Source organism: Sinohyriopsis cumingii, chromosome 11 (assembly GCF_028554795.1).
Source record: "Sinohyriopsis cumingii isolate HCF-2022 chromosome 11, ASM2855479v2, whole genome shotgun sequence".
NCBI classification, from domain to species: Eukaryota; Metazoa; Mollusca; class Bivalvia; order Unionida; family Unionidae; genus Sinohyriopsis; species Sinohyriopsis cumingii.
Genome location: NC_142971.1, coordinates 79767124 through 79839212, shown reverse-complemented (window position 1 = coordinate 79839212; position 72089 = coordinate 79767124). Strand labels below are relative to the sequence as shown.

General features: G+C 35.0%; 1 long non-coding RNA gene across 1 annotated transcript; it reads left to right on the top strand.

Annotated features, from left to right (window-relative positions):
- Positions 1-17640: 17640 nt before the first annotated feature.
- Positions 17641-45109, top strand: LOC149788818 (uncharacterized). The gene is made up of 4 exons (XR_016424436.1): positions 17641-17759; positions 29843-29966; positions 30730-30944; positions 42408-45109. It is a non-coding gene; the product is annotated as an uncharacterized LOC149788818 (long non-coding RNA).
- Positions 45110-72089: the final 26980 nt, after the last annotated feature.

Sequence of the window (72089 nt, the reverse complement as noted above, 5' to 3'; positions counted from 1 at the left end):
GTTGCTGGGCCCTGGTATGCAAAATAACGCTGTGACATACGACTTTGTTTTCATAGTGGGAATAATGCGAATACGATTTTCAGAAGAGGAGCATAGGTATCATGCTGGTGTGTACACATGGGTGAGGTCGGATTGGTATGTTGGACTAGAGTCCGACAGTGAAACGTGGCACAGAGAAAAATATTTGTGTTTGATTCTGATCGAATGGATAGCCAGTGCAGCGTACAGAGCATGGGAGGTGTGCTCTGATCGTGGTACTATAAGTATGATCCGAGCAGCTGTATTTTGAACTTTTTTTAACAGTCTGAGTTATCTACGTGGGGCTTCTAACAAATGAAATCAAGACTATCGGTAAATGATTATAGAGATGGCGGTCCAATAGTCAGTCAGCGTAATACATTGAGAGTAACGATTACGATGGGCAGATAGCGGATATCCCATCCACCCCACATCGTAAATATCAATTTCGGCTTCATACATTGTAGAATTGTGAATCAAATTCGTATAATGCCAGTCTTTGAACCCCCTCCTTATAATCCTTATATCCATCTACCTATACTTTTAAATTCATTTGTAACGAGCTGCAGTGAAAGTGCTGTACCCCGATGTTCTTGGCAGATCTTGAGTTTCCAGCTTTTTGCTTCTACAAATCTGGTCAAAATAAGAATTATTTATATTTATGAAACAACCAAGATATGTTATTTGTTTTTGTCAACTCAATATGCTAAGTTTTCTAAATAAAATATAAACCCACCTGTTTTTATTTTGTTTTAAAGGCATGTTGTGTGTATTCCTTCCAGTTCAGTGTTAACGTTTGTTACTTTGCACGTGACCCTATTTTATTTTGAAGTTAGTTTAAAGTAGTTTTCCCTCCAGTTCATGCAGAAATAAACGCATCTGGTTCTGTTCACATGATTGCGATCTGACAAATGGAAATCTTCCTTTCATTTCAAATGATGGAACTTCAATTATTACTTACTTTTTTTCTAAAAACAAGTTATAATGTCCGATAGGCGCCATATTTTACCCATATACAGCATGTAGTTAATTAAATCAATCACTCATTGTGACATCGGTTGCGAGTAACATTTTATATGACAACAGTGTCATTAAAAATCATATTTCTTGTAGTAAATGAAAGTAGTTCGTTGTAAAAAGGAAGTTTCCAGAGAATTTATTTACTTAGAGCCTATTATCTCTGAAACATTTTTACACTAGTAAATGTCTAATTCGTATCAACTCCTCTACGCAACGCATTCATTCTGTACCTATTAATTTGGTTGTCAAAACTGTATGTAAATAACAGATATTCCCACTGAAAATGAAATTGGTAGTCTGATTTTTTTTCAGCTTATCCGTGCCGTTGCAAGGAATGTTAGAAAGGATTGTATACAAATAGACTGTCAATAACGTTTGCGTGTATGTGTGTTTGGGTGTGGAAAGCTTACAATTGCATTTTAAGATCCGTCATAATACCAGTTGATAAAATTATAATTCTGTCCTAACATTACGATGATATTGAAATGCAGCCAAACATATTCCTTTACTCATTTCAGTGCATTCCACGGGATTATCACAGGGACAGTCGACCATCCCAGTCCACCAAGGAGCAGTCGGATATGGTTATCCCAGTGGACGTCGCCCACCTCCATATGGCCAGCATAATTATGTGCCTCACTGAAGTGACGACGCCGCCCAACCACCACCACCAGTAGCTAAATATTAGGAACCACTTTGTTCTAGTGCCGTTTAATCAATCATGTTTAGACGGTCGGGAATAAGAAGCTTGTTACAAATGATTCACAATGCACGAGAGAGACAGAGAGCGAGAGAGAGGGAGAGATAGAAAGAGAGAGAGATACAGAAAACACATTGTTTTGGCAATATAAAAGTTGCTTAGAATAAAATGATTATATTTGATATTTGCAAGCATGATATGTCTCTCATTTAGGACGTTCATTTACAAACATTAAAATAATATACTTTTTGTATCCGCAATAGCTGTAACATTTAAAAGTTATGCCTTATATTAATATACATTGGATATATTCTTTATAACCGTATTTTCGCTTGCTATTGTATACCACACACAGGCATATGAGTCTGTAAGATATTATTCAACCATAGAATTTTATAAATATGTAAAAAATCTCAAAGTATGAATAACACTAAATGTAATGATAATGATATGGTTTTTATTTCTCATTTATTTAAAAGTACTTTGGTCATTGTCTTTAATCTACAAGATGAAGGTTAGGAAAATTATCTCTACATCTGATCTGAATTAACTTCTGCAAGATATATCGGTCTCAAAGACCGGATATCATGTGACTTTCGAATTTAATTAATATGGCTGCCGATGAATACTACATATTTGTATTCTGTCTAGATAAGGTTAAGAATATCACCAGGTGATGTTTTTCCGTCCGCCTTTTTGTCATCCTTCGTGTTCCCTTTACGTTTAGTCCGAAAAATTGGATTTTTGTAATGTCTCTATGTCAATGCTGCTTGATAATTGTCTGATTCAAATGTTCTTCATTCACATTGCATATAATAATTACAATCCATCCAAGAAAATAATCTTAAGCCCTTTTTCTCTCAAATCTTTCATTATTCTCAAACTCGGTAGTTTCACGTAGTATTGATGATCCAGTTGGTTAAATTAATACACTAAACGTAGAAAAGCAACACCCATACGTGCCATGTTTTTGAATCTCCTATAGATGATACACAACTGTCTAAGCCATTGTTTCCTAAAGACTACGTTGCCCACAATGCAAATGTGTGTAAGTACATTGCCTAATTAACTTAATTCCTTGCTTTCGTATCAAGTATATGTTACAGTATTTCCTGGTGTATAATATACTTTTATATTTGAATCTGCCCTATTAATTTTCACATTAATGTTTATCTAGATATTTCAATTCTTATTATCTAACTCTTATTGTAATTAACTTGTCAACTGGCACTGTTTCAAATAAACGTACCAACAGCAATGCGCTGAACCCCATGTACAGGCCTCTATATACCAAAAGGCGGTGCTTATAAAGGCATTCTCGTCTTTCAGTTTAGCCTGGACCTTTCCGTTGTTTTTTGTTTTACCATTTATGCAAGCCTTCAACAAACTTTTAGTCGGGTTTGTCATGTGGAATACATGTTGTCTTACAGAATCCGTATTTTTCTCTGTTACTTTCAAGTTTAACATTGTAGCATTAACAACACTAGCCGTTTTCATTGGTCAAAGTATAGGGCATACACCAAGTTTGAGTTGAGGAATGTTAGGAACAACTAACGACACTGTCACAAATCAATTTTAATTATTTCGCATTGACATTGAGCGCATTCCATAAACTTGGAAAGAGCAAATGGTACAGAACCGTAAGTACTTAAGCAATTTTTTTCTTCTATTTTTGAGTCACAATGGCCTTTGTATTTGACCCTGAACTCGAGAAGGGTTTCTTCCTTAACCAAACTATGCTAAATTTTTCACAAGTGCTCGTTGTCGAACAAATAAGTTATTGTACAATGATAATTTTCGTTCTCCGTAATAGTGACATTGAACTTTGATGTTCTGGCTAGGAGATCGTAACGGATTTTATTGAACTTAGTACACGCCCTTCACCAAACTCGATTTTAATTAATTTACATTGAACTAGACCGCACGCCATCTGCAAAGCTTGGCAACCGCAGATGGCACATAACCGAAAACACTTACTTAAAAATCATATTTCTATATTTGAATGTCACAATGACCTTGACATTTGATCTTGAGCTCGAAAATATTTCTTTCTTACCCAAACTATACCAAACATTTGATGGCTACTCTTTGTCGAACACATGAGTTATTGTACGAATAAAATTTTCCTTCTTCGTAACAGTGACCTTGAAATCTGGAAATATGACTATGAGATCAGTATGTTGATTTTATTAAACAGAATGCACACCATCTACCCAGTTTGGAAACTGTATTTACTGGGCAACTAACGTTGTTGTTAAGCATTGAAAATGGTATCATACTTATGGATATACACTAACATAACTCAGTGATCTGTATGTATAAATGTAATTTGTATTACCTTACTCTATATACATCCGGGGTTCCTCTAAGCTATTAGAAGCAGAATGCATTATAATCCTGAATATCCAATTATATTCCTCATACTAAGAATATGACTATGTTTTTGTCTAACAATACATCAAATCAGTGTTGTTATTGTGACTTTGCATTTGGTAGATTAACGATAACACATTTTTCAAGATGGCTACAAAGGCGGGCATATTGGATAACATACTTGCGATATTACCTTTCAATAGCGAACATCTATTATAAAACGTTGGAAAAGCATAATATTAATATGATCGTTCATCCAGGCAAATAAGTAATACGGCGGTAATAAGAGGTCAAATATATGAAGCATCAACTGAATCGTGCTGTCTTGCCAATAATACATTCCATACAGAAGAAGGTATATTGACGAAGTAACATTTTCTGAGATACTTATGTTTGCGATAACTTTATTTAATGAACTTGTAAGGAAAGCTATGATTTTCTATCGAATCATATTGAGATTCTTTATTGATCTAAATTCTGAAGATAATTTACTGGTTTCATTTAGATAAGAAACGTTGTTCTCTTGAATCAACCTTTCAGAGGATCCTTTTGATACGTAATTGTCTTTTCGAAGATCTATTCCAAGCTTCCATTTCGTATGCTTTGAATGGCTGATCCCTTTTTTATGGATGGATTAATGGATTCGTAAATCATCGAAACAACCAAACATATTGCAATGATGGGATATTGATTTTAAAATATTATTAATACATTTTGAGTCTATTTTGAAACTTGAGCTCCGGGAAATGTATTCAAAAACTGAACACCTCTCTGAATTTAAAATACACTTTTAATATGTAAGGACTAAAATCATGAATGTATTTTCAAGAAACCATAATTGCAGGAAGCAATCGTTGAAGGTGACTGAATTCACATGACAAGATGTTAACAATGTTTCAAATGAAAAATAAGTAGGTTAATAATTGTTCAACGTCGTTTTTATTTTGTGCCACGTTTTAATAAAATCGAATACATTTTGCCAACGCGTGTGCTATGGAATATAGACCGTATGTGAACAGCCAGCACGAGCATTAACGTCCGTAAATGATGCGTTGGAATGCTGATAACGATGTTCGTTCGTGGTTTCATAACTTTAAAACTGCATATTCAATTTATTTGAAATCCACCATCCTTTGTGGAGGAATTTTACAAACAGAATCTCGAGGCAACCTGCAATTATGGACAACAACACAATTAATGATGATGGAGATTCTGGTAAATAAGATGTTTCAATTTTATAATTGTCATCTCAAAACTGTTATACATGTCATCTCAAAGCTTTGCTAAATTCAAGAAGTCCTTGATAAAGCTATTCTACATGTGTGATGATGAGCTATTATGGACAGCCAATCTGGTCTCTGATATAATTGATGTCGGTAGTGATTATATTTCAGGAGCCAAATTTTAGTCAGAGAGGGATAACACGCTATCCATAGGTATCCATAGCATCGTAAACAAGGAGGAGTCATTGTGTGTAAGTAAGAGCAAAATAAACATGCTTGACTTGTTCACTAAAAATCGATTTGGACATGTATTTGAAATACATTTGAAACACGAGACCAAGACATTTTGCTCAAATGTTTAAGAATTTGTTATGGAATTGTATATCATGACTTCAGTAACATATTTTATATTTCCTTCCTACAAACAAACATGCTGCTTAAAGTGACTTAGTGTTTTAATATCAATGCCAGCACTTTTAAATGCCTCATCCAGTTTTGGAAAGTTCACTCGTCCACATTTTGATTGTTGCATTTCATCAAAAACATACAGTATTTAATAGCAATAATAAATGTGATGGTTACTATCACAGTTCTAAAGAAGGACAGTGAAATTCGCGTTCAAGTTTCACTGAAAGTTGGTCTAATCGTCATATAGACGTTGCCCACATCTTGCAGATATGACAATGGAGAGAAGCTCAATTATGTACTAAATAGGTTTTCTGTATCAACGGAGGAAAAACGTTTGCCTTGGAGTATATGTTTATTTTAAGAAACGCAAGTTTATTGATTACATAAACTATGCATAAGCATGATCATATTTATAATATCGGATACGTATTAAATTAATTTTCTAATGTAATCAATTTAGTCATAAATATTGACATCATGTTTCTCCCTAGCAATATATTAAAAATATTTTTACAATTTACTACATATTATCTTAGAAAATATGATCATTATTGTTATATACATGTATGCTATCTTTAAAAAAGAAAAATCTTTAGCCACTTAAGCGTTGTATCCATCAGGAACTACACATTACAAAGCCCTTTCTCAATTACGCAATGGACTCTGTACACTTACCTTTCTGACATATATAGAATAGATGAGAGTATGTTTTATATTCACAAAAATTTACTACGAAAGGCATATAAATTGAGCATGGATTGTTCTACATTTTGTATTGCAATACGTAGTGTCTCCTGAGAAACAATACAAATAAAACTCACAGACTGCTGAAACGGAAGTATAGTAAACGTCTCTAGTTGACCAGTAGCTCCTTCAGTCTTCACTTCCATAATACTGAAAGAGTATCCTTAGAAAAATATTTGATGTTATAATGTTTCCAAGCAATATCAATAATATATGACTTTGATGACATATTTAGTATGCAATATGTGTCCAACTGCGTATATAATTTGGATAATTTGTGTGCATTTATTTTAAAGGCTATATAACATGGCTGATCAATGGCTTGTTTATGTTTTCATCCACTTGCCCTTGGCAAATAATTAACGAATATTCACTTGCCCCATCTACTTGTCCAAAATGTTCAAAAAGTTACAATTACCATCTCTTCGTTCTGTCTTCCTGGAAGGAAAAATATTGTATGTTCATAATGCCACAATAAATTATAAGTATCCAAAAAATATGCTCCAGGTGCCTTTATTAAATTTAACATTGATGGATTACACTAACACTATTTGGCTGATGTCGAATAATATATTTAGTAAAATGGGAAGAATATGTATGGCTATTTTCACTCATCAACGAGGAAGAATTCTGACAAATGTTTTCTGCTAATATGTCATAAACATCAAGCTGAAAAAACACATTTGATTCATAACTGAGGTAAATTAAATAAGGTAAGAAATAAATGAGGTTAGTCAATCAGATAAAAATTAAGACCACACAAATCCTCCATGCTGGAGGTCAGTATATTGTATATCATGCGATCCAAGTGCCTATATTAAAGTTCGGTTCAATAAATTGCGTACTGATGTTAAACAAATTAAGTTGATATTGAATAAGAGGCATTTATTTAGGAGGGATAAAATATGATGCTTTGTATAACCAAGGCTATTCCTTTAGCTAAATGGTGATGAAATATTATGACGATTAATATTAGCTAATATCTCTTAAATATCAAGGTGTATAGCAAATTCGATTGATATCAAATATCAACTAAGGATTTACTGCGCGGAAACAACAGTGGGTTTGCCTGAAAATCAGAGGCTTTATTTTCGACATAGATGACAACGATAGCAAACATAACACAGAAATCTGACCAGTGTTGGATTTACTGCTGCTATTGGCTTAAAGCCACTATTAATTTGATGATCGGCTACTCACGACTATTTTCAATAGAAAGAACCTTGTAAATAGCATACACATAAACTTAACTCCAAATCATGAAGATAGTGTTCAGTAATCACAAGCGATGAAAACACAAGTTGCTCGATGGAACGAAATATGATAATAAATGCAAAGCAGCATGCCAAACATGGTTGAAATCTAGTATTGAGTGAATGAGACTATTGTGCAGACACTACTATGTGTAAGCCTGGAACTAGTGGTTTTAAATCTGACAAATGAGGATGCAGAAGCAGTTTCAGATGCTATACATTCTTACACATCCCAAAAGAAAAGTAACACATGTTTTCCATTCATAATGATGCTCGCAAAGATGAAATGAATGCTTCCTTTGCTTGAAGACAAAACATAATCGTATTTGGAAACTATTTACAATAAAGTGTTGAATCATGCATATACATATGTACCTTGACGGCTTCAATCCTGTGTCTATCAGCACTTGCTTCAAAGCAGTCCACTTTGCCCATATACTTGCTGCTCTGTTGACACCCCTTAACGTATTTTCTTTACACATTCCGATTTAACATTATAACATAATTGAGTAAACATAATACAATAAGATCATTAAATATAACCTTTTGTTAATCGTAAAGGATTATATTAGCTTGAATTATTTTGTTCGGTCAATAACTGCGTCACTTTACTGAATACGCAGTGAACCAGTAAAATGGCGCTGAAATATGCGGTAACGATCAATGGCCATTTGCTCTAAGTAATGATGTATCATGGGTTTTGATTAAATATGTGGATTGAGTTCGATTCGAACATTCAGTACTAACAGCGAAAGCAAAGGATGATAAAAAGTAAATATATTCAATGATGACATTTAGCATGCGTTCAAATAAAAACCATGCTTCTGTATCAGATTAGCTGATCCTAAACTCGCATTTGTCTGGTTTGGAAACTAAATAGTCCTGGACGTCAGATTATTGGATAGGATAAGTCCTAGACGACAACAAGTCGATATAACTAAGCTCATAGATTAATAATTACATATTTACCACTTGATAAATGATGATTAGATGACAAACAGAGAAGGCAAATATAACTTTTGTCTTAAACAGTGAAATAATTCTCTTCCTTTGCATCCGTCCGTCTACGGGAGACGATGGCATAGCTCCAAAGTACGCTTTTGCTTATCCTTCTTTTAGCTCTCTTTTCAGCTTGCTTTATTCTTCTCTTTTCCTCTGCGTTTTGAACTCCCTGCCTGACAGCTAGACGCCATCTGGAACGGTTGTTTGCACAGCTCTCCCAGTCATTGACATTGATGTTTGCTGTCTTCATATCCTTCTTGCAAACATCTTTGTAGCGCAGATATGGTCGTCCAGTTGGTCGTGCACCTTCTGCTAACTCCCCATATAACAGGTCCTTGGGAATGCGACCTGGGTCCATTCTCTTGACATGGCCGAGCCAGCGAAGGCGCCTCTCGCTGAGTATGGAGAACATGCTGTTCATGTTGGCGCGTTCTAGAACCTCTGTCTTGGGTACTTTGTCCTGCCACAGGATCTGCAGAATGCGCCGCAGACATCTCAGGTGGAAGCTGTTGAGTTTCTTCTCGTGTCTTGCATAGGTGGTCCATGTTTCGCTGCTGTAGAGAAGTGAGCTGAGCACGCACGCTTGGTAGACACGCAGTTTGGTCTTCTCTGTGAGGTTGGGGTTGTTCCAGACCCTCTGGTTAAGTCTGGCCATCTCTGCTGCTGCCTTGGCAATCCTGCCGCCCACCTCATAATCAATGGAGAGTGAGCTGGAGATGTTAGACCCGAGGTATGTGAAGTTCTCGACAACTTCCAAATTGTACCCATCGATGGAGAAAGAGGGAGGGGAGTCTGTGTCCTGTGCCATGACATTCGTTTCTTTCAAACTGATGGTCAGTCCAAATTCCTTACATGCATGGGAGAGGCAGCATACCAGCTGCTGAAGTCCATCTTCCGTGTGTGATGTCAAGGCTGCATCGTCGGCAAAGAACAATTCACGGATGAGTACCTTTGTGACTTTAGTCTTAGCACGGAGACGGGCGATGTTGAACAGCTTGCCGTCAGCCCTGGTATGGATGTACACTCCCTCGCTGCAGTATTTGAATGCGTACTGGAGAAGCATGGAGACGAAGGTGGCAAAGAGCGTCGGTGCAAGGACACAGCCTTGTTTGACTCCGCTAATGACTGGGAATGCTTCAGATGTTGCGCCATTGAAGCACACTGTGCTGTGCATGTTCTTGTGGAACGACATAATGACAACAAGCAGACGTGGGGGGCAGCCGATCTTCTGCAGGAGTCTGAAGAGTCCACTGCGACTAACCATGTCAAACGCCTTCGTCAGGTCTATGAAGGCAATGTAGAGGGGCATCCGCTGCTCGCGACACTTCTCCTGCAGCTGACGTAGTGAGAAGATCATGTCTACAGTTGACCTGCCGGCTCGAAATCCACACTGGGACTCTGGGTAGACGCGGGAGGCTAGGATCTGCAAGCTCGCCAAGGCAACACGGGCGAAGGCCATTCCGATGATGCTGAGGAGGGAGATGCCCCGATAGTTGTTGCAGTCGCTACGGTCTCCTTTGTTTTTGTACAAAGTGACGATGTTGGCGTCACGCATGCCCTGTGGGATGTATCCCTGTTCCCAGCAAAGGCAGAGGAGTGTGTGTAGGGGCTGGAGCAGTGCTGGTTTTCCGCTCTTGAGGACTTCAGGCGGAATGCCGTCGCTTCCAGGAGCCTTCCCACAGGCAAGGCAATCGATGGCTTTTCCGAGCTCTTCCAGGGAGGGCTGTGTGTCTAGCTCCTACATGACAGGCAGGTCTGGAATGGCGTCCAGGGCAGTTCCAGTGACATTGTTTTGGGTTGCATATAGCGCGAGATAGTGCTCAACCCATCGCTGCAGTTGTTTCCCCTGGTCTGTGATGACTTCGCCCGTCTTGGACTTGAGGGGGGCGGTCTTGTAGCTGGGGGGGGGGGGGTGGCCTGTCGCCTTTTTGATACCCTCATATATTCCTCTTGTATCCCCGGTGTCAGCAGCTGTCTGTATACTGTTGCAAAGGTTCAGCCAATAGGTGTTGGCACAGCGGCGGGCGGTCTTCTGGGCGTTATTCCTTGCAATCCTGAGGGCTTGTAGTGTTCTGGGGCTAGGTGCAGCCTTGTATGCCAGGAGGGCTTTCCTCTTTGCCTCAGTCACGGGCTCCATCTCCTCCCAGTTTGCCTCATACCAGTCGACATTCTTTCGCTCCCTCTTCCCGTAAGATGTGATGGCTGAATTGTAGACAGAGTCACTGATATGGGACCATTGGAATCAATGGTGTCATCAGGTGTCACTTTGGTGAGGGCTTCCTTCAGTTTGCTGATGAACTGCTGTGTTTTCTCTGGGTTGCTTGCACAGCAGGTGTTGATACGTGGGTGACCCTTCTTCTTGGCGTGGTGCAGCTTCTTGGGTAATATTCGCACCTTGCTGGCCACGAGGGAATGGTCCGTGTCACAATCGGCACTGTGGTAGCTGCGGGTAAGGAGGACACTGGCCAGTTCTGCACGCCTGGTGATGACGAGGTCCAGCTGGTGCCAGTGGCGTGAACGTGGGTGTCTCCACGACACCTGGTGGATCTCCTTGCATTTGAAGAAAGTGTTGGTCACACATAGGCTGTGGGAGCAGCACATCTCCAGCAGTCGCTGACCATTCTCGTTGATCTTGCCCCTTCCGTAAAAGCCGAGACAGGTGGACCAGGCCTCATGGTCAGCTCCCACTCTAACATTGAAGTCTCCTAGTACGTAAAGGCTTTCATTGTTGGGGATACTGGATATTGCCTGATCCAGAGCCCCATAAAACTTGTCTTTCTCCTCGTAGGTGGAGTAGAGGGTTGGGCCGTACACACTGAAGATGTTGACCGGGCCTAAGGATGTTGACAGCCGGAGGGCAAGGATTCTCTCAGTACCTGATGATGGAGGTTCAATGAAGGCGATTAGCGTGTTCTTGACAGCAAAGCCTACACCATGCTGCCTAGGTTCATCCAAGGGCTTCCCCTGCCAAAAGAATGTGTAATTGGCTTCCCTGATGGTGCCGCTGTCAGCCAGTCGGGTCTCCTGGAGGCAGGCAATGTCGATGTTCAGTCGGGAGAGTTCTCTGTCAATGACGGCAGTCTTCCGTGCATCGTCGATCTGCTGTAGGTCAGTGGTCAATCCAGGACACATGGTCCTGATGTTCCAGATTGCAAAACGAAGAGTGGAGTCTTTTTATTTCTTCTTTTAGTCTTTAATGGTGCATAGTTTTGTGGCCCACTTGTCGAGATGGTTCTCTAAGCTCCACGCACCCAGTGAAGCAGGCAGGCCATGGCGGGCAGCACCTTACTGACTGGGGGCTGCCCAGCTTGAGGCGGGCGATAGCTGTCCAGTGAGACCTGATGATCTCTCCCACCGTCAGAAGTAACCCCTGGGGCCAAGCTCTACGCCAATCGAGCTTTGACTTAGAACCGGTAAACTGCTACTTCTCGTGTTGTGCCGACGCCGTACGACGACGCTGGAGTGTCCTCTACAGTGGAGCTATGAAGCCTGGGCAGGGTGGTATGGAGAATCAGCTGTTGCCCATGCAGCAGGTCCCCCCTCTCCACTCAGCTGGTGTGCCCAAGGGAACGACGAATGCCGATACAGCTTGGCACCAACAGCGTCGCAGGAGTTGCCGGAATGACTTTGAAGTCAATGTCATACCGCCTTAGGGACTCCATCTCCGGATTTTCTGTCGGGGTTTACTCCCTTAGCCTTTCCCATGAATGGGTATAGCCACAAGGCAGCAGAGGTTTGGAATCGGAGTTTTCCTTCTCCAAGATGAGCTACCATCCAAGGTTTACGAGTCCCATCTACCCGAAGCAACTGGTTTTAAGGCGCCAGTGGGCCGCCTTCATCCCTTCTCCTGTTAGTAGAAAACATGGTCTGCCGGGCTTCAAATCTAAGCCACTCGCGAAGGCCAGGAGCTGGATTTTAGTTGAGGCAGTAAGAGACGCAGGCCGTATGGGGCATTTTGGAGGATTGGGGCGCTTGTCTCCCACTCCCATCCCGGGCAATGTCAACCTTAGACCACAGTGAAATATTTATGACCATATGATTCATTCTTCCTGGAGGACTGTGCATTACATTTGCATAATGGAACTTGACATTCAGTTATAAATATCGGCAAAAATGAACGCGATGATGCCTTTATTAAAGTTCATATTGATTGATTGCATAAGGCGTACTATCCGCATTTTGGTTGTTATATAATAATATCGATTTATTAAGGAGGGATATATAATGAATGTTTCTGATATCCAATAATATTCACTTCACTATATAATGACGAATAATGCTACCAAATTAAAATAGCTGATAACACTTAAATTATAAACTGTACACCACATTAAATTGATATCCAAGAGCACTTAAGGAAGTACTGCACTGAGCAAGAATGGGTTTCACTCATTAAATATGACACAGGAATAAAACATAACGCAGAAGCCTGATAGCTAGTGGTTTTGTTGCTGTTTTGGGCTTAACGCCATTATTAAGCAGATGATGGGATTAATATGACAGCTCGTATATGTTCTAGACGTGAAGCCCTGTAAAAATACAGAAGACCCTCCACCCAAAAGCCAGCCATAGGGAGATAGTGATCTGTATAATCTAGGGGGTGTCGAAGATCCTGACACTCGGGGTAACTAAAATTGGCGATAAAAGCAAAGCAACTTTCCAAACATGGTTGAAATCCAATATTGCATCAATGGAAGAACTGTGAGGACAGTAATGTGGAAATTGGGACACAAAAATATACGGAAGTAGTGTACGTTTTTATTCATTATGCCAAACTTAAAGTACCATAACAATTTATTTACATTTATTCAGTTCATTTCTTGGTGAATGAGAATGTATATTTGAAATACGATTGAAACATTTTCAGTAATAACTGTTTGGGAGCCTACCTAATATCACGTTCGTACCAGTTTACCATAATAACCGAATGCACCCGCCGACCACTTTTAAGTGACAACGAAGCATGAAGTCACATTTTGAACACTTGTTGTAAACAATGGCCGAGTTGGTATCGTCATCTTATGGAAAAGTCTTCATAAACTCAAAACGAAAGCAGCGATTCAGAGGGAAAATATTTGTCACTGTTCTGCTGTTATTCGCAATTCGAAGATGGAGAGGTAATACGGAACGTTCTGATAATAATTTTGAAGCGGCTGCCGGCACCCAAATTAATCCCTACCAGTTTGATCCCAATATATTCAATAGCGATGAATCCGAAGTTGCAGACGAAGATGACACAAAAGAAAGACAAGATGGATTGACGGACAATTCATGGTAACTGTTTTCTGGATATATATACAGCCCAATTTACGATAAAAATAGGTATCCGACTATATTTAAATTACTGCTTCACAATCTCATATTCGGTTACAAATGGATTTTTGTTAACGTGTAATGTATTGCATCGGTAGAGTCGTAGTTATACTTTAATAAGTTAAAAGTACATCGGATCACAGTTGTAATGTTCCAAAATACTTGAACAAATTGATACGATTTAGAAGATTTTAAGATTTCTAGGAGAGGATATCCTCTTTTAGCACAACTGTTGAAATAGGCAGGTTATTACTCTCATGACATTACACTTGAATTCATATTCTGTACGCTGTATTATAAGTTAACATTTCTAATTATCATATGCTAATAGTTGTATTTTACAAACTATGAAATACACTCTCTTTTGGTCGTAAGAATCAACTTGCAACATATATTATTTTTATATCCAATATAATTATACAGTGCTGTACTAAATGTTTTACCAGTTCCTGACTTTAGTCACTTTGTGTAATTGTACTTGTGCTATTGATGTGTTCATAAATATGAGAATAAATTCGATAAGCACATGCATTCAACAAGAAAACTATATTTTAGTTGAAATTGTGCACGTTGTTTGATAACGCCTTTTAAAGGAATATGTATTTTGTTATGAAAGAGAGAAGGTCATAATTGTTTGCAATAAATGCCAAGGAATACAATGAACAGCACACCATTCATGGTTCAATTCAGTTTGTCTAGACATAAACGTTTAAAAAGTCGCATACTACAGCATAGACAACAACTTGGAAATCATCCAGAACAAAGAAATGCGTAAGTAAAATGTCTGAGTAATCTTTAATGCTCTTTTGTTTTCAAAAATAAAATTGTATTCATTATATATGCGTGACAGCTAAAAGCTGGGAGTATTAATACAGCAATTAAATAAATAACTTTTTGCAGTCATTTTATGACACCTCCTAGGATTGAAACCCTGCTCTGGACGACAACACTGTTTAAAATTTATACCACAGTGATACTGATAAATCAAGTCATAAAACATCAAATATATTTATGTACAATTTATGTTTTATTAAAATGTTTGTGTCGAAAAATAATCTGATCAGTATTGGTTTTACTGCTATTATGGCCTAACGATACTATTAATTTGATTGTAGGCAATGCTAGACAGCCTGTATTGCCAATAGGAAGTACCTGGTAAATAGCATACAAAGAAGAACAAATTCAAATCACGAAGATATAGGCCACTAAGCGCTGGCAATGAAAACACCATTTACTGCAGATAACGAAAGATGATGACAAATACAAGGCAAATATGGTTGAAATCCAACTATTGCATAAATGAATAATGTGCAAACAATAATATGGATGGGTTTGAACTGCTAAATGAGGATGCAGAAGCAGAGGCTGTACATTATTACACAGAACGAGAGATAAGTAATACCTGTTTTTCATTTTGTCTACCAACAACGCATCTACGTACAAACGTTCGTGTCATTTTACACTGTTCAGTCGTTCTTTTACAATCGCTCAAGATTAATGGGTGGTGTAAATCATTACACACAATCAAAGCAATGTCGTCGAACTTATCCGAACTGCCATGTCTCCACACCAAGCAAACAAAGCTGTTATCACTTATCTACGTAACGGAACAAATAATGCCTGACACTATTGGTAGACTATACTCTATCATCTATCTATCTGTTTCCTGTTTTGATGACATTGAATAACATGTACAAATAACAATTATTTAGACCAATATAATCTTCGGTTGGTATTCTCAATTTAAATTCGACGGAAGTTAAGTTGGTCACAGACGACTTGGGAGGAATTACTTCACAATAAGGTTCTTGCATCGTCACTATTGTCAGGGGCATGACGAATTAAATTTTTGCTAAAATCTTTTTGCATCTATAATATAGCTAACCCAAATACCCCAATAGATACGGTTCTTTTTATATTCTGTGTATGAGATCTGCATTTTGTATCTTTCTTCCTTACGCTAGTTGTTATGCTGATTAAAGAATGGTGTGGACAGGAGTGAAAAGAGAATTTATATCTCTAGTTTCAACAAAAATATTTATTTCCTATCAGTATTATAATATCCTATTCAAACTTTGGACTTTGAATACGTTTTGGTGTTCCGTAAAGGAAGATTATTTGTCAGTAAATTGTTGTATTTTTGTAACATTATATTTTCTGTTGTGCCCAATCATGTTTCAATATGACACCTTAATAGTGATGTTTCCTTAGACCCCAAGTTTTTCTCGACATTAATGTCTTTCTATATACCATAACTTTCCCAAAAGCTACTCGTTGGGGCAATCAACTTATTTTTTTAACGGTATGTTCTGAATATTCTGTGAGAGATTACAGGAAAAAACAATTTCATAACCCATCTGTTTAAGATACAAAACCCAAGGGGACAGGAACATGAGCTAAATACAAACATCTTCGAAGGAACAAGCTGCCTGAACTGTGCTAACTGAATATTTAAAAAAAATCGCTGTACCAGGAAGAAGAAGATGGATGTAGAGAGAGATATAACTAGAGTTATATGAAATGTTATTAAAGGAGCCGCCTCTTGTTAAATTCATACATTCGTTTACAGCCAGAAATAAAAGAGAATTTTATTGAGTTAAAGGTATAGAACAATGATGATGTTGATTCAATTTGTCTCGAAATTCCTCCAAACAGTACTCGATTTAAACAATCACAGCATTTTAACATCATTTACAGACTTAATTAACCATATTGATAAATGGTACTATTTTAAAATGTTGTGGGCATAGATATTGGACGGTTTCTTGGTATATATATACATATATATAATATTAATAAGGATAGTAACACACGTAACGTTGTAGCCACATGACATATCTTGGTTATGTAAATATAATGAATACAATCATAAGCTTTGTACTGTAGCTTTAAAGTTTGTATGTATAGCTCTATTTGTAGTCAGCGTAACTAAATCCTTAGTAGACAAGGTATTACAGCATCATTAAGTATATATTTCAAGCGCAAACATAGATTTTCCGTTCCAATCAATAACATATACGTGAAAGGATCATGCTTTATAATGTCATAATCCGATAAAAGTAGATGCCGACAGATTGAAATGATAGCCAGTTGATAACCGTTATACTGATCTGTGAAACTAAAGATAAAGAAAAGAAAGGTAAAGGAACATGTATCGCACCAGGCAAACAGGTCTAGACAGAGCAAGTAAAAACTTGTATTTTTATAAGAGAAATCTACCTTTTTGAACTTATTTCACTCTTTTGCAAAATATGTGGTAGGTAATGTACTATTTAGTAGATCACTTGATTTTTGAGCACATGTGACTGGCCATTTTATAAACCTTCTGCTTAAGATAGTGTATAGTTTCGACAAAATGACCACATGCAATGAAATATCAATTACATTACATGAAATTATCATAAAGGTATGGCAGTATTCCCTTCACTGTGCATGTTGCCAATTCAGACAACTTCACCTTATTTCTAAACCTATCTCAAGAAGTACGGTAGAACTGTGTAGCGTCACCTGAGATAAAAACTGTGCACACGCTGATTATGTATTGATTTTTTAATATTTGGGATTACTTGAAATACCCCGTGTATTCTTCACGTTAGTCATTGTTTAACTTGGAAAAGAAACGAAGAAGTGTTGTGGGCTTCAATACAGCCATGACAAGAAAGATGATTTCATGCGCTATTTTGCAGATAATTATATTACTACAAGGTAGTTAATTTAAAATAGCAGAATATAACATTATTGCTCTGTCTCTCCCTCTTGACTCATTGCATCTTTTATTAAAATAACATATATTTGTCCAATACGTATTAATTATGCAATGTGCACCAATGGAATATGTCGTAGGGTTGGGAGACGAAGAAAAGTATTCATAGATGAATCAAAGACGTTATAGGGCTATCGTCTGGCAGTGTTTTGACTATATGTTATCACAAGTGAAAATAGTGTTAAATAGTTCCCTGAATTAAATTCGTTTTGTTTACGATATGTATATGATCACCTTTTGTACTCTAAGTAGTCATATGTGCTGATTCTATTTGAATGTCAAGTCTAAGCGCTTTTTATCTTTTCCCACAAATTTTTTGATTCATGTGCTCTTTATTACTGCTCATTTTCTCTTTTGAAAGTTAATACCGTATATATAAGCCATGTATTAAATTATATCTTTTTTGAATTCATACGATAACATATATCTAGTATTTACTTATGATACACAACTCTTTTTTTTAATTTATACCAACTTGCTTCAGAATATAATTTTTCAAGATTAAACTCCCTTTTTAGCATATGACGCTGAACCCGATACTCTTTTCGAAATGTCATATTCTCCCGTAGGCTGACCATGTAAATATAAGTGATTCAAGATAGTGATAGGATTGTGATGGTCCAATCTGTAAAAGAAATATATCTTGCCATTTTGTAAACTATCTGACCATAACTGAAAACAAAGTTAGTTCGATTTAGCAATGTTTTTGCCGGCTGCGTCATCTTTGTCTCGATTGAAGTAAGGAAATTACTACCGAGAGACGGCAACACGTCGAGTGATATTAATTTATTTGAAAGATGTATTTCCTTGGCTGAAAGTAAAGGCAATTTTTAGTTACTTGTTCTAGTTCACAAAGTAGTCGTTTTGGATGATTCAGCTACAACTTTTATATGAACACAAAATTAACAGTCGCATATAAAATATAATTTCACGTGTGAAAATATATGAATGAAAAAATGAATAGTATTTCTCCAATAATCGCAGTCATTTTTGACAACTAGCATGTTATTTAAAGATCATGAATATCATCATTTGTGAACATATGTTGAAACAGGCTGTCATAGTTACTTTTTATATAGCAAGATTAATTTGTTTTTCAACATGGTTGGATACGTACGCTTTAAATGTTCCTGGAAACATAAACAACTATAAACAATAACAACATAACTTAATTAATTTGAGCAAATATACATTAATTTATACTTTCTAATCACCGAAAATCTCAGAAGAGATCGGTGCCATCTTTTCATGTAACTCTGATTATCTTTCAGCATAATATTGATGATATGTGATGATAAATTATGATTTGAATCCTTGCTGATGTATGTAATGGGTGAACTGATAACATAACGGTTCATTACCTTTATATTAGGTTTTTGGTAAATAATTACATACAATGGCATACAATAGTGACCAATTGGTAACTTAATTTGACCTATTCAAGATTTGCCAGATGACATTATGTTCCTTAATTTCTTAGCTGCTCAAATTTGCTAAGATATGTTAAACTCAAAGTTAATCAATCTGCTAGAATATTTTGAATTTTATTTGTGACAGTTCATAAGGTTAGTGGATTATGTATTACTCGCACTGGTCAACTTTTTCTTTTCACAATCTAGAATTTACATGACATGATAATTGCAAGTAAGTTTTAAGTCTAACATTCCATTGCATTCGTTGAATTTACTTTCACACTGTTGTCCACATGAACTTGTATAAGTGATGTATCCTGGTGACGTAAATATAAAAAATGCAAGCATAAGATTTGTACTGTAGCTTCAAAGTTTGTATGCATAGCTATATGTGCTATCAGCGTAACTAAATCCTTAGCAGACAAGATATTACAGTGTCATTAAGCATATATTTCAAGTGCAAATTTATTTTTTCCGTTGCAATCAATAAAATATAACTGGAAGGATCATAATTTATAATGTCATAGAAAAGTAGACGCCGACATATTGGAATGATAACCAGTCGATAGCCAGTATATTGATCTGTGAAATTAAAGATAAAGAAAAGAAAGATAAAGGAACATATCTCGCTCCAGGCAAACAGGTCCAGATCAAGTAAAAGCTTTAATTTTATTAGATAATTATACCTTTCAGAATATTTTGGCAAAATTTCTACTTTACAGAGTATTTGTCATCGGGCAAATTTATTTCATTATTTTACAAACAATGTAGTAGGTGATGTACTTTTGAATACAACAGTTTATTTGTTGACCACAAGTGACTGGTCATTTAAAAATCTTTCTGCTTTACATAGTGTATAGTTTTCATAATGACCACACGCAAAGAAATATAAATCATATTACATGAAACTATCATAAGGGTATGGCAACATTCCATTCAATGTGCATGTTGCCAATGCAGACAACTTCACCTTATTTCTAAACTTATCTCACAAGTACGGTATAACTGTGTAGTGTCACCTAAGATAAAAACTTATAGGATTGACACACGCTGATTATGTATTGATTTTTTAATATTTCGGATTATTTGAAATACCCCGTGTATTCTTCATGTTAATCATTGTATAACTTGGAAAAGAAACGAATAAGTATGGTGGGCTTCAATACAGCCCTGACAAGAAAGATACTTTCATGCGCTATTTTGCAAATAATTATCTTACTACAAGGTAGTTAATTGAAAATAGTAGAAAATATTATTCTCTCTCGCTCTCTCTCTCTCCCTCATGGCTCATTGCATCTTGATTAAAATGATATATATTTGCGCAATACGTATTAATTAGGCATGTGCGCCAATGAAATATCTCACAGAGTTGGGCGAAGAAGAAAAGTATTATATGATAATGGAAAACGTTATAGGGTTATTCTCGTACAATATATATATATATATATATATATATATATATATATATATATCCTCTTTAGGACTCACGGTACTAATTCCACTCCAATGGTAAACATATGGAAACACTATCATATTCAAAATTCAATAACTTAAAATTTATGGGTGCTGATAATGACACCTATAATTTTTCGTGCACATCTAACCTTGGTGCAAGTTTATGTGTGGAGAACACCATATGACCCGCGGCAATTTGTTTACATACATGTGCATGAAACACGTGTTATTGATTCTGCACCAAATGAATCAGGTGCTACTTTCAGTATTGAGTACTCCTGAGTCAAGCCTGTAAAAATGCTAAAATTGCATCAGTAGAAATTTGTCAATATTTTTCTTACATTACATATAGGATAAGCTCTCAAAAGATATTTTTCCTAAAATTTTAGTTTTCATTATTAACCAATTATGGACCACCAAACCTGTAAATACTCTATCATTTCTTCACCCATTTCTAGACTGGTTCACAGTTCTTCCGTATAATTAGTACCGTGTGTCCTATAACCAGATTTAAAATTTTTAGAAAGTCATGTATTTTACTCATTGATATTTGAGCATAATTGTAAGAAAGAACTGGCCATGCTTGTGCAAAGATAATAGCGTAATGACAGTTTACGTGATACCACTGTGTATAGCCAAATTGCATCCGCATTACATGTTGCTGTGTTGTATTGTACTTATTAGTGGTTTATTCTTGTCATTAAAATAACTGTTTTCTGACTTTGTATCTTCATGTTATCATTCTATGGCATGCATGCTACACAAAAGAAACACAAACATGCTGACATCAGCAAGTATGACATCACAGGGTATCAAATTACATGATACACTGTATTTTCATCTCTCACTGGCCATAAGACAAGTTTTAAATGTTTAAAATTTCTAAACTGCATTTCTTTTCTTTCTGACTCACACAGAAATAAGATACATTGCATCCTTGTTCCTATCATTCACACCAAAACCAATAAGTGTGCCATATGACAGGTCAAAATGATGAGAGGCCATTGCCCTTCTGTGACTAAGACCAATACACACCCCCAGGAAGCGTCAAGAGATGCTGACATTCCAAAATTATTTAAACTATCAACGCTTGTGATTCATCACCCCCAAATCTTACTAAAAAGGTATAAAAGCCAAAGGAAAGTTCCATAAGTGTTATTATACTGAAGAATTATATAGCTGAGTGCTACTTGTTAGTATACAACTATGGGAAAGCGTAAGGAAGCAAAGAATAGACAGAGTCTTTTCTTCAAGCCTGGTAATGTTCCCCACAACAAGGGGCAAAAATGTGCATCAACCCAAAAGACAAAGCCAGCTGAGGTCTGTTACATAAGGACAACAAGAGATAAATTTGAAAAAGCTACCCAAAGTTCCTATAATGCTGACATTGATGTTGGAGACAGAAAGCCCGTGTATAAACTGTTGCGACCCAAGCCAAGATGTAAGCTGGAGGTGGAGAAATATGTGGAAAACTTTGCGATACCAGGGTAAGTCCATGTTTCTATACAATATTCCAACACTGATATAATTTATCACTGCACAAACTACTTGGTAAATTTAAATAATAGAACTGAAGTGCATATTAAAGTTACCTAATACATAAATCTATACCTACATTTACCCAAAACTCATAACAAGTTAAGAAAAAGCCTCAGAATCATTCTTGTGGCTATTTTCCACTACAAGCAGTGTTAAATTCTTTACTTTTCAAGATAAAGCTGAATAAAATGCATACATTATTGAAAACAGAGAAATAAATGAAATCTTGCAATCACTCAATTACAGTCAAAGGGGAGGTAATATACCTTGATTTGGTATACCAAGTAGCAAGCTCTAATTTAAAGCTAAATGATTCTATACTATCACTTGATAATAAGTGCAAAGCAATGCTACCTTTATAAATGAATTTTGTTTCAAATCTGAAGCTACATTTCTGACATGAAACTTGTTTTCATCTATTCACATCTACAGATCTGGTGAACAAAACACATATCGCTTAGTACACATACAAAAGAATGCTGAGATGTGGAATACTGTGTTCCAAGACCACCAGTTACAACACCCTGACTGTCAAGGTTTTCTATCATGGGACTTGGAACATGAAGAGAAAAGAGGTCTGGTGTGGCGGGAGAGAGCAATATGTTCGACATGCAGTTATACATCAAGAATGTTTGAACTGTATGAAGAAATGTCGAAGAGAGGGAGTGGAAGAAAAGCTGCCTGTGTAAATAATGCGATACAGATAGGACTTTCACAGACTTCTACTGGAAATGAAGGGTTGAGAACTATTCTTTTAAGTGCGAATGTCCCTGCTCCCTCAACAAAAGGGATGCAGAAAAGTTCCAATACTGTTTGCCAAAATATTGAATGTACCAACATGAGAGACATGGCAGAGCATAGAAAAGATGTTAAGGAGTTTAATTCTATTATAGGAAATAAGACAGATATAATTGATATTCAGTGTGACTCAACATATAATAATGCAATTTATAGTGGAGTAGGTAGGACACCCTTTCAACCAGCTACCCAGTGTGAACACATTCTAATTGAAGACACTACTCCTGAGAAAAAGGTAGTTGGTATAACAACAAAGAATAAACTATGCTCATTGGGTAAAATGCATACATCTGATGATGATGCCAATCTGCGTCACTGCTCAGCAAATATAAGTTTACAAACAAATATTGGAGATGAATACACATTTTGTAAGGAAGGGCTTATACATTTGAAGAAAACAGACAATATAGAGGTACGCAACATGACAACTGATCCAGACACTTCTAGTTACCGGGCTAGCCTGGACCTTAAGAGGGAAGGAATAACTGAAACAGTCTCTGTAAATCATATTGATACACGCCATCTGGCTCAAAATCATAGAAAGTTCATTAAAGGTCAGAGCAAATTAATTGATTTGATGCCAGGAAGAACTAAAAAACTGAGAGAAAAGATGAGAAATAACTTTGCACTTGATCTGAGTAAGAGGTGCCAGGCAGAATTTGAAAAATCATTTAAAATATATGATACATATACACCAAAGTTAATAAGTAATCTATCTTATGCAACAGATGCAATAGTTAAGTGTTATCAAGGTGATCATATTCTTTGTCATAAGCAGTCTAATGTGTGCTGGGTAGCTGGTACAAGCTGGATAGATAGAAGTACATTCTAGCCAAGTGATTTCAAACTGAAAATATCCAGTGAGAGAGAGGAGTGTACATTACGCATGTGTGTTGAGTACCGGCTAGGTAAATCTACAGTGTTGAAAACAAAATTAAACAAGAACACTCAGAAAGTGGAATCAGTGAATCGAAGGATAAAACGCAGCTTACCAAAGAATATAACATTTAAGAGAAACTTCCATGGCAGGGTTCATAGTTCTGTTCATAAGTGCAACCATGGACCTGGAGAATCTCTGGTTAGGCTATGTCAATCTATTGGATGTCCAATTTCAGCTTGCAGTTCTGTGTCACAACATCTGAAAAGCAAGCAAGATATATATAGCAGAGATAAAATATATAAAGCAAGTAAAGTATATAAGAGAAAAAAATCTGAGAAAAGGGCATTTCTTTACAAACTCTATGAGAAACATCAAGAAGAAAAGAATTATAACAAAGGCAAATTAATGTGCATTATGGCTAAAAAAATAAAAGCAAAGTATGAACATTCTTACCATAAATAACATCCATTTTAGTACATTTCTACAGGTTGAGGCAATGCGGCATGTGCAGTTTTGTGCACAGTCCTTGATTTTTACAATGCTCTCTGCTTTGATTTACTGAATGTGTCTCTAAAGTTAAATGATCAGTATTGATACATTCGCGATTGTGACATAAGTGGCTTACATTTAAAATTTCTCCCCCCACCCCCATTTTTGGTATTGTTGCATATGTTAAATGGTATTTAACCATATAGGCCAATCTGTGGACACCAACATATGAAATTGTGCCATCAGGCCATACTATTCTCTTTTTCCCATAGCCGGAGCTATCTACTGCCCCTGTCCATTGTATACAACCCTTCCCATCTGTGTTTGGTATTGATTTCTTCTCCAAAATCACATGCAAACCATGAAAAAAAAGACTCCATTATGATTGTCATATGTAAAAACCACCAAATTGATACCCTGGATGCACGTGGTAACCATGGAAACAACAAGCTCCTATTATGGTATAGGTCGCATATAGGACTCACTGTACTAATTCCACTCCAATGGTAAACATATGGAAACACTATCATATTCAAAATTCAATAACTTAAAATTTATGGGTGCTGATAATGACACCTATAATTTTTCGTGCACATCTAACCTTGGTGCAAGTTTATGTGTGGAGAACACCATATGACCCGCGGCAATTTGTTTACATACATGTGCATGAAACACGTGTTATTGATTCTGCACCAAATGAATCAGGTGCTACTTTCAGTATTGAGTACTCCTGAGTCAAGCCTGTAAAAATGCTAAAATTGCATCAGTAGAAATTTGTCAATATTTTTCTTACATTACATATAGGATAAGCTCTCAAAAGATATTTTTCCTAAAATTTTAGTTTTCATTATTAACCAATTATGGACCACCAAACCTGTAAATACTCTATCATTTCTTCACCCATTTCTAGACTGGTTCACAGTTCTTCCGTATAATTAGTACCGTGTGTCCTATAGTTATTTGAGTGTCCTGTGTAAGCGCTCTATTTTCCCACTAGGCTTTTGTTTCATGTATTCTGTATTACTGCGTCATTTTCTTTTTCTATGTTAATACCGTATATATAAGCTATGTATTAAATTATATCTTTTGTGAATCCATAAGATGAAATATATCCTGTCTTTAATTAAGACACAAAACTCTTATTTTATGTTATACCAACTTGCTTCAGAACATAATTTGTCCAAGATTAAACTCCCTGTTTGGCCAAAGACGTTGAACCCTAGACCCTTTTCAAAAATTCATCTTCTCCCGTGGGCTGACCACGTACATATAAGTGATTCAAGACAGCGGTAGGATTGTGATGGTCTAATCTGCAAAACATATATCGGAATATTTTGTAAACTATTTCACCATATCTGAAAACAATGCTAGTTCGATCTAGCAATTCTTTTGGTGGCTGCGACATCTTTGTCGTTGATTGAAGTACGGGGAACTTACATCAGAGAGACGATAAAGAGTCTGGTAATATTTGCTTTTTTGAAAGATTTATTTCCTTTGCTGAAAGTAAAGGCAATTTCTATTTATTTGTTCTAGTTCACAAAGTATTCGTTTTGGGTATTACTGCTACAACGTTTCTACGAACATAAAATTAACAATCGCTTATAAAATAGTATACTTTTACATGTGAAAATATATGAATGAAAAATAAAAATATGATTTATCCAATAATCGCAGTCATTTTTTTGACAACTAGCATGTTATTAAGAGATCATGAATATCATCATTTTGCACGTATGTTGAAATAAGCTCTGATAGTTATTTTTATATAGCAAGATTAAAGTTTAATTCAACTTGGCTGGATTGCTAGCTTTAAATGCCCTTGGAAACATAATCTAAACAATAACAACATAAGAACTCAATTCATTTGAGCAAGTACATTAATTTAAAGTTATGTTTAAAGTATAATGTCTTGCGACTCATCCATAATCTCAATATAAATCAGTGCCGTCATTTCAAATAACTCTGAGCATCTTTCAGCATATTATTGATATATTATGATTTGAAACTTTTCTTATTTATGTAATGGGTGAACTGATAGTATAACTGTTCATTACCTTTATATTATGTTTTTGGTAAATAATTACATACAATGGCATACAATAGTGACAAATTGGTAACATAATTTCAGCGCTCGCCGTCCCACTTCTGACTAAATTGTACTTAAAGTATTTGCTGACAATCAGTCAGCTCTCGTGCAGCCAAGATATACAGTCGTCATTTTCTATTTCTTCGATTGCTTTTTTTTTTTTTTTGAAACCTAGAAGTTACTTGTGTTACTGTATTGATATGAATTTCATCGATATAATATTGCAGCACTTATGTGTTAGAGGTTTGTAATATATTGGGAGAAGTGAATATAATCCATATCGCTCCGGATTTTAAACAGACCAATTGTGAGATAAGGGAAATACACGCCCTATACAAGCAAATTTTATTTGTATTTAAATCGGTTAAGAAACTACTAACATGAAGATGCACGACCTTTGCCTGGAAATATTAAATTTCATTATATACTTTGACATATTCAATATATGCCGGATTACATTACACTCGCTTAATTTTTAGCTGCTCCATTATGCTAAACTATGTTATACTCCATGTTGATGACTCTACTAGTAGTTTTTCAATTATCTTTGTGCCAGTTCAGAATCATACTGGAGCATGTATTACTCGCACTGGGTCCACCTTGCTCTTTTCACAATCTGGAATTTGTATGACATGATAATTGCAACCAAGTTTTAAGTCTAACATTCCATTTAATTCGTTTAATTTACTTTCACATGGTTGCCCACAAGCATTTGAAACGAGCTGTTTGTTCTGTATCTCTAAGTCATTTGTGTGCCATGAGTTTGGTATAATTAGATGTAAAAGATATACTCGAAATATGATCCAGCGCTGACTGCGTGGATGTGTGTGGATTGGTTTGCGAGAGGAAGTCGTGCCAATATAATATTGATGAATCACAATTATATAATCCTGCATAACTTTTACTGAATTTACGATGATATTATGTGAACGAGTTTGGCCAAGAATAATATGTAAGAACGTTTCTCATTTTAATTCATTAATATTCTGGATATATGACCCCACCTAAAAATACAAATAGAGAACACAACAATATATATGATTATCCTAATGATGTTAAATGCACGAATGTCTCAAGTAAACAAGATTAAAGAAAAACAAACCTGACCCATTTGGCTATTGATGAAAAATATCATGACGTAATGCAATTTTATATTCTATAATATTCTCAACAATATAAAATGTGTTGCTAATGTTGTAATGAAAATGCAGTAGACATCAGTTAGATGGTTATATTTATGTCGGTCTGGGTGTTTCAATCACCATAACCCAGAGACTAAGAAATGTATTTACGTCTTTAAGTTAACTGAATTTTTCATTCTATAGCAATTTATATTTTCAAGATGATAAAACCATTTGCTAATAGAATACTAAATTACTTGGCATTACTTTCATAGGCTAGTTATTTTATGGGTGAATTACAATATCCTAGACCCAGAAAACAGATCAATATGTTTATTTCCATTGATTATGATCCAAATATTTGAATCACCCATATAAAAGAATAACAATTATTTCTACTTTACTTTATAATATAAACCAGCATCAAAGTCGGTAGTCAGGAACAAATTAAACTTGATATTGGAGAAAGCCAAATGATTCCTTAAATTTAGCATAACAAAAAATGATGGTGAAAAAGCTAACCAACAATACAAATTAAAAACACATAATACCTTTCCCTGCAACAGAAATCGTAGGCACTAAAGGCTGCTTTCAAATATCAGTCCAACATTAATATGATTAACATCATATACAGAATGTGAAGTCTTAAGAAACATAGAAAATATACATAATAAATTCTTGACTAGAAAGTGCATCTGTAATTCCAGTTAATTATATTTTCCCTTGAAGTTCCTGATGTCAATATTGTATTTATCCAACGTGCAACTCGACCTTAATAATCTTTGAGTTTTGATTTCCATATTACCAATGGAAATAAGAGGGTTGTGATAATTAAATATAATTCTAGGAGGAAGAGTTGAACTAATATATACTTCAAAGTGTTGCATTACTAATATCAAAGCCTAACATTTGTCCTCCATTGTGGAATAATTTCTCTGGTGGTTATTGTGTTTTCCTTTTGTGAAATAGCACAGAGACGATGAACACTAATTTCGTCTTTTACTATAGAAGCCGCAACATCACCCGCATCAACACACATTTTGAACGATTCATATTTCTTATAATGAAAAATGATCATTAACGTATCAAAAGACGTTATAGGTTTATATGTTCCATAGCTCGCAATATCTGCTAGAAATGTGACAGACACATTATATAATTCTCTGTTTTATAAATTGTTTGTAAAATGTGCATCAAAGAGTCTATACAAAAAAATCATTATTATCTCTAAATGTCCTTACAAGGTGTCGGTCGATAAAATCATTGATGTAGGAGACATACCTATCTAGACCAAATGTACTCAGGTTCATTAAACGCACGGAACTCGTAGAAAGAACTAAACATTTCTGAGCAGTCTCGTATGAAATTTGATGTCCAAAGGCTGTGCATGATTGAGATGTGCAGTAGTTCATATTAGACTGAAATGGTTTGTTTGTACCAAAGTGCTGCTGAGCGGAAGAACTACTTACAAAAAAGTGGTGTGAGTGGAGGAATAATCATAACTTCTCCAGCAACGTCTTCAAAAGTTCATAACTTTCTTCATGAGGACAGGTCTTAATATTACGTTTTGCACAACTACAGTTATATCTTCAATCTTCATAATCTGGGTGCTTCTAGTATATATATATATATATATATATATATATATATATATATACACACACACACACACACACACACATATATATATATATATATATATATATATATATATATATATATATATATATATATATATATATATATATATATATATAGGGGCCCGGAGTGGTCTAAAGCGCTCTCCGTTATGGATCACTGATATCTCACTTCTGTCTTCGTGGGTTAGAGTCTCAGATTCGGCCATCGTGGTTATTTGAGAAAGCTTGCCAGTAGCTACTCGTGGGTTGGTGACTCTTTCCGGTAGTTTTCCCGGGTTCTTCCTCCACCATTAATACTGGCCACCATGTATAGCCTATCGTGTGCTGTAAAAGAGCGTTTGACCCTATACGACAACAAAACAACAACAACAACAACAAATATATATATATATATATATATATATATATATATATATATATATATATATATATATATATATATATATATATATATATATATATAAAGAGAGTGTGATAGATACATATATATTTATATAGATAGATAGTTGGATAGATAGATAGATATATAGATAGATACAAACTGGATACGTAGATGGATAGAAACAGAGAGAGATATAGATACGATGTAAATATATTTATTTTAGCCATGCAGGTGAAAGCTGGGCAGTACTGTCAGTACGACTACCCATCATCTTACTTCGCAACAAGATACTGTGATTACGGCTGTTGTGGCACTAAATAAAGCGATTCAAGTGATATTTGTTGCTCGTAAGTAATATATATATATATATATATATATATATATATATATATATATATATATATATATATATATATATATATAGATGTATATGCATGAATGAGGACATGCCTACATACATGCCTAAATCCATACATACATGTGTACATACATACATACACACGCTCGCACGTACGCACGTACCCAAGCACACACATATATACATACACGTATACATATATACATGAATGCATACATACATACCTACATACATACATACCTACATACATACATACATACATACATACATACATAGATACATACATACATACGTACATACATACATACATAAACGCATACATACATACATATATATGCATCTTTAATTTATCATCGGTTTCGGTGGTGATTTGGCTTGTAGCTGGATAAGTGTAACACTGGCATGACAATTTTTAGTCAATGAATTAGGTATCAGGAGATTTTATTTTGTCTTGTCGATATTAAAGACGATAGCAAATATAAAATTCGTCTTTTTTGTTGTATACTGAATACAAAACTATCTTTGTGTCTAGCTAATAAGGTATTATAGGCTATAGATAGAAAACATTATAAATATTGACACCTTTTCCAAATTCAAAAATAACCACCGAGAAAACTACGCCTCTTTTAGTAGAATAGCTTAGGCAACAAGAGGGATCGGGGGAGCTAAACCTTGCAGACGAGAGATAGGTAGTTGGGACTTTTAACTAAGTGTAAAATTAATCTATATTAGTATGTCGTTTCATTCCACAGTTACAGTTACAGTTACAACAGTTACAGCAGTTACAGTTCAAAAGTTCCAGTTGATATTGATGTCGGTGTCATTGTTGGGTCTGTGATTGGGGGTCTGGCTGGGCTCGCTATCCTGATTGGTCTGATCGTATGCTGCTGTGCTGCCGCAAACAATTCAAGCAGACGCACTGGGACCGTTGTGCAACCGGCAGACACTAACATGCAAGCTGTTGTCGGTAAGTAATCGAATAATTAGGCGAATAAAGTGAGAAACATAAAATGCATAGAACACAACCAATGATTCGTTGTATCGAAATCAAACAGTATAAGACTGAACTGTGTGTAAATCAAATAGCAGTTAAAACAATCCTATACTGTACTGAAATGAAATAACAGTATAAAAAAGCCGCGGTCTATGTGAAATCAAATAAGAGTTTAATTTTGTTTTCTCTGTGTTTATGGTGGTATGAACTGTCAATAGCCAATCGCATAAAAAATAACGCAAGAAGGGCGTTATGAATGCTGTCTGAGTTGGCCACTTAGATATTTATATTAAGATAAACTCATACAAAATAACTTTTAACTCTTATGAATGCAAGTATTTATATATTTATTGATTTTGTATTGTTATTTGGAAAACTATTTCCTATTAGTTTTCGAGCCTGCTTAAGCGAATGAATCCTTATAAAGGCGTCTGGTACGTTGCTATTTATATAACAAGGGATTCTCTAAACTACAGCATAATATATACGCCAATATCAAACAAACATATTCTAACTTGGTAGGCAATCTAGGGTTTTAAACATTCCGCAGCAAGGTCTTAATCTTTTATTTAAATTGGATTATGTGATAAAACCGGACTAGTGATATTATAAACAAATAATATAGTGCTTGGTTTGACGTACGAATGACGTTTGGAGTTCATGAATTCATGTTTTAGTTGTGACTTCATTGACTTGTTTTCCCCAGACACATGGGTAACCAATGTTGTCGTCTTTAAATCATTTTTTGTGTTGATTTACAGTTTAGGTTACCCACGGGACTATTTATAAATGAAATTTAGACAATCGGTAAATGGTTACAGTGATGGGGATCAAATGGTCAAAGAATGCAAGACATCGACACTGACAGAGACAGTGGGGGCGTAGCATATTAGCCAACCCATAGCGCATCGTACCTGCCAAACTGGGTGTCTTACATTGTAGGACTATGAATCCAATTGATCAAATGTTAGTCTTTGACACCTCCTCCCAATAGCTATATTCATTTTAGATTCATTGGTAACGAGCTGCATAGAAAGTGATATAGCCCCAATGTTCTTGGCAGAGTTTGAGTTTCATAGCTTTTCTGTTTCAAATCAAAGTCAAAGACATATTTATTTATATTCGGAAAAACAGCAAAGATGTTTTATCTGATTCTGTCAAATCAATTTATTCAATTTTCTAAATAAAATATAAACCCACGTATTTATTTCGTTATTTTTAGGGGTGCAGTGTGTATGCCCTCAGTTAGGTTAGTTGCGTTGTGTTTACAGAACGTACAGTATTTACTGTTTTCTTTTAAATACGGAAAATCGTACGGACTACAGAATTTAATAATATGCTTTATACTTGTGGATCAAACCCTTTGCAAGAATATCATTTTGCAGACATTTCTTCTAACATTCTATTTTATATCCTTGTTGCTTTCCGATCATATTCTATTGTATATGATTATATGGAATCGGCTTGATTCCAGTCATGTAAACATATGCTATTTCATTGCTCATTTATTTGTCGTGTGCGATCATCTTCAGAGAAGTAGCATATAACCAAATAATTCTGGACTATTTTTCTTATATATTATGTGTTGGGTGGTGCTGTTCTTTTTTACAACAAAGCATTTGATGCAAGTGGATGGCCATATTTCTTATGATGTTGTTTTCTTGCAAGTAATTTCCCACGATATAAATCACAATACATAATTTAAACATGGTTCAATTGACGATCTCATACTTACGACAAGCTAATGATAGCTCTTAAAATAGTATTTGCTTCTCCACAGATAGTCAGCGTCAGAGAATATCATACACAGATGAAAATTGTTTGCCTACTAATCGTGATTGAAAATATTAAAGTTATTCAAAGTCGATAAAGTAATAGATTCCGAAAAACAACGGTGATTCTTTAAAAACTACCAATGACTCAGAATTTCAATGTTTATGTAATCGTAGCTTAGAAAATCGATGGTAGCCTGTGACTGCCTCAATGAGTACACAATCCGAACTCCTCGCTCTACTGCCAATGCTTTATCCGCTTGCATATATTGTATGCATATCATAGCACTACATTACGAAGCTATGTGTATGATCTCATCAATTCTTTGATCAAATTATATGATGGGTTCCCTGTCTTCATTTTAATATCTATCTCTCGTCATTTCATCAAAGTAGTATAACGTTCGTTGAATATAGCACCTGACATTTCTCGCAAGCTTTTGATGAATGAAACGTCATGGGCCATTGTTTGTTTCGAGTTTAATCTGTGTTGCAACAGTTATGTTGGTTAGTGACATGGCTCGATATCCCTTGCACAATGTGCAAGAAGTCGTTATCATTTCTTAATGTTACTATGATGGGAATATAAATATATCTTAAACTCATTATATACAGCTTGTGACATCTTTCTAATCCAGTTGTGTGTGCCTTGATTGGCACTTTAAAGATTACTCACACCCAACTTCTACTGTTGACAAAGTTTGACAGTATGTTTCGTAAATTTGCCAAGGATATTTGAATTTATTTTATTTTTAAATCAATATATATATCAGTCTATATATCGATATATATATATATATATATATATATATATATATATATATATATATATATATATATATATATATATATATATATATATATATATATATATATATATATATATATATATATGCACATATATATATATATATATTAACTATCTATAGATCTATATATCTTTTTATAAACGTTTTATTACTGATGTAAAATTTTCTCCTCAAAAGCTGAGTTTTCATTATCTGTTTACGCGTACGAGTTCTTGTTGAGCCGTTTGCTACAAAGCTATTTATAAAACAGGGAATTATCCATATGCAACGCAATACGTCAATATCAAACCACAAATTACACCAATGGTAGGCAATCTAAGGGTTTGAACATTCCACAACTTGGTCTGAATTTTTATCTAAATTACGATATGTTTTCTGAGTAGAAGCTTAATATTCAAAGCAAAGGATGTTTTGTTTTGCTTGACATACGAATGACTCTACGATTTCCCTGTATCGTGAGTTCATTGTGAATTATCAATCGTAATTGAGTAGACAAAGGAGTAACCGAGTTTGGCGTCCTAAAATCTATTTTCGTGTTGTTGAGCAGTTTAGGCTACCTACAAGGGCTACTTACAAATGAATTTGAGACTATCGGTAAATGGTTATAGTGATAGGGGTACAATTTTCGAACAGTGCAATACATCGAGACTGATGGTTACGAGGGGCGTGTAGCAGATCTCCTTCCCACCTGACATCGTAAATATCAAGTTCGGCGTCTTAAATTGTAGGACTGTGAATCAAATTCTTATAATGTTGGTTTTTGAAACTCTTTCTGCCAATCCGTATATCCATTTACCTACAGTTTTAAATTCATTTGGAACTAGCTGCAGTGAAATTGCTGTAGCCCCAATGTACTTGGCAGATTTTGACTTTCCAGGCTTTTCTTTTAGTCAGGGGTCGTTTTCCGTACAGTTTATAAAGAAATAAACGCAAATGGGTCTGATCACATGATTGTGTTCTACCTAATATAAATATTCCATTCAATTATCAACTGATGCAGGTGCAGTTATTACATGTTATTTCTTCCTAAAGCAAATGTGTTATAATGTCTCTGCTGCGTCACATTTTGCTCACATGCACAGAGTAGTAAATTAAATCTAACAACGCAAACTAATAACAAAGAACCAAATATGCAAAATAAATTAAATTATTTTTCCCCGCAGTTGCACAGGATGATACCCAATAAGGAATGATAGTTTGCATTCGTCATTACGTCACATAGCTCTGGAGAGCTGACATACTTATTGAAGAAGAATAGTTTGCGGCAGTAACGGATTAAGAGCTCTGTGGTTTATTAACATACAAGTGACTGGACTCAGAAATATAGAATGATGATTTTAGTTTGCGGTTCTACAGATTTAAAACAGTAAACAAACAAATGTTATTTAAGACCATATCATTCTTCTCAGTGTATGCATATACACCCATAAAACTATTTATATTAAAACGATATATTTAAATGAATAAGAGCATACATGTTACCGGCATCCGAGGACATTCCAATTGACTATTATGAGAACTATCACGTGCTCTGCGTATTAAAAGTACATTTAACAATATATGAAAGGACGTGTAGGCGTGTTTATAAATTTTTCATAAATCTTCTGTTATCGAAATAAGGCTATTCGTATGCACGTGGCATGGCTACGTATTATTTATGATTTCTAGACTTTCATAAGTTCTAAGCACCTATAAACCAGAAAAGCACTTCAATCGATTATTCATTTTAATATCACCTTTTAGTTTATTGGAATCAAGCCAATGAACGTTCCGAACGATTCCATGGTCGTCACGTGCAATGCCTTGTTATCTATCCATCAATACTGAATATTCACCATAATCCGTTGGTAACCATTTCACTTATTTCCAGTACATTTAAATCATATATGCTGAAGAAGGGCTGGTAAGTAAAATATAGTAAACGCACACGTGCAAACGCAAACACAATCACACACACACATGCGCACACACATAAATGCGAGCTATCTTCGTCACAACAGAACAGAATGGGAATGATAGCATACAAGCTAATTTGTCAGAATCAATTTTACACCAATAATAAAATGCTCATGGAATGCCTTCGTCATTTGTAAACTGTTACATAAGTATTCTTGAAACGATGTTTCGTACCTAACAGCAATCCTCTGATTCACCTAATCTTCAATGCTTTAATGTTTTACATGTCGTACTTGATCTCACATTGTCTAACCAATGTATCATGGAGTTTTGTCTTAAGATGCATAGTCTTTAACCTTAAACTTGACAATATATCACATTCTTCACTGTTCTGTAGGTTATTAACATTTACCCATAATATGCTTTTCTTGACTTCAATTGTTAAACATTAAACGGACACTTCCTAAATGCAGCCTTTAACATATCACTGAAAAATGGCATTTGTTGATAGAAGCAGCAAGATCCATGTTTGGTTATGCATGACAAATATTCAAAATCCCATGTATAGTATTTTATTACGCTTCAATTCGTAAAATTAAATACAAATCGTGAAATTAATATACCTTTATTTATATAGATTTATAGTTCATAAACTAATGACATTAGGTACGCTTTAGCAGTATCTGTGATATTTATGCTTCACGAACATTCTCTCTTTATCTACCTACATATCTATCTATATATTTTGTATCACTATCTCTCTCTCTCTCTGATTATTTGTGTGACATATTCTGACAACTTTATCATAAAGTAAAATGTAATGCCTCAACTCGTCCTTGTGGCATCAGACAATGAACGATGAAAGCAAAGATCAAAATTTGTTGAATTAATGAATTTTGTTTATTACAATGTATAATTTATTAACATGTGTAAAAACACTGTGGAAATTGATTAAATTTACGGTGCAATGTCAGCAATCAAAGGAACGCAAAAAGACAATATTTATTATGCAGAAGTGGAGTCTACGTCGCGAAGTGTAACATACCTTAAATATTTTGTAGAATATAGTATTCCAGGCAGATGGAGTCCAGGTCGCGGAGCATAATAAAGCTCAATGTTGTTATAGAAGAAAGGCTTGCCATAGCCTATAGATTCAACGTCGCGGAGTGAAATATAACTTAATAATGTTCCAGGAGAACCTCTGGACATACAAGATAAAATTGTTTGAAACTTAAAAGCTTATAATTTGATTTCCAACCAGCTGAATTTAACGTAAATATAACGCTGATAATACTTACACCATAAGACTAATGATGATATTGTAGACATGAAACTCATTAAGGACTTGTTTATAGCAAAGCATAAGGAAGAGCAACACTTATTCGTTTCATACAGATGTTGTTAATATCAATTAGCTGGTGTCTGTAGCATAATTTAAATCGTGGATATATCGGATGGAATGAACTAACGCAATTGTGTGAAAGATTAAAATATATGAAATACATTAATAACGAAAAACATATATGGTGTATAAATACAATGATTATCTCACGCCCTCAACATACGATTAATCACATTACTCACAGACATTCAAAAATTAAAAAACGTAAAAAAGATTTGCGAATCTTGCGCATAGAAAGTGAGATTTAATACCTCATGGACTGCAAATACACATCAAATAATATTATGCAATGTAAGAGATATTCACATAATCTCGCGCATAGAATACGATTAAGATTCAAATAATCGCAAGAAATTCAAATACGTTTAAAATATTATGCACTATTAGTATCATTCACATGATCTCCTATATTATGCAATGCAAGTGAGATTCAAATAATCTCCTGTATAATGCAATGCAAGTGAGATTCAAATAAACTCCTGTATAATGCAACGTAAGTGATTTCACATAATCTCCTGGAATACAATGTAAGTGATTTCACTAAAATTCATATATTATTCAATGTAAGTAAGATTTCACATAATCTCCTATATTATACAATGTGAGATTCACATAATCCCCTACAGAATGCAATGTCAGTTAGATTCACATAATTTCCTCTAGTTTGTAATATAAGTGAGATTTCACATAATATCCTGGAAAGCAATGTAAGTGATTTCACAGAATCTTCTATAATATGCAATGTAAGTGAGATTAACATATCATCCTATATTATGAAATGTAAGTGAGATTTCACATGATATATATTATGCAATGTAAGTGAGATTCACTTAATCTCGTATATTATTAAATGTGAGATTCACATATTCTCCTATATTTTGAAAGGTAAGTGAGATTCACATAATCTCCTATGTTATGCAATGTAAGTGCGATTCACATGATCTCCTATAGTATGCAATGTAAGTGAGATTCACATAATCTCCTATATTATGCAATGTAAGTGAGACTCACATACTCTCCTATATTATGTAATGTAAGTGCGATTCACATAATCTCTTGGAATACAGTGTAAGTGATATTCACATAATCTCCTGGAATAACATGTAGGTGTGATTCTCATAATCTCCTGTTTTATGCAATGTAAGTGAAATTTCACATAATGTCATATATTATGTAATATAAGTGAGATTCACATAATCTCCTATATTTTGCAATGTAAGTGAGATTAAAATGATCTCCTGTATTATGCAATGTAAGTGAGATTCACGTAATCTCCTATATTATGCAAGGTAAGTGAGATGCAAATTATCTCCTATAGTATGCAATGTAAGTGAGATTCACATAATCTCCTATGTTATGCAATGTAAGTGAGATTCACATAATCTCCTGGAAAACAATGAAGTGATATTCACATAACCTCCTGGAATACAATGTAGGTGAAGTTCTCATAGTATCCTGTTTTTTGTAATGTAAGTGAAATTTCACATAATCTCCTACATTATGTAATATAAGTGAGATTCACATAATCTCCTATAGTATGCAATGTAAGTTAGAATCTCCTACATTATGTAATATAAGTGAGATTCACATAATCTCCTATAGTATGCAATATAAGTGAGATTCTCATAATCTCTTATATTTTGCAATGTAAGTGAAATTTCACATAATCTCCTGGAGCACAACGTAAGTGAGATACACATAATTTCCTCTATTATGCAATGTAAGTGAAATTTCACATAATCTCCTACATTATGTAATATAAGTGAGATTCACATAATCTCCTCTATTATGCAATGTAAGTGAGAGTTCACATATTCTCCAATATTTAACCAATGTAAGTGACTTCACATAAACTCCTATGTTATGCAATGCAAATTGAGATTCCCATAATTTCTTATATTGTACAATGTAAGTGAGATTCAGATAATTTCCTGGAATACAATGCAATTGAGGTTCACATAGTCTTTTTTATTACGCAATGTAAGTGAGATTTCAGTTAATCGTCAATATTAGCACTGTAGGTGATTTCACATAAACTACTATATTATGCAATACTTGTGTAATTCACTTAATCTCCTATATTATGCAATTAAAGTGAGATTCACATAGTCTCCTATATTGTGTAATATAAGTGAGACTTCACATCATCTATATTATGCAATGTAAGTGAGGATTGCATAATTATCATATAATATGTAATGTAAGTGAGATACACATAATATCCAGTATTATGCAAAGTAATTGAGATTTACATTATCTCCTATATAATGGAATGTAAGTGAGATTCACATAATCTCCTGGAATACAATGTAAGTCAGATTCGAATAATCACCTGTATTATGCAATGTAAGTGAGATTTCACGTAATCTTAAATATTAAGCAGTGTAAGTGATTTCACATAAATTCCTATCTTATGCAGTGTCAGTGTGATTCACATAATCTCTTATATTATGAAATGTGAGATTTCACATTATCTCATATAATATGCAATTTAAATGAGATTCATATAATCTCCAATATTATGCAATGTAAGTGAGATTTCACACAATCTTCTATATTATGCAATGCAAGAGATATTCACATACTATAATGCATGGAATACTAATAAGATTCAAATAATCTCAAGGTATTCAAATTCATTTCAAATAGTATGCAATGTTAGTGACATTTACATTATATCCTGTATTATGCAACGTCAGTGAGATTCACATAATCTCCTGGAATGCAAATAAGATTCTAAGTAATCTCATGTAATTGGAAATGTACTCAATCAATACATCAATTGAGAGAAACGTGTGCCTCTTGACACTTGTACAGTCGTATGATTCATAAACGGATGAACCACATAGTTTCACCGAATCCTGGGATTGGCCCACACTTTTATCGGCCGCTCACACCCTTCCCCGATAAACCACATGTACAGACATACCTATACACATACGTACAGACACCATACATCAACCTAGTATTGGCTACGTCTACATTCGCTGCTCCATCACATGTACAGTCACACATATACACAATCGTATAGACAGCACACAGCACCAAACATCTACATACAGTCAGCCCTACACAGCTACCGTCAGCCTTACACTTCTTCAGTCAGCTCTAAACAGCCGTGAACAACTTCAGACAGATATGCACAGACCAAAACAGCCGTGAACAGCTACAATAAAACCAAACTGGACATAATGATGGGTTCTGAAAAAATCTTTAAATATATGCTAATAAATTAAACTATAATAGTAACTTGTAATTCAATGTTCACAAAGTCTCAGATCTCCGTAGTAGTAAATGCATCATTACAAGATACAGCGTTAAAACCTAAATAAGCTTCACATATCAAATAAAATATGAATTTAACACTTACCCCTATGGCTGGAGAATACAATGGAGAACGTTCTCTCCTTGACAAGATCCAAAACGACCAGTGTCAGTTAGAAATAGAATCTACCTTAAATACATAGGCGAGTGGGTAAAAGGCAGTGTAAAATACCCGTGCATATCGTGATTTAATGTCTTTCGTCGCAAGTAATCTTGGGGCTCTGAGTGGCCAAGTTGCTTAAAACGCTCTCCGTTACAGACCACTGTCATCTCACCTCTGTCTGCCTAGTTTCGAGTCTCGGATTCGGCTAATATGGTTATGTGAGTAAGTTTGCCAGTAGCTTGTCGTTGGTCGGTGCTTCATTCCGGGGTTTTCTCAGGTTCTCCCTCTACCAATAATACTGGCCGACATGTATAGCCTATCGAGTGCTGAAAAATGACGTTAAACCCCACAACAACAACAACAACATCAATACATTTTCGACAAGACACATGTTAGCACAGTCGCTTACCTGGAAAACAAACAATGAAAGATAGTCAAATCGTTCTAGGGCAAAACCAAGTTATTTCTTGCCTTATTATGCGCCAGTGTCGGGTACATGTTGTACAAACTATATAATGTGCTAATGAAGAGAAAGGACAAAGTTTATATATTAATCAATATGTCGAATTTTCAATATCAAAGTTATCTTGACCTACCATCCAATAATGCATCCTAGAAATGTTGTAGTATTTTCATCATATAATAATGCATCTGATTACGAGGGAGAGATATATTACGTCATTTAGCATTCAAAGCAATTTCATCGAGACCAGGAAGATCTGAGGTTTAAAAAGGTCATTTTACTCAACCGTTTGATTAGTTATTTAACAAATTGTTGCAGCCAGGGTCTTTTTGCTACTAATATTATGCTTCCTGGTAACATGCTCAGAATATATAAAAAATACACGCTTTGCTGCATTATACCGCTTTATATTCATCTGAAGGAGATCTGAGAGCTAAGCAATAATAATTGGCCCCGGTCATCACAAGGGTTTGTCACTGTTAAACAATGACGATGCTACATACTAAATAGGCTTGTGCAGGAGAAACAATATTGTGTTATTTAAAAGCATTTTAAATTATAGTATAAACTTATTACGTATTGTTGTTTATTCTTCTTTGATTGATGGTACCGCTTGGAGGGAGAACCACATTCACATTCACAATAATTTTCTTTGCGGTACTAAGGCATCTAAATTTCAAAGAAAATAAGTGAAATATTCAAACCGGTATGTCTGCTAGTGTTTTTAACTGAGTAATGTCATCATGAAATATTAGTTGTCACTGTTGAAATGCAATGTGTTAGTGTTTACATGAATACAATGCGAGGTGTAAGCCTACTTTTTAAACCTTATGTTAAAGTGACCATTTCAACATTTACGACTATTGACCATTCATTGTGTCATCGGTTGCGAGTGAAAATTTAAATAGCAACAGTGTCATAAAAAACCATATTTGTTTTTGTAGTAAAAAAAATTAGCCTGCTGTACAGAGACAGCTTCGAAAGAGAATTTATTGATTTTAAATAACTTAGAGCCTCTTATCTCTAAAACATCCTTTCACTGGAAAATGTCAAATTTATAGCCACTCCTCTATGCAACGCATGCATAGTGTACGGTGTCATCTGCTTGTCAAAACTCTATGTAAATACCAGACATTCCCACTGTAAATTAAATAGGTGGCCTGATCTCATTCAGCTTACCCGTGCCGAAAGGAATGCTAGCAAGATTTTTTGAATATGACAGACTTTCCATGGACCTTACTTGTGTGTGCGTGGGTGTTGAAAGCTTAAAATTTCAGCTTAAATTCGGTCATAATAAAAGTTGATGAAATTCTAATTTGGAACATCCATTCATACATACATGTCTGTATGTAAGTATGTATGTATGTATGTATGTATGCATGTATGTATGTATACGCGTGTGTGTGTGTGTGTGTTTGTGTGTGGGGGGTTGCATTCACCTTCAAGCTCATAATTAGGATTAATCATATTAAATTGAATACATACTTTAGTCATTCTTCAGTCATTTGATGTACAGGCTGATTGTGTGACCAGTGTATTAATGTGTGTGTGTGTGTGTGTGTGTGTGTGTGTGTGTGTGTGTGTGTGTGTGTGTGTGTGTTATTTTCTATTCTAACATTACGATAATATTGTAATAAAGCCAAACATGTTCTTTTCAATCATTTCAGTGAATACCACAACACAACAGTCAACCATCCCTGTCCAGCAGGGAGCAGTCGGATATGGTTATCCCAGTGGCGGTCCCCCACCTCCTTATGGCCAGCATAATAATATGGCTCAGTAATGTGCCGATTCTGCCAATCCACCACCACCAACAGCGACATGTTAGAGGCCAACGTTTTCATTGGCAATTTTGATCAATCATGTTAAGACGTTCGGAAATAAGAAATTTGTTACAATAGACTCACAATGCGCGGTTTCGCACGCAAGAGAGAGAGAGAGAGAGAGAGAGAAAGAGAGAGAGACAGAGAGGGAGACAGAGAGAGACAGAGACATAGAGAGACAGACATACATAAATACAGAGCAAGACAGAGAATACAAAATTAGTTTGGCTCAATGAAAGTTTTCAAAATGAATCGATTGTATTTGATATTTGCAGGTATGATATATTTCTAGGGTAGGAGATTAATCTAATATCATATCAATCATATATGATTGTTATTCACAATGTATTTAACATTTGAACGGTATGCCTTATTTGTGTATATATTGGCTAAATTCTGTATAACTTATTCTCACTTGGTGTTAATACCACACACATCCAAATGAGTCTTTAAGATATCCTACCATATCATTTACTAAATCTAAATGTAATGATGATGATTTGAATTTTATTTCACAATATTATTGTGTTTTAAATTTCTTTGCTCATTGTCTTTAATGTACCAGATGCAAGCTGAAAACGCTGTCTCTAAATCTGACCTTATTTCAAATACGCCAGGTATATCGGTCTCAAAGACGAAATAGCTCGTGACTTTCACATTTCATGCAACATGGCTGTCAAGGAATATTCCCGTTCTGTATGCAGTCTAGATTGCAGTATATTCAACGTCAAACAGCTTGATTGCATTAAATCATTTTTGCAAGCCTCAGGTTAATGCATCAGCGTTACCGCAGGTAAAATTAACACTGTCACAAAGCCCATATTGTGCAATGGGGCCTTGATGGTGTGGAGGTGGTCCCTTTCAATGGCAACGCGTATATTGTGTTCGGTTCCCCTGCATGCATAACAAATATGCTTACATTCAAGCGTGGGTTGGGTCTGCATTTTAATAGGTAATGAGTCAGCATTGCTTGGCTAACAAATACAATTTGTTTAGCCTTACGTTCTAAAACGAATCATTGAATATAGCCCCTCTTCCCAAAGTAGGTCGCCCGACTTTTTGGGTTCGCATTTTCGGTTGCTTCTTTGATAGATCCTTTACATGTAATAAATATGTTGTTGTTTTCGAAATTACTGCGACATACTGTTGTCAATGTTAAAAAAGGTATGGAAGCAACAATCACCTCTGTAATATAGATAAACACAATCACTTTGTTGTTTTGTGTGTGCATTCTTCCGTAAGTATTGTCAGCTGCGTTAACCGTATCAAGGGGCAGCACCGTTTGCACGGGAACATCGTGTCATGTTAATTTATTTGCTGCAGGACACGTTGCTATGGTAATGTTCGAGACGAAAGATCTTTCTCTCATTTTCTCTTGTAATCAGAAAATGAGCTTAACTATGGTCCAACGTTTGACTTAAATATTTTCCTTTCATTAACCCCTGTGCCATACTTTTGATATTTACGTATTTTATGCAGTAATATAGATAGTATAGGGACTCCTAGTTAAATTTTTGCACGTAACGGTCTATATTTTGAAAAGGCAACAAGAGATTTATCACAGTCAGTGACCGTTTCGGCAAGACCCATTAGTGATTCGTGGGAGGTTAAGTTATGAGAAATTGAAAAACGAAGAGGAAAACGTAAACTAAATGTATATTTGATGACCACTGAAACTCGTGATTTTGGACCATGTTCCAAACGAAATTTATGGTTACTGTTTTGCATGATGACACGGCTAATATCTTACCCCATCGACATTGAGAAGAACACTTACTTTGTCTGACACGTTAAAAGGGTTGAACAAATCTTTGACAGATTCTAATAAATAGACCCAAATGAATGTAATTTGAACAAGTTGTGTAGTTAGACCCATCTGGCAATAGGCTTGGCAGTACTGTAACCTCCACAGCTTTTTAATCCAATATTCTGTGTGCACACACAAAAATAAAAAAAAACAACAAAAACCAGTGGTTACGGAAGCAAGTAACTGTATCACGCAATACCCATGACAAAGGTATTGGAAACGTTCTTGAGCTGTTGGATATCACCCCATATATTTTAATTCATTAATGGGGTTCCCAGTGTTCGGGTGAACAGTACATTTGAATGTACAGCAGAGGCTAGTCGACCCTCTTGCCAAATTTAATGAATAGGCGAGAGTTATCTGTCACAGTGTTGTTGTTGAAATTGTTACATACTTCGTTATTACGATTAAGTAAGATCTTCCATAACAAGCAATATAACGTTTGGATAAGACTAAAGAACATGTATGAGTGTCTGACTTATGGAGATTTTATAGTAAATTATACGCAAGAGTTATAATTGAGAGGACGTTATAAGTAAGGGATATGATAAATTCGTTTGCTCCTTTCTGCACACCAAGATGAGAATGACGTCCCCTTCAATTATCCCTGCCCCTCCCACCAACTTCCAAGTAAAGCAGTGAAGAAAAACTGCATATTCGCTCTCCTTTCTCAGTTCGTTTTCTTCTGTTATATCTCAGTTCCTCCTTTTCACGTTTATTACTATTAATTCTTCATTAAAATTGTATAATCTTTTACCTTTTTAGCAAATGTTACAAAATATATGAAAATTTATCACGGAGGAGAAAGATCATTTTTGGTAAACACAAAGTAATGGAAGCATATGTGTGTGGTATATAAAAATATGTAGGTATTTACATATATTATCATATGGATTCTTGCGACTATGCTCATGCCGTTTAAATGTGTCTCAGTTAGACAGTTAGTTGTTTCTGATTCCAATTTTATTAATTTCTAATCTTTTCTGAGATTTCTTTTGTATACTTTTAAATGCTAGGAGGGTCGTGTGTTTAATATGGTTTTAGACCTAACCTACTATGATACATCTGTCTTTTCTGTATCCAGGGTTATTTGCATAATTAACCTTTAATGTTCAGTGCACAAATAAAGATAGAAAACTGCATATATATTGTATAGAGTTTATGTCTGAGTCAAAAATCTTGATACTTTGATGTGTCCAGGATTTTGCAACTTAAAACAAATAAGTCGCAATATCACAGAAAAGGAACATTATAAGTCATCGATATTAATAATATACAAAAGTCATAAAATACTGTGTGTCATATCCTAACTAGTCAAGGATAAAAAAAGATGATATGTTGAGGACATATAATTGCAGCAACAAATAAATAAAAAGCAGTGTTCGATTAAGGATTAATGTCAACCCCACAGACTTTACGTGGGGTAGAATGACATACAACTGTCGATAGGTTGTTTCTCGGCTGTTGGATTTTGTTCGTTGCTGAATATTTATATATCCTATCTAGAGAATCAATGCGATACAATCTAATGTAGTGCACGTGAAATGTCAACCAAATTAACATTATGGAACGTAGTGTATATTATCTGCATATTCGTTTAAGCGGCATGTAGGGACATGACTCGAAATTAGTAGGAATGATAAATATAATTGATTTTATGAAAGTCGTCGGACATATGGGAACATTAACATTAAACGACAGTTGCTTTCATCAGTATAAGGAGTATGAACGATCCAAAGAATCATTTTCGTGATTAGTGAGGATATTACACGAAATTAAATTACGCAGCCCTTTACAATACGAGGGAATTAACGTTAGGCTGCCATGTTGTAAAGCTTATAGAGCGCAAAGGAAAATGTAATGTTAAAAGCTTACACCATTTGAGGAATATACTGACCAAAAACCCACATTGACTTAACAACACTCATAAATACCGACCAACACTTCTGACCCATGTGTTGATTGAGCAGTGTGCATACATTCTGACCTGCAGACAACATTCATTGACTAACACAATACCTACTATCTAATACGCCTGCACGATTCAACAATTTATTGAATACCACCCACAACTACTGTCCAATACATACAAACACACACCCTTACTAACCTTTATTTAGTCTTACTGGCAAGCAGGCAATGTTAAAGCGGATGTAAGCAGAAAGAAGAGTATGATAAAGAGTTGACACAATGGCACCTTACAACAGTGAAGTGTAAGGAGAGATGAATTATTTACATAGAATCACACTCAAATGCTACCACAGTTTGGGTGTAATGAGAGAAATAGGTAGAGGATATATCACATTTAGAAACATATACTATCAATCAAGATAGGTGGGTGAACGGGGTTGGTGGTTAAAAGTGTAGCTGTAGAAGGCAAAATGTAAATAAAACATGCGAAGATTTACATTTCAGACATAAATGTCCCTTTTCGTTATTAGTCTGGATCGGTTACATAATCGATATACATGGCTATGACATATCTGCGTCTAATAAATTAATCATCCGACGTAGAAAGAGAATCAAAAATTGGGAGCATGGGCTTCCAGCTCCCAATGATATGTGTGCGGAATTTTAGGTTTATATGACTGATATTGATGTTGCTGTAGTCTTTTTGTTGCCTTTCCCTTTTTGGTCTAGCGGTTTCTGGGCTGGACTCCCCATACCTTTCGTTCAGAATTGTTGTTCCCTTTCATTTTCTCTGGCTTTCTTATTCTATTCCGCCTCATTTTCTCTGTCTCTTCTTTTATAAATTCTCGTTTGAGCTGCTTGTTCATACGGATGGAGATCATATGCCTTATATCATTCCCAGTCTATGAGTAGTGCTAGTTTGTGCGTCTCCCCTCTGTAACGAATACATCCTTTCAGATATATTTCTCAAACTGAACTTACTGGCTAATTCATGTCTACTTTGCTAAGTCGACGATATATGGCAAAACTAGCCAAATAACGACTTTACGTGTTATAGGCTCACTCATAAAGAAACATACCTCAGAGTTCAGGTGGGGACGTGAAAGGAATCATCTCATTTGTAAACTGAAAGAAAATATAGAGGGAGAGGAAAAAATAAGACAAATAATTTTGTTTTTAAAAAAATCACAAATCAAGCAACGCTCACTAAATTAACCGTGTTACAAGAAACCGATGAAGTGAGATCATTAGGGCAGTGCTTATATTCATGACCAAGTCACGTATGTCAAATGCAAACGTATGTTACACATACATTTAATTTTATGTCTAGTAATTTGGTGAAGTAAGACCTATCTTCAATTTATCGGGGACAGTATCATATGTCATTGAAGAATTTTATAATTCTGAGATGAATACAACGATAAACCGTAATAATCGCTAAAACACGTGTTTATGTTTGACCCATTTCTAAATTAATGATTTTCAAACTACGTCAGCAATTAATTTAATGGAAATCCAATATATCGTTGAAGACGAAAATACATTCACTATTTTCCGAACAACATCGAATCTGAAATGTTTAATTCAGATTATTGAATTAGGTACATGCAACATTTATTTTTCTCATATGGTCAGTTATATCGTCTTCGAGGAGTTTATGTAGACTGCCACGTGATAGGCTCCTGGTCAGTGACTATCGTTTATGTTGATTACATTAGTTAGATCGAATATTGGTTTAGAATGAGGAAGTTCATTTTTACCACACACTACTGAATTCCAGGCAGATGTGTGCGAGCTGATGGTTACTGATTAACAAAATACCAAGTCATTGATTTTCACAAATAACGATAAGGAATTACTTCGCTTCTGTAAGGATGAAAGTGAACGTGATGTCGCTTCTTCTAGAAAGACTTCAGTTCTAAGCCTGTCAATGGAGAGAATCTAGTCATTATACCACTCATTCAAGATTTTATTTTCTGAGACTTGATTCCAGATAGCTGACATATACCTTTGTCACGCTTTTAACGTGACTAATCGTCAAACAGCAATAACGATGAATTTGGTTAGGATGATAGACTGGTCAACCATAAAACTGTTCTCTGGTCAGTAGTATAGGCCTTTTAGTGACATGGTGAAACTATGATCAGGTTATTAAATGTGTATCGTGTTCTGCAATCTGACATGGCACATACGTATTATATCTTTCCTTTTTTATACTGGTGGTAGTGTTTATAACTGATGCATTTCCTGCCCTGGATGGAAAAGATAATTTTCCTCAACGTGCGTGGCGTTGTTTTTTATGTACATCTGTACTAGTCTATAATCCTTTTTCTTAGACTTGGTTTTCTGGGTATATTTAATTCTGCATATATGATATTGTTCACAATTTCTCTGACAAACATAATGGCAGAGGAAGATTCAAGGTCTAGTAAATTTGATGAGAGGCGGAATTGTGATGTATATTTGTATTTGTATTTGTATTTGCCTTGTGATAAACACATACATCATAGCTGGTTTAAAGCATGATGATTGATGTCAAAAGAATAATGACACAGTTTGTACCTTATTCTAAATATAACACTTCCCTGTCCCACATTCACACATAAAATCATCAGTAAGATATATCTTTGGTTTTTAATTATATCTGCCTGTATGTATGCATCACATGTGTCCCCTGGATACCCATACATATTTGTTTTCCCTTATGCTAGCTTGCCATCTCTTTTAATTTCATGGATATGTTTGGGGGGTTTTTTTGGATTTCTTTAAAAGCTATTTACCTTTACTGAAGGTACACACTAAACTATGCTAAAATATATAGTTCATTTTCATTATTTTTAAATGAAAGAAAATGTCTAGAAAACTGCTATAGCAATCTTAGAATGTAAACTAATATCATTAATATATTTTGTGAAATACGAAACCATTTTCATGACAATCAAAGTGGAAAAAATATATCGGTAAAATAGTATAATTAAATTACTATAAACACCAAATATTAGTAAATATGAGAGCACAGGCTTATACAAGTTCAGGACAACTAGACCGTTTTAAACTGTTTTGCTATTGCTGCTTACTTGTCATTTGTAACGTTTTAATGACTTTCCCTCAATTCATATAAAAAGTCGTTGTCAACCGAAACCAGTAAATGTAAATAAAACAACAAATATTAGCTGACCCAGATTAACGTACCATTGGGGATTAACTGCATTATCGCGTTACTTGTCTCACTTACGTATGGTAGCACTTACGTGTTATAATAAACATCATATATAACTTACCTATGATAAGAAACGTCCACGCTGGTACTGGCATAATATATGCCAGTACATTAAAGGCTCCAATGATAAAATCAAACACACAAATGTAATTCAAGTGTAAATCCATGATTAACAAAACGACAAGTAAAAGGTAATTATTATTCAATTTTATATGAATTGTAAATGCAAATTTGGGCAAAATATGTAATTATATGGCACTTTTGTATTATTATTGTTGAAATATTACTGATTTCAAGAATGTTTCACTCTGTTTTATACTTATTTACGTACAAAAAGTATAATCATAAGCAACATTTTATTAATTTAACTATATGGAATAAAATCGCGACCTTGTTCTTGTAAGGGCGTGTTGGTCACCATCAGTATAAGACCTATAGTCATCAAACGTCAGATGTTAAACTGAATACATGTAGTAATCATAGCCAATGCGGGTATATCAAGTTTGATTGGATATTGTATAGCATGATCAACGTAATTGCATGCACTTTACACAAATGTGACGCTCATTCTTTTAGTTGTAAACTTACAAAAAAGTTAACATTTTAGAGGAAATTGTGCTATAAGATAGTTAAGTTCATACTAGCTACAGTTTTAGATATATAATCAATCGCTGGACGGCGAGTGTTCCAAATTTATCGGAAAATCCAGCTTGACGGGAGAATATAGAGCCGGCAATAATACATCGTTGTATAATATCCACACCATACAAACACAGAGGTAATCAGTTTTCTTGGTCCAGTAGATATATAATCATCTGAACAAATAATGCATAACATTATTGATAGAAGACCCTCTATCATCGGCGCTTGGATTGTTGTTGACTGTTTTGATGACATTGAATAGGTTGAGCAAGTGACTTTTGTCCATATTAATACAATTTTTTGTTGGTGTTTTCGTTTAACATTCGATGAAAGCTGAAGTGGTACTAGTCAATGTGCGCTGACTTATACCCAGTGGGACTGAATAATCGTCCTTATTGTCGGGGACAGGACAAATATAGATTTTGAAAGAATCCTTTTGCATAATTTATGTATCTAGCTATCCAAAGCACCTCTATATATGACGGTTCTTTAAATTTTTATTTTGTGATATATGAATTTTATCTGATCTCTTTCTGACCTATGCCGTTAGTATCGCGAACAATGAATAAATAGTGTTGACACAAGTGTGAAGAGAATTTAAGATGCCGTATTCAAGAACAAGGGTTCCTATCCTATATTTTAATAATTGTATTCCGCCTTCATCAGTTCTTACTTGTGCCTTTAGACACATTACTGTGTTCAATACATGTAGAGTGATTGTCAGTATAATGATGTTGTTTTCTAACACAATGATTGCTTTCGTGCACTATAAATGATTCAACAACACACTCTAAAACTGTTTTCCCATTACATCTCAGATTGAAGCTTAACGCTAATTACTTTCTGTCCCATATGGTTCCTAAACGTTACTCAGAATGTTTTGTTATTGGTGTGGTCTGATGTTATTAGAAAGGGCAGGAAATGCAAATTCGTATACCTATGTTTAAGGTATAAAAGTCAAGCAGAACTTCATCAATATATTTGTGAAGGGACAAGATGCGAGAATTAGACACAAGAGAAGTAGGAATATTATACAACTAATTACAAGATAATGGAAAGAAGATGATGAATGTAGTGACGGTTATCAGCAAAGCTATGTGAAATATCGAAAAGAAAACGACTCTTCTTAAAGTAAGCAGTCATTTAACTGTGATACAAAATAATTCAGAATTTGTTGGTATGAAGGCAAATACAAAGTGTGAAGTTAAAATATGTCGATCTTGAAGAAATGTTTCGTAATTATTCAGAGATTCCCAGAGTTGTCATTTCAATGAAATATTCCTCAGAACGTCATATGTCATTAACATCAGCCGGGCATATTCTAAAAATGATTAATGATTAAGGCTTACGATTTAAGTAAACTCCTCAAAAGGTCAAATAACATGTAAAATATAAACTAAGCTTAAGATCACACTAAGGCATAGCACGTTCCACCCACTCTATATGATCACTGTTACGTACTCATTAGGATTAGAGGCATAACCGTTTTAGGGTGGCCTCAAATGTTATGTCTATTAAAATATAAAACCATAGCAGGCAATATATTACATGACTAAGTTTATATTTCAATTACAGGCAAACTCATTTCGTTCCAGGGCTAAGCAAATGCAAGGATATGTGTGTCATTTGGGTTTATAACGTAGCTTTAAAAAAATTTCCGTCATATCGCTACGATTTCAGCATTGTGACAGTTTATAGTGATGTCTAGCACTGTGACATCATACCGCAGACATGTAGCATGATGTCCCAACCAGTTACATTATCATGCGACCCAACCGTCCTGTCCTAATACTAACCTCTTAACGCCGATGAGCCAAATAAGGCAGCTGTTACTACCAGTTTTGTAAGTCATTGGTATGACTTGGCTGTGGATCAAATCCACGACCTTCCGCATCAAATGCTTACTCTCTAAAAAAAATAGATCACCGGAGCGGTACCAAATACAAGGAAGGAAAATGCCCAATAGTGCCATACTCAGAGAAATGAACATTTCGACATGTTGAAAATGGTTACCAGTCGATGATTACGAATATCACCTTTACGTGATGTGCAACATTAAAGACAACGAAATAAAGGAAATAAGCATGACTCGTTCCAAGCATAAACGTCCTGACATTTTAAGCATAACGATTTAGTTTTACTAGATACTTCTACCTGATAGAATATCTACTCTGCCAAAGCTAAATTTCTCTAATTTAATAAATGATCTTGTACTTTGGACTAGTTCAGGTTTCTTTTCATGTATATCATTGCAAGCCTTTTTGTCAACTGTCTGCATTAGACGGTGTATGGTTTCAATAATAACCAGATACAGGTACATTACTTGAAAATTGTACAAAGGTATGCCAATGTTATCTCCTCTGTGCATGTTTTGAATTCAAACAATATCACCTCGTTCCTATCTTATCTTTTTTTAAATGGGGTAACTGTGTAGTGTCACCAAAGGAAAAAAAAAAATTGTATTTCACTCTAATAATCATTTGATATTTTACAACCTTTAGAATTACTTCAAATATCACGTATTTTATTCCTGGTACCCATTGTGAAACTCGGATAAGGAACGAACCAGTGACATGAACGTCGATACATCCGAGGGAGGAAAAATGATTGTTTATGCTTTTTTGAAGATACTTCTCCTGCTAGAAGGTAAGCAATTTAAGACAGTATAACATTATTCTCTCTCTCTCTCGGCTCACCACACCTTGGTTAATACCATATAGATATATATATATATATATATATATATATATATATATATATATATATATATATATATATATGGGAATGACCAAAACGTGTTATGTGGATGTCCGCGAGCGGGATATGTTGCAGGGTGAGACTACGGACAAAACAGATTTCGTCAGATTATGTCCCCCACCATCATGTTATGTAATTTCCTCAGCTATACGTCCTCTCGCATGTTCCCGCTCAGCTTTTGTTTCCTGTTTTGTATAACGTAATTTTATCAACATAACGTGCATATATAGAGGATACCTTCTGTATCTAAGTTATTACCTGATATATACGCTATGAGTTAAATCACATGGTGTTTGATTCCACGCGATGAAATATATCCGTTATTTAATTGCAAGAACAATTTATGTTTGTTATATAACAACTTGCTTTTGGAGTCAAATTTTGCAAGCTGTAGCTGAATATCTGGCACTTAACGCGCACAAACGCCATATTCTCGTAAATTCCCTTTACTCTTGTAAGCTGATCATATAAATATAAGTGACTTAAGAGATTCGTTTGATCGTTTAGGCCTAATTCGTAAATTTATTTTTGTCCATTTGGTAAATCTATTACCGTTTAGGAAATCATAGCTAATCTAAAGTAGTATGGCATCACAGTGTGTGTGTGTCACTGTTGTCATTTAAGTAAGGGGAGTTGATTAAACATGATGAAGACATCACCTAGAATGATGTTACTCAATAGGTGATATGTGCAGTCGTGTGGTGTGTTGCAGACACACTCGCATGACGACCTAGTAATTAATGTTCATGTATCTACCCAACCATTCCTGATTCCTATGAAATAAATCAATATATGGAATTAATTATAGAGAATTATACATATACACGAGAGAGAAAGGAAAGTGATATTCCTGGATTTTATGGTATAATACTGGATAATCGTATTCGTAATTAATATTTTGATACAAATAATAATATCACACATGTTTAAGACCTTTTAATTCTTACTCTAAGGATATTCGAACCCAGGTCCGCTGGTAAACGGCACCCATGGCCTTGCCTGCACATATTCTCTCACGACTAAGCACACATCACCTAAAAATTATGTTACTCAATCGGTGTTATGTATACTCTTGTGTGGCAGACGCAATAGCGTGACGACCAGTAATTTGTTCTCGTATATCTACAGTCATTCGGGATTCCTATGAAATAAATCAATACACGAATATGTATAACACCAATTGAGTAACATCATTTTTAGGAGATGTGTTCTTAGTCGTGAGGGAATATGGGCTAGTGTGTGCATGCAAGTCAATGTGTGCCGTTAACCCGCTGAAAGCAGTTTGGTATCTGATTTTGTTATGATTGCTCCCTTTACTCCAAACAGCCGCAACCCACCGTGTAGTTTAAGGTTCCCTTCTACACTTAATGTCGTCTGTTCATGACCAGCTTTTCCTACCTGCGTTTTATAACATTGCATCATTTTATAACGATGACATGAATATGCAGGGAATGATGTCATTTCTTAAGTAGGTACCGAACATACAATACACGAGTTCAAGTATCTCGTCATTTTATTATATACGAACTTGTTTCGATATGAAAATACAAGACTATACTCACTGTTTGGCACATCACGCTCACTACTAACATCTTTTGGTAAGTTCACTTTAATCTTGTTAGGTGTTTAAGCTTTAGGCGTACATAAATTGAGAGATGGACAGGGTTAGGTCGGCATATAATATGGCATTAAGTTATATTTTTGCAATTGTGTAAACTATTTTACTATATCTGAAAACAAACAATGCTATTGAGCAATGCAGTACAGCGGTTGTGCGATTTTGTAAGCGAAATAAGTTGAAAAAACTGCGAAGAGACTTGTACGACCTCTGGACAATGTTCTTGATCAAAGATGCTTTTCATTCTCTGAAGAGTGAGGCAGGATTGTTTTATTTGTTTAGGCGCACACAGTTGTCGTTAGTGTTGCTAAAGATATAATCGTTGTATGCATACATACTCAAAAATTATACCATTGAAAGTACACGTATCAAAATTATTTCTCAAATAGGTTTTGTTAACCCAGGCTATATTATATAATAATGCACGTTTTTTTTTAAATTCTAAATGTGATGTCCTCTAACTCCCTATACTCCGCCCACCAGGTTTTAAGAAATTTGTACCCATCTACATGTATACATGTATACATATAAGTATACTGAAACACTCACTCACACACATACATATAATATATATATATATATATATATATATATATATATATATATATATATATATATATATATATATATATATATATATGTATATATATATATATATATATATATACATTCACTTTAACTTATGCAAGAAGAGTCAGTAAACTTTTTCCTTTGATTGTATTGAACTGACGATATAAAAAATTTCAATATCAGGATCAATCTCTTACTAAAACTGACATATAATTTAGTGAATAGTGTAATTCAATTATGAAATTGTCACAGACGTTAGCATAGATCGAAATATAAATGAAAAACGTTTTTATAAACTTGGGTGTAGACTGAAAATTATTACCACCTGATTATGTTGTGTTCTTTGCTACAAGTCTTTACCGTCCCGTAATGTTAATTCTGCTTTTCGTATAGGCCAATAATCTTTATTTATATATTTATTTCTTCTTCCCTTTTTACGTTAATACCACTGTAACATATTAATATCACCATTAGTTTACAACACATTTTATTTTCATTTTTCGTTTGCATTTAATATTTCTGATTTTCAGATTTCTTTAATTTTCAGGTTAAATATTCAAAGTTTATTTTTCACTTGTTTTCTTCAAATTTAATATTTTTATATTTATTTCTTAAAATACATTTTTAGGTTTTTAGCTAGGACTACATTCCTAGTTATCAAGTTTTGATTATTACATTATTTTAAAATTCATTTGTAAATCTGCATTGTGATGTATTTATAATTCTTTATGTTTCAATTTCATCATTCGATTTTTATTTTGAAAGGTATGGTTCTCAAGTTTAGATTGTTTATTTTCAATTTATATTTTGCATTCGTTGTCTTCGTGTACAACATTTCTTCAATTTCAAAATTTGTAACGTCTTTATCTTTTCTAATTTTAATTTCTAATTGCATGTTCAAATTCCATAATCAACTATTGTGTACATAGGTTTCTTTACATATAGTTTCTCCTTACGATAATCCAGTGGCTGACAGTGAATATGCGTATATTCTCTGCACGAGATTGAAAAAGGCGACCCAAGAGTAAAATCATCTTCTGTGATCAAAATGGAAAGAATGAAAATTATGTAACGTTTATATAATGACTGTAATTGTCTTTTTCTAAATATGCATAGGAAATTCGTGCTTAAGCACACTTTTTCAAAAAGTATTGTAAAGATGCAAGTGATAGTTATACTGGTAGACATTATCATACAATACCGATTTTAAATCCGCTAAGAAAGCTTGTAAAAGAGATACTACTCAGATGAAAACCATCTTCATCCAGAGGAGTAAAAGTCCATCCATCCATTATATTTATCACATTACTGCTGCTTTCATAGTTTATGCATTTCTCAAGTGTCATCAAAGAGGAAATGAACGATTTCTTTTACATTGGAAAAACAAAGCTATAATCCGGAAAATATGAACAGAGAAATGTATAATCCAGCAAATATGAAAGGAGAAATGTTTAAAACAAGTTTCTTCTCGTATGATTTAAACGTGAGACAAAGAAACGATACGACGTGCACGATATCGAAAATATTATCGACCGAGAAACAATTATAGCGTAGAAAACAGCCTTAAAGTAATTTGTTTGAAAGGATATCCGCACTCGTTCGATTTTGTTTGGATTGCTGCTTCACAAGTAATCGATTATTAATGAAGTTGAAGTTATCTACACAACTACAATTCAGGTGTAAAGTTTCAAAAACTACACAACCAATGAGGTAACATCCACTGTGTTTTTTTTTTTTTGTTGTGTCGTGAACGTGTCCATAACAACACATTATTTCTTTACTGTGCCCAATCTGTATGGTGATTTGTGTCATCAGATCAACCATTGGAGATGCTACAGAATCACGGATATAAAAATAAAACAACTTAAGACAATTTTCCACAGCAGTTATATTTGGTATCCTCTTCCCAATTCATATGTGAACTACGCAAACAGTAACGAGAAGGCGAGCCTTGTCGCAGCACCAGTCACCAACACTCATCCATTCACATTTCCAGTCCTCGTTTGGTATCATACGTGACACAGCTCAATATCGTTCTACTTGATGATTAAATAAGTACGATCTAGTAAAGCAAAAGTCATGATTTAGAAATAGTTATTTTGTCTTAAATACTTTATACCATAACTCGTTTTTAAGCTGTACATTCACATTCTTTATTTCGATTAAGTTTTCATCATCAACGTTTCTCGTTCACATTCGAGTGTGCAACCTGAGCAATGTTTTTGTATTCAGATCAGTGATTCTACACTTCAAATATTAAACATGTTAGTAGTCTCTTTACTGGACGAATTGGAACAAATCAAAATTAATTGTCGCATTGTGTAAAAAGACATCACTGAAATTTGTTCCTTCTATATTTAAAGCGAGAACACTTGGAGGGTTGACTAATATTCGGGTTTGTCCTTCCTGTATCCGTAAATCCTTTGGGTTAGGATCGATACAGGAGGAAATGTGCAACGTTTGGAGCCCGTCGTGACAGGTGCAGCCATTAGCAGAGAGCGGTGACTAAGAATGAATAAGAAAACCAAACGGCCAATTTTAGAGATAGTACTCGTAAACATAGCCACACAATTTGTTTATGAATTTATGTTCGGGCCATCCCCATTATCCGTCTTTGCAACCAAACCAAATCTAAAACTTAAAATATCCTATCTTTTACATGCGGCTATAGTGTGTCTATAAACACAACCTTACAATGTTTTGATTGTGTATGTGTCAGCCTATGTTCTAAATGTGAAAATGGGAAGCAACCGTTTTACTTAAAATCAACAAACAACTTATGCTTCAACGTTACATAGTAAACATTTTAATAAACTCTGACAGTGTTGGGAATTAAATTACAAATATTCAGGACTATAATATCACACTTGTCGAAAAGTATTGATTGTTCCTAGTTAATTTTAACAATTCTGAATGTCTTGATGAGCCACAATGAGGATAATCATAATTTCAGTGAATATTTAAATAATACCTCTCATGTGCACTTTTGTAACTGCAAATAATAATTAAAATAAAACATAACTAGAAATCGTTACAGAGACTGACCAGAAATATTAATGAAATATGTATCATTAGTTTTGTTAAAATCCTATATTTATAGAGACACAATGTATTATTCTGGAACTCCCGTCTAATTCGAAAACTCCATTAGATTGTTTTTTTTCCCATGTTAAATTAGAGCATCACATAGGTGACCAAGAAAACCAACACAGAGGATTTTTATAGGGAGCCAGCTCTCTAAATTAATCATTTATCGACATACAGGTATCCAAGCAACGGCTAGAAAAGAGTTATGTTAAGCGCAACTTGATGCCCTGGTCCTGATGGATGCCGGTCTTGCTGTGTCGCACGAGGTGATACTCATACCAGTAGTAGCTACAAGGCACCCATGAACTCCTGCTTCTGACTGACCTGCATACAACGGGGCCACTAGAGCATCCCTGGTCCTGATGGATGCCGGCCTTGCCTTGATGACACTCATAATAGTAGTAACTACAAGGCACCCATGAACTCCTGCTTCTGACTGACCTGCATACAACGGGGCCACTAGAGCAACCCGTACTTGTAAATACACCTGAGCTTTGCGGTAGTCCTGAACCTCTCTTGCTGTTGAGACAATTGGCGGTCTTGTAGAGGTTGTTGGGGTGAAGTATGTCATGCAGCCGAATCGAACATCAGAAGCACGAGATCTATATGTTGAACCTCGCTGAAGATCGAACGCTAGAACATCGGCTGACTACTTTGTGCAGCGATGGCACGGAAATGTGTAACATGTTTGCTTTAGCAGTAAGTTTTTCACATCTTTTGGAGCTTCGTTTCTGTCCCTATCATTTTCGTTTTAACAGCCTCGTTCCAATAAATCTAGGAAATGTAGAAGTAAGGCTTTTTTGGCCTAATCCCAAGAACTTGGTCTTGAGTTCGCCAGTAACGTGCGTGCAGTTTACCACTTGGTGATGGTCGTTATGTCGTGGATCACATCTGATGCCAATCGCACATGTCGCTGCTGCGCAAGCTGTGCCTACATCATGCAGATTTAACTCGTTGTTATTGCGCCACTCAAAAACGCGGTTAATGACGCAGTTTAGCCAAATATTTCGACAAATTGTAAAGGATAAAAAGGTTTGTTTCCTGAAGGTATATACCCAGAGATAGTCTTGACAGTAGGTTATCCACGATGTCGATGCAGTTATGTTCAACCCGTGCTTTGGCAATAAATGGGCCTGAGAGCCGTCGGTCATGACGACCATAAGTCGGTAGCAGACTGACCTGGTTTATCTCCTAGAATACAGTCAGTACACATACATTTTGAAAGGTTATCAAGCGTCAACTAAGTCTGGAATATTCAACAGGGATATTAAAGAGCTGCAGAATGTCATGCATTGCTGATTGTTTAACCTACCGACGTGCTATTTGTAGTGGGACCGGATGCACTTCCTCCCTTCAAGTGCGAAAGACCAACCTATTTATGTTGCGCTGCGAACGATTAGTGATGCAATCAACTTCCTTAAGATAACGTATCAGTGCGCTGCTAGTGGTGGCTAGCCTGTGAAATTCAAAGTGGATACCATAACGTTCTTGGTATTGTACTTTCCTAAGTGTACGACGCACAATGGCCGGATAACTTTCATCGACACAGAAACAACGTTGTCGCATACGTGAAATAATTCCAATCTTAGAAGCGATAATATGGTACCTGATCCCGCTTTAGGCCCAAATATCAAAGGCTGTCTTCCACACTTTACGGACTGGATCGCATGTTCCTTGGATATCTACTTGTGGACAGTCAACTAGAAGCTCATATTTCGCGATAATTTGTGTACCAACGGTATTTTACCAGCAGCCACCAGCAAGTCCTGGGTCGATTCTTTCTGCCTTTAGTTTACTGCCTATAATAAAAAGAAGCTCTCAGAGATTAGCAGCCCGGCAAACAACAGCCCTGCTGGATGAAAACATGATCTCTTTATGTCATAACCTTAGAGCCAACAAGGTCAAGCAGCGAGATATGGTATTCAAGTTCGATAACAAGTTTGCTTCCGTCATAAATTCCGTTGCGGTCATCGCAGAACGCAGCCTCAGAAGCCTGCTACAACATCAGGTACGTTGAGTGGGAGGTCAAGGAAATAGAAAGGAACTGGGCGCGGCGCCAACAATGCAGGTGTACCTGATAACGGCTAAGATACAAGATTTATGAATGTAATAGACGTCAAGTTATTGAAGGTAACAGCCTATGTTCCATTAATTTGGAAATATTTTGTGCTGCCCAATATTGGCAGAAAAGGACGACGGTAAAACTCATCGAGAAGTGGTCGCGGTGGGAGTCTTGTAAGAGGACAGGGGGAAGACATATGATTGGCCTCATATTGGAGGTGCTTTTGTTGTCGTCCTCTGCATACGTCACATGAAGTACACAAGGCGCAGACGATAGGAAAACCCTTGCAGAGACCAGCACAAGAAGGTGATATTTTCGAAGCACCCACAAAACACCAATAAGAGATATCACAATGTATAGACCTGGCATGTACCTATATTGGCAAACAAATGGGCGATATGAGTGAATGTTTCCTACAAAGTTCTAAATGTTCTGTAAAACATTATTGTTCGAATAACATTGATACTTCAAAGAGGTGAAGTCGACATGGAAGCCATGGGTTAGGTTTCGATTCGATACTATTGGTGGGTGTGAATATATGAAATGGAATATTGTGTTTGTAAATTAAAGGACGTTAGTAAGTCGTCGTTCATTCGACCGGTATGGCAGAACTTATTGAATTGGCAGACGATAAACCCCTGAGTACATACTTCGCTATTCCACGCACCTGTCCAATAACAAAAACGGCGACAGGCCGATATGAGACCTCTAATCCTTAAAGTGCTGAATAGCATCATCGTGGTCTGTTTGATAACGCACAATCGCTTAACACCTGTTTCCTTTCATGCACACTGGCATGACATGTAAATATCTTCCGGCGCTTGCAATAAAACCAGACTAGCCCCAGTGGACCTAGCTCAGCATGCGAGCAAAACCATGCCAACAGCTTGCATAACTTGTATTACCTCCTCCTACCCTAACGACGTCGGTTTATTCGATGACCGAAAAAGAAGCCTGAAACTCTCATACGTGGACCTCTTATCAGTGCTTACGTGCCAAGTCAGTGTGGAGGCTGAAGATAATATTACAGACCTCAAGACCAATAGCGGAGAAACATTATATACTTGCATACATAGGAAAAAACATGTCGCCCATTTGCAAAAGTATCTGAACCGATTCGACGAAAGCATGCCACCAAATGCAATTAGTCCATAGCTAAACTTGACGTAAAGAAATACGCCGACTATATCTATGTGGAGGTGAGGAGATAACGTAACGACCCTTTATCAGCCACAAATAGAGATACATATGAAGTTGACGTGAATCGACAGAGCACCAATGTGATGAAATTGTGTGGTTGTTCTAATAGCCCGCAACAATACATTTCCACAAACAGTTCGCTCCCCGTGCTGTCAAAAGTGGTGACACTATGGCGGACAACCTAAATATGGCGGCATATGGGATCACGGTTTTGGCGATATGGAATGGTTGTCAGGATTAGGCGATAAAGCAATATGTTGACGTTTTAACCGCAACCCTCAAACAAATGAGAAATTTACCTTGTCGCGCCAATTAATAACGCTGACAATGTTTGGAAGTATATTTCCCTTGGATATCACTTCAGAGTAGAGTCCGCTACAAAGCAATGTGAAACTGGAGGAATGGACGCATTCCGTACCTCACCTCGTGAGATAAGCTATCACATTAAACTCTGATGAAACGTTCCGAAACGTTTTAGCAGCGCATGAGGCAACGCTCTTGGAGGACTGCGATATTTTCAATGGCCAATAGATGTAATACCTTAAATAAAATCAACTGGGTTACATACAGGTTTTTTCTTCCTCAAATAATTGATTCATCATCCATATATTCGTCCTCCATCCGAAAAAGGGAGTCGCGATAACACTGGTCAGCGTGCTGGTCTCAAAATGGAAAAGTACAGGCTCGAATCCTACCAATGGACCAGGTTGAGTCAGCTGCTGGGATGCTTTCTTGGCAAGGCACTTTATTTCAATTGATTCGGCACTAAATAACCTAATTGTGTTCCTGTTATGTACAGCACCATCCACACAGGAACCATCCAAAGTACCTTCAATGTATATATCATGGAAAATGACATGTATCAGTCTTTCGTATGGATATTTGTTTCTTGAATCATATGAAAGTCATTCGAGTGCAGTCAACCATATATATTTATCTAACAATCTATATATGTACTTATGAATATATATATATATATATATATATATATATATATATATATATACCTCAGCCATTCTGCTAAGCAATACGTCATGAAATGGTACTGATTGCTTATTGATTTGACCAAAGTACGTGGTGATACAATTTCATTGCACTTCATGCATCAATGCGTCATTCTGAATAGATTTTTGCAACGAACAATGCGAAATGAAATTATATTTTCTTGTCTGAATTACGACAGAGATTGTTAAAGAAAAGTACGCACCGAATGAACCCGATACAGGAGAATGAAGTGGCCATAGCCACCCAGATAAGTATACATGTATTTCCAATTATAAGAAATCAGATTACATCCGTGCAAATAAAATTATGTTTTGACCCTCATACAAAGGAATCACTTCAAAATAAGGAAGCATTATGTCGACTCTTTAAATATTTCCTGTGAAACTAATAAAGTCTATTCGAATTTGGCAAGTTTGTTTTTATCTGTCAAGAAATGAAGCGACCTGTACCAATGATATCCTACATATTTCTACTTTAAAGTGGTTATATACTTTACGTAATTCAACTATTTATATTCGATAATTGAAACACAGACTTGGATATATATATATATATATATATATATATATATATATATATATATATATATATATATATACATATATATATATATATATTGATAGATAGATAGATACATATTAAGATATATATATATAGAGAGAGAGAGACAGAGAGATAGATAGATAGAAAGATATATATATATATATATATATGGCATCGTTATACTTCGAGCATAGGTGTTTAATGGTTACTTGATTTGTATGCTTACTGCATTGCACTTCGTTTTGCGTGTAGCGAAGTGCAGCGCAATAATCATACGAAACAGGGAACCAGACTAGCAAGGGCAATGTTATGACGGAGTAGCTTCCCCTAATCCTTAATTTCCATCTAGCTCAGCAAGATGTCATCAATATTTTTAACCCCAATGCTTGCTGCACTAGCAAGTGATCTCCAGATTAAAACGGCTTGCACTAAGAATCTCGAGCGACGAAAATGAAAGAAACAAAACAAATGACTAACTGTAATGAAAAATAGAAAAAAAATTCCCTTGAATGGAATACGGCACATCAATTACGATTACCTGTGTGACTTGTGATCGCGGGATTGTGAACACTGTAAAAATTAATAATTGTTTCGTGATAGGGTATAAGCAATTTAAAAAATGTGCCCTCATTCGCCACAATATATCTGGAGAACATTTTATCACCAAAGACATTGTTTCACAACAAAAAAGTCAGTAAAGTTGTAGAGACAAATTGTTTTATTTGGATTACAAAGTCAAGGGGTCAATGCAGATTTTTTGGATTTTAACTTAGTGCAAAATATGTATTGAAATGTCGTGTACATTACTTGACATGCAGGGTTATTGATCATGCAATGAATCACGAACATTTATAAGGCATTACAAATATGATTAGTTTTATAGTAAAAGCATGTTTTGATTACGAAGAAAACAGCTCAATGTTAGAACGAAAACTTATTGTTCCAGAATTATCTACTTATATAATACTTAGAGCCACTAATCTCGGAACATGATTGCACCGGTTGAGTTCAGATTTTGTAGAAACTCCACTAAGCAATGTATGCAGTGTGTAAGATATCATCTACTAAATAAAGGTGTATTGAAATAGTAGATCTTCACACTGAAAAATAACATGGTGGTTAGATACCAGTCAGTGTATGCATGCCGTTGTAAGAAATGTTAGTAATATTCATATACAGACAGACGGTCCCAGGAGTTTACATATATGCCTTTGGTGTTGAAAGTATAAGATTGCAGTTTAAGTTCTTTATTAAAGAAGACGATTAACTTACGATTTAGATATGTATATATAAGTAGAGAGAGAGAGACAGTTAGAATTCACCTTAAAACTAGATTTATGTACATGAATTTAGATAATCAAGGTAGTCAAGTGATATACACACACACACATATATATATATATATGTGTGTGTGTGTGTGTGTGTGTGTGTGGATAAAAGGCATGATCATTGGTACAATATATACGTCAAGACAACAATCTATCACTGTATTTGTACATTGAAACTTTTATCCAAGACTGCGATAAATATATACAAGCGTGTTCCATTTATTTCAGTTAATAGCACCGCATTCTCCCAGTGGCAGTCAATCATTAATGGTCCTCAAGCAGCTGTCGGATAGGGATATCCCATTGGTTTTCAGCCACCACCTTATTCTTGGCATCATTCTGTGTCTGACGGAAGTGCCAACCCGGGCAATGCACCACCACCACCACAATACTAGAAACAACCGTTTCCTTTAAGTCGCGATAAATACACTTGTTTCATATGGCTCGCACAGCTTGAGAGAGAGAGAGAGAGAGAGAGAATTTCGAGGGTGTTAAAAACTTTATCCAGAGATAAACTTAAATTTTATCTTTTGCTTGACATCAGCAAATTTGACGTATTGATAACGTTGCAGTTCATCTACAAGTATACATATCATGTTCCTGTTGTTTTTTTACAATACCTGTATCATTCAAAATGGATGCATTACAGGTGGATAAATAGGATAAATTATGTATACATTTATTCAAAGGAGGATGTCAGTGACGAAAAACATGTTTTAAACGATACACAATTTTTATATATCCCACACTTGGAAAGTTTAGTTGCGATTTAGTCCAACAATATCATGTTCAAAAATATTAAATGTAATAGTAGCGATAGGTCTTTTACTTCATGACATAATTGTGTCATGAAGATCTTGTTCATTTTCTTCAATCGACAAGTTTCCTCTCCATCTAACCTGAATTCAGTTACAGAGTAGCACGTTCAAGCTAAATATATCATGATTGACAAGAAATAATATATATTTTTATGTGGTCTAGATAAGATGAAGTATATCACGTGATTGTGATTGGGTTATTTGTCCTTACTCATGCATATATATATATATATATATATATATATATATATATATATATATATATATATATATATATTCTTATGGTACATATTTTGTGTTGCCGAAAATGTACATATTAAGTATGCATACTACATTATGGGCAGGTAATAAACATGTCGATTTAGGTCTAAAAATGTTAACATTCAATGTCGCAGATTAATAAGAAGGCAAAAAATTCTTGCACACATTTACTTTACTTGTGTACTACATATATTATTCTGGTTAAATAATACGTAGGAGTTCTCTACAATTATTGAACATTGTGAAACTAGGTTGGCGGCCATCACACTGTCAGTCCCAACGCAACATCTATATGTACATATTGTTTTCCATCTTCCTGACAAATGTTGGACATACAGATATATTTCATTGTGCCTTCGTAGCCCATATATACATAGTGAATATGTGTGTATATGTACTGGCTAATTAACTTGATTACACGTCTTACTATCTAATGTGATAGAACATATTGATTATTGGTTTAAAATATCAAAGTCAAGGTAACGTTGATCGAAGACATTGATTTATACGCCAACCTTGTTATATATCAACATAGAGGACTTTGAAACATTGGTTTCGGCATATAGTATTGTACATATTGCCTTTGATTGTTTATTTGCAACATGTTTCAATGAATAACAATTAAAATAGTTAAATACATTTTAATGTGAATATTGATGTATAGTACAGACTCTAATGCAAATGCAAAGTACATGCCAGAAAATATAAGATGATAAAAACGCTTGCAAAAATGTTATCATGTTTAGGTCTTTGCTCTGTAATTCAGCATAGTGTGGTAGGTAGAGCGTTTGAGTTTTCCGAAGATACAAAAAATGCTACATCAAAGTATATTGATTACGGCAATGATTCCTGAGGTTCCACGGAATTTAACATTACGACGCCTCTTATGGGAATTGAACATTGGAGCGCCACTTCTGATATATGAACGAATTTAACATTGGATCTCAATTTCAGGGTCAAAACAAAGAAATTAGTATTGCAGATAATTGACAATATTGTTAAAAGTTTTTGACCTTAAATGATAATTAATATCCAATAGGCCGTGTTTTTGGTAATACGACCTAGTTGTATCAAGATGTCTGATATTTACCTTTGATATCTTAACATAGGTCGAAAAATATATGGAAATTGTGTTCTAAACCAGAATCACTATATCTAGATTGTCTTGTAGCTTTCACAAAAATTTCGAATAATTTAATAATTATTGTATTAATTTCGGTATCTGTCAAATATATATATATATATATATATATATATATATATATATATATATATATATATATATATATATCTTTCACCGTTCAATTCAATTCCGATTCAAAACTTTAGACCTACCTTTAGCCTAATCCAATTTTTTTTTCACATTTTCCAAGATATGTTTTTTTTTTTTTTGTTAAATAGCTAATTAAACCAAAATACTTGATTTAGAAATTAATGGAGATCATTTAAAAGAATCATTTTAAGCATCTCTTCCACATTTTTATTTTCATGGTCTTTAAATCTACAAGAGTTTTTTTTATATATCTGAATATATAATATGCGAGATGCCTTCTTTCTGGTCGACGCCTCTCATGCATACAACATTCAGTTCAACAGTCTTGTCAGTCTGAGAAAACCGAGAATTCAAGATCAAGACACGTTGGTCCCAGGCTACTCTGGATGTATGACATATTAAATCAAGTACGTGTATATTCCAGCCACCCCTCCCCACCCAAACAAATTGAATACGGTGCAACACGGTCTCCAGAAACTCCCGCTTTTAGTCGACCTTCAGGTAGTTGAGTCACTGGAACAAAACTGGTTTGCCAACACGACTCTACCTAGCGTAATTTCTGGTCAGATGTTAGGCAGCCTTTTTGCGGCCGGTGGAGTTCATCATGATTAGTGCTAAGTTGTACGTGGGGCACTCAAAGGTAATTTACATGAAAAAGAATGCACGGGCCAGGTGGATCGATATGGACCTTGAAACGCTATAAAAAAAGCCAGACAACTTTCAGCGGAGCTAGCATGTAAATTTGGAATGTTGCCTCTTTTACCAGTTGGTTCTGCTGGTCATCGCTAACATTTGGCTTTCACTGCCTCTTTCCAGAAATCCCGGTGGGTTTAATATAATGACACGCGCTTCTCATTTCAGCGTCTTAGGTCTGCATTCAGATGGTCACGTGTCAGACAACCGAGAATGTGGTCCTTATCCCGCCCGCAATGAGCATCCAGCCTAACCATAAAACTTATCTAAATTAATAATACAGTCAGATACACATTTTATACAAAAAAGTATACATGTCGTCAGGTTTACGGATCTTATATACAAATATTATAAAATTAAGCAGTTTCTTAATGATACCAATTCTATATTCAGGGACGTGAGGAAGAAAAGAGTAACGGGGAAGCAACAAAAGTTTTAGAATGTTTTAGTTTCTCAAATAGCAGTTTATGATTTCGGGGGATAGTTTGTATCGCATGTCACTAGGTTTTGGACTTTTGAACATTAAGCAACCGCAATATCTGTTAAATTTATATACAATTCTCAGTGTTCCTTTGTTCAAAACCATCATCTCTCATAGATTATACATGTCAGAATGCGAAGAGTACACTATCAATTAATTAATTAAAATATTATTTCACGTTTTTTTAGATGTTGATGTATAAAATGTCTTTGTGGCAATTCTGAAAATGTTGTTTACTAGAATGAAGCAAAACCTATTTAAAAATAATGAATATCAGGTATCAGATCTTATGTGCTGTATCATTACAAATGCGCTTATTAGATTATTTAGACAATTTACCTGGTCCTTTTCCCGGTTTAAAACATGATTACATTAGATAATTAATGTAATAATATTAGAGCTTTAAAAAAATAAAAATGTGAGTGTATTGTCTTCATTAGCACTACAATTGTATTTCTGAATACAAATGAATTTCTGTAGCGCAATCTTTATTTTCCTTGGCCAACAGAGAACTGTGTTATAAAATTTTATTAGCGGTGGGTTCTTATGGTAACGTATACTTTGCCAGCCACCTATTTCAGCTCCTCGTCGATTGCGAAATTAAAGGATTATAAATCGTCTGAAAGACAATTAGTACGATTTTGAGTGAAAATTCTATGGGAATGTTACCGTCTTGGCTTCAGGCTAGGACTCTTTAAGGCAATATCCATCAAATACAATATAACTTATATATCTCACGAACTTGGTGAAATGCAAGAAACAAAACTTGGACAGAGAACCAGAGATAAACCTGGAAGTGTCATGTATAAGTGTTAGCGGTGTTAGCAATCAATGGAATTGAAAAAAGATGTAATATAGATCTTTATTTCATGAAAAGATGTTAACTGTTTGAAGAAAGTTTGTCATTATTTTTTCCAAATATATTTAGAAAAAAAGTTTAATAAACAAAGTAGGCATATATGTATTGTTCTTACATATACATATCTTCCGTCGTTACGGTGCTTTAGCTAACATGTTATCCCTTGTCTGGTTACACTCTGGTTTCTGAGAAATAACCATGACAGGAAATATCTGGATTTGAACCAGTTTAATATTAATGGAACTTTAAATTATATTTCCAGGATTCGACGATATTATTTACAGTAGGAAATGTCATTAATACCTCATCCTAATAATTTTAAGATAGCATTACCAAAGAGTGTTTAATTTCCCAAGCTTTGAGAAGGCCCTTATATTTTCACAACCTTGAAAACTCTTTTTGCCAGCATTGCCCATCATAAATAAAGGTTTTTGTTGCTCTCGATTGGAAGTCTACCCAAAAATTGGCTATTGAAGTTTCCTTTAATTTGAGTAGGGGATTTCAACTAAATTTGACATGCACATTTATAATGGAGAAACCACGAATGAACTTGTCTGGATTCAACATCATAATTTACATAGTTACAGCAGGTGATGAGCTATCCTAGTCACGATTAGTTCCATAACATGCGTTTTCCAAATATTATTTGATTTCATTCAGATTTTGCAAAAAAATCTACATTCAAAAGTTTTTGAAAACCTTGGACTTTATAGCTTTTCCTGACATCATTTGCAATGCTTGCGTCCACTATACATGCCATAATTCCTTGTTTCACTGGTACTTTTAATTATTTTTCCTGACATAATGTTTTATAAAAAAATTAATTAATCTTTTCCAGCCCGCAAAATTAAAACTTTCTTCATTATTGTGCACTTAAAATTGAAGACAAAATGTTTCATATGTTAAGGCGTCTCAAGTCTCAGTTCTCAAAACATTCACAAACTATTGTTCTGTTTTAAAATAAATGGCTTATCACTGCAAACAATACTCGGATTTTTCCATTGATTCGTGATAGACAGTAATCCATTCATAAATAAGGAACCAATATTTTAACATTTACGGAAGGTATGCTCAGATTTATTTTTTTCAAACAAAAGTATGTGCCAAAAGGGTGTTCTGAAATGATTCTCTATTTTCAAGACTCTCTCCGTTATGGATCTGAAAGTAATACATTTTCCTTAGGTTTAAGGTTAACAAAATTCGAAAGAAAAGTCCAATTTTGCTCACACGAAAGTAGATACCCCAAAAGTTGTTAAGAAAAATACTTTAGTATTCAGGATGAGGATGTATGCTACTTCAAAATCAGCTTAGAAAAGCATTTCAAATTTCAGCAATATAATTAAATAATATTTTTTTTTGTTATTTATTTTGTTACAGTTAGCGTATTGTATTATGATATAGTCCATCCATCTTTCTAACACCAATTTAATGTCTGGACTACAGCCGTAGGTGTCAAAGATCTACAGTTACCAAACTATGTCGATGATTTCTAAAATGTGTAATAAAAAACCTTATTTTTACCTTATAGTTAGATTGTCAAAGTCTAAAGTTACAGTTACCAAAGAAGGATAAATGCATTTGTACAATAATTTGTGGTTGCCAATATCAACAGTCAACTAAGGATAGTTCCTCACCCAAACAAATTTAATGCGGTTTTTCGCCGTTTCCGGAAACTCCCACTTCTAGTCGACCTGCAGGTAGTTGAGTCACTGGAGCAATACTGGTTGGCTAACACGACTCTATCTAACGGAATTTCTGGTAAGATATGAGACAGCCTTTATGCGGCCGGTGGAGTTGATTATGATTATCGCTAAGTTGTATGTGGGACACTCAAACATACTTTACATGAAAAAGAATTCATCGGCCAGGTGGATCGATTTGGATCTCAAAACGCTATATAAAAAGGCAAGATAATTTTCAGTGGAAGTAGCATGTAAATTTAGCATGTTGCCTCTTTTACAAGTTGGTTCTTGACAAAAAAATGTCGTTGCCTTGCTGGTCATAGCTAGCATCACTGCCTCATTCCAGAACACCTGAATGGCACAATATAGGCACTTCTCAGTTCAGCGTCTTAGGTCTGCATTCAGATGGCCATGTGCCAACCAACCAAGAATGTGGTCCTCATCCCGCCCTCTATGAGCATCCAGGCTAACCATACAATTTATCTAAATTAATAATACAGTCAGATACACATTTTATACAAAAAGTATACATGTCGTCAGTTTTACAGATCTTACATACCAATATTATACAATTAAGCATCTGTTTAATCATACCGATTCTATATTCATGATAGTGAGGAAGAAAACAGTCACTGGTAAGCAAAACAAGTTTTAGAATATTTAAGTTTCTCTAATAGCACTTTATGACTTCGGAAGATATTTTGTATCGCATGCAACTAGGACTTGGACTTTTTAACATAATACAACCGTAATATATGTTAAATTTATATACAATAATCAGTGTTTCTATGTTAAAAGCCATCATCTCTCATAGATTATACATGTCAGAATGCGAAGAGTACACTAACAATTAAACAATTACAATATTATTTCACGTTTTGTAGATGTTGATGTACAAGACGTCATTGTGACAATTCTGAAAATGTTGTTCACTAGAAGAAGCAAAACCTATTTAATAAATAAGGAATATCAGGCATCATATCTTATGAGCTAAATCATTTCAAATGCGCTTTTTAGATTATTTAGACAATGTACATGGTCCTTTTCCCGGTTTGAAACATGATCACATTAGAATACTAATGTAATAATATTAGAGCTCTAAAACAAAAGAATGTGCGGGTATGGTCTCCATAATGACTACAGTTGTATTTCTGAAAACAAATGATGTTCTATAGCGCAAACTTTATTTTATTTTTCCAACAGGGAACCATGTTATAAAATTTTGTTAGCGATGGGTTCTTATGGTAACTTATGCTTTGCCAACCACATATTTCATCTCATCACCGTTTGCCAAATGAAAGGATTATAAATCGTCTGGAAGCTAATTAGTACGATTTTGAGTGAAAATTAGCGTATTGTTTTATGATATAGTTCATCCATCTAACACCAATTTCATTTCTGGACTACAGCTGTAGTTGTCAAAGATCTACAGTTACCAAACTATGTCGATGATTTCTAATCGGTGTAACGAAAAACTTACTTTTATATCATAGTTAGATTGTCAAAGTCTAAAGTTACAGTTACCAAAGAAGGATAAATGCATTTATACAATAACTTGCTGTTGCCAATATCAACAGTCAACTAAGGATAGTTTGCCACTAGGTTTGGGCAGAAATACTTTTCAAGCTCAGGTCAAATGGTCACGATGATTCAACAATAGATTTACTTGACATCCGTGGTTGCCAAGCTTTGTTGATGGCAAGCATTCA